Raw genomic sequence first — 71,042 nt, forward strand, 5'->3', positions numbered from 1 at the left:
AGCGGTTGAAACATTGTATCTATTAGTTTCCATTTAGGATACAGATGTTTCAACCGCTGTACATGTGAAGAAGCTGTCAGAGAACTGTCAGAAATAGAGGAACTCTGCACATACACTTTTTGCCGGCTTGGAATTATTCTTCTTTTCATCCTACTTCTTCTTCTTCTTCTTCATCCTCATCCTCATCCTCATCTTCTTCTGAGGATGAGGATGAGGATGAAGAAGAAGAAGAAGAAGAAGAAGAAGAAGAAGAAGAGGAAGTAGGATGAAAAGAAGAATAATTCCAAGCCGGCAAAAAGTGTATGTGCAGAGTTCCTCTATTCTGCAGATACACTTAGAGGAGCTCTGCAGATACACTTAGAGGAGCTCTGCACATACACTTTTTGCCGGCTTGGAATTAATCTTATTTTCATCCTACTTCTTCTTCTTCTTCTTCATCCTCATCCTCATCCTCAGAAGAAGAAGAAGAGGATGAAGATGAAGAAGAAGAAGAAGAAGAAGTAGGATGAAAATAAGAATAATTCCAAGCCGGCAAAAAGTGTATGTGCAGAGTTCCTCTATTCTGCAGATACACTTAGAGGAGCTCTGCACATACACTTAGAGGAGCTCTGCACATACACTTTTTGCCGGCTTGGAATTAATCTTATTTTCATCCTACTTCTTCTTCTTCTTCTTCATCCTCATCCTCATCCTCAGAAGAAGAAGAAGAGGATGAGGATGAAGAAGAAGAAGAAGTAGGATGAAAATAATAATTCCAAGCCGGCAAAAAGTGTATGTGCAGAGCTCCTCTAAGTGTATCTGCAGAGCTCCTCTAAGTGTATCTGCAGAATAGAGGAACTCTGCACATACACTTTTTGCCGGAAACCGCTGTATGGAGGGAATGTCCCATAACTGTCAGAAATAGACTATTTCTGACAGTTCTGGGACATTCACTCCATACAGCGGTTTCAACCGCTGTATGGAGGGAATGTCATAGAACTGTCAGAAATAGACTATTTATGACAGTTCTGGGACATTCACTCCATACAGCGGTTGAAACATTGTATCTATTTTTTTCCATAAATGACATTCTGCAAATACACTTAGAGGAGCGCTGCAGATACACTTTTTGCCGGCTTGGAATTAATCTTATTTTCATCCTACTTCTTCTTCATCCTCATCCTCATAAGAAGAAGAAGTAGGATGAAAATAAGAATAATTCCAAGCCGGCAAAAAGTGTATCTGCAGCGCTCCTCTAAGTGTATATGCAGAATGGCATTTATGGAAAAAAATAGATACAATGTTTCAACCGCTGTATGGAGTGAATGTCCCAGAACTGTCAGAAATAGACTATTAATGACAGTTCTGGGACTGTCCTTCCATACAGCGGTTGAAACATTGTATCTATTTGTTTCCATAAATGGATCCATTTATGGAAACAAATAGATACAATGTTTCAACCGCTGTATGGAAGGAATGTCCCAGAACTGTTAGAAATAGTCTATTTCTGACAGTTCTATGACATTCCCTCCATACAGCGGTTGAAACCGCTGTATGGAGTGAATGTCCCAGAACTGTCAGAAATAGTCTATTTCTGACAGTTATGGGACATTCACTCCATACAGCGGTTGAAACATTGTATCTATTTTTTTCCATAAATGACATTCTGCAGATACACTTAGAGGAGCGCTGCAGATACACTTTTTGCCTACTTCTTCTTCTTCTTCTTCATCCTCATCCTCTTCTTCTTCTTATAAGGATGAGGATGAAGAAGAAGAAGAAGAAGAAGAAGAAGAAGTAGGATGAAAATAAGATTAATTCCAAGCCGGCAAAATGTGTATCTGCAGCGCTCCTCTAAGTGTATTTGCAGAATGTCATTTATGGAAAAAAATAGATACAATGTTTCAACCGCTGTATGGAGTGAATGTCCCATAACTGTCAGAAATAGACTATTTCTGACAGTTCTGGGACATTCACTCCATACAGCGGTTTCAACCGCTGTATGGAGGGAATGTCATAGAACTGTCAGAAATAGACTATTTCTAACAGTTCTGTGACATTCCTTCCATACAGCGGTTGAAACATTGTATCTATTTGTTTCCATAAATGGATCCATTTATGGAAACAAATAGATACAATGTTTCAACCGCTGTATGGAGTGAATGTCCCAGAACTGTCAGAAATAGTCTATTTCTAACAGTTATGGGACATTCACTCCATACAGCGGTTGAAACTGCTGTATGGAGGGAATGTCATAGAACTGTCAGAAATAGACTATTTATGACAGTTCTGGGACATTCCTTCCATAAATGAATCCATTTATGGAAACAAATAGATACAATGTTTCAACCGCTGTATGGAAGGAATGTCCCAGAACTGTTAGAAATAGTCTATTTCTGACAGTTCTATGACATTCCCTCCATACAGCGGTTGAAACCGCTGTATGGAGTGAATGTCCCAGAACTGTCAGAAATAGACAGAAACTGTCACAGAACTGTCCTTCTTCTCATCCTTCTCCTTCTTCTCATCCTTCTCCTTCTTCTCATCCTTCTCCTTCTTCTCATCCTTCTCCTTCTTCTCATCCTTCTTCTCATCCCTCTTCTCATCCTTCTCCTTCTTCTCATCCTTCTCCTTCTCCTTCTTCTCATCCTTCTCCTTCTTCTCATCCTTCTCCTTCTCCTTCTTCTCATCCTTCTCCTTCTCCATCTTCTCATCCTTCTCCTTTTCCTTCTTCTCATCCTTCTCCTTCTGCTTCTCCTTCTCCTTCTTCTCATCCTTCTCCTTCTTCTCATCCTTCTCCTTCTTCTCATCCTTCTCCTTCTTCTCATCCTTCTCCTTCTTCTCATCCTTCTCTTTCTTCTCATCCTTCTCCTTCTTCTCATCCTTCTCCTTCTCCTCATCCTTCTCCTTCTCCTCATCCTTCTCCTTCTTCTCATCCTTCTCCTTCTTCTCATCCTTCTCCTTCTCCTTCTTCTCATCCTTCTCCTTCTCCATCTTCTCATCCTTCTCCTTCTGCTTCTCCTTCTCCTTCTCCTTCTTCTCATCCTTCTCCTTCTTCTCATCCTTCTCCTTCTTCTCATCCTTCTCCTTCTTCTCATCCTTCTCCTTCTCCTTCTTCTCATCCTTCTCCTTCTCCTTCTTCTCATCCTTCTCCTTCTCCTTCTTCTCATCCTTCTCCTTCTTCTCATCCTTCTCCTTCTCCCTCTTCTCATCCTTCTCCTTCTTCTCATCCTTCTCCTTCTCCATCTTCTCATCCTTCTCCTTCTTCTCATCCTTCTCCTTCTTCTCATCCTTCTCCTTCTTCTCATCCTTCTTCTTCTCCTTCTTCTCATCCTTCTCCTTCTTCTCATCCTTCTCCTTCTCCTTCTTCTCATCCTTCTCCTTCTCCATCTTCTCATCCTTCTCCTTTTCCTTCTTCTCATCCTTCTCCTTCTGCTTCTCCTTCTCCTTCTTCTCATCCTTTTCCTTCTTCTCATCCTTCTCCTTCTTCTCATCCTTCTCCTTCTTCTCATCCTTCTCCTTCTTCTCATCCTTCTCCTTCTTCTCATCCTTCTCCTTCTTCTCATCCTTCTCCTTCTTCTCATCCTTCTCTTTCTCCTTCTTCTCATCCTTCTCCTTCTCCTCATCCTTCTCCTTCTTCTCATCCTTCTCCTTCTCCTTCTTCTCATCCTTCTCCTTCTCCATCTTCTCATCCTTTTCCTTCTCCTTCTTCTCATCCTTCTCCTTCTGCTTCTCCTTCTCCTTCTTCTCATCCTTCTCCTTCTTCTCATCCTTCTCCTTCTTCTCATCCTTCTCCTTCTTCTCATCCTTCTCCTTCTTCTCATCCTTCTCCTTCTTCTCATCCTTCTCCTTCTTCTCATCCTTCTCCTTCTCCTCATCCTTCTCCTTCTCCTTCTTCTCATCCTTCTCCTTCTCCTCATCCTTCTCCTTCTCCTTCTTCTCATCCTTCTCCTTCTTCTCATCCTTCTCCTTCTTCTCATCCTTCTCCTTCTCCTTCTTCTCATCCTTCTCCTTCTTCTCATCCTTCTCCTTCTTCTCATCCTTCTCCTTCTCCTCATCCTTCTCCTTCTTCTCATCCTTCTCCTTCTCCTCATCCTTCTCCTTCTTCTCATCCTTCTCCTTCTTCTTCTCCTTCTCCTTCTCCTCATCCTTCTCCTTCTTCTCATCCTTTTCCTTCTCCTTCTTCTCATCCTTCTCCTTCTCCATCTTCTCATCCTTCTCCTTCTCCTTCTTCTCATCCTTCTCCTTCTCCTTCTCCTTCTTCTCATCCTTCTCCTTCTCCTTCTTCTCATCCTTCTCCTTCTCCTTCCTGATCTCCAAGGGCATTTAAATTAAAGGTACAGTGTTCTGCACTAATTTAAAGGCTCTCTGAAGCCTAGAAACCCTTTTTATAAGCCATCTTCGTAGCGAAGAAATTCGCATCGACTCGAATTTCATACTGGAATTCGCCGAATCAGCCGAATCGAATTTTTCAATACTTCGCTCATCTCTAAAGGTAATCTCTAACTCTGATGTCGTGTGAGTGTGACCCAGCCGGCCGGCCAGCCATGCATCACATGTTCAATGTGTCAGTGAGTGATGACTTCATCACAATCCCACAGCCTGCTCTTCTAGTGCCTGCTGGGCCTGCTGATCTGTGTCAGTGTTGGTGGTGGTGTGTTGTGTTGTGTCAGATCTGTCACTGTGTAGGATCGATCAGTTCAGGTGTTCTTTGTGTGTGTGGGTTAGGCTGCCTGCTGTCACAACATTTTATCTCATCAACATTTTCCCCATTACCTAGGGAATTCCAGCCTGGGATCTGTCAGAGTGTGGATCCATCATCCTCCACTCACTGCAACTGTCACCCTGCCACTGCCAGCCACAAATACAGTCCGTCTGTGACACTGATTTTGTCTTTGGTGCTTGTGGCATTTTATGGCACTTAGTTTTGCAAATTAAAATACATTTAGTTAAAAATTATTTTTTTTATTATTTTTTTGGGGGGAGGGGGTTGCAATTAGTTGATCTTGCCATATGCAAAATAGGCTAGCACTGGCCCTGGCTGCAACCATCCACATGCACCCATGATGTGCTGCGCAACAGCTGGATCAAATACTACATGTGGTTGAGTGTATTGCTATATAGAATGGAGAGTGGTACAGCTAGTTGCACTCTTTTGATATGCCTACCACTTAAAGCCCAACTTTGGGAAAATATAAAATAATCCCTTGAACAGGGGGTTTCTTCAGCCTCACTGCAAAGGTTACTAGCTTGTTTGTCTAGGGGAGGAGAAACCGTTTTACTTACCTGATCCACCTCTCCCCCAGCAGACAGTGCTCCCCCATGCTACAGTGGTAGAGTGTCATCACATCCAGTGCAGGGCTACAGACCCTTAGTCTCGATGACGTCAGGACCCAAGACCATTAGAATGTGGTGGGATAAGAAGCTCTGGGGACGTGTCTAACTGCGGGGAGGAGTGGATGATCGGGTAAGTAAATCTTCTCCTAGACCAAAATGAGCAATTAACCTCTTCCCGCCCAGCCTATAGCGGCCGGCAAAACCCCTCACCTTTCTGGGTGGACACCATATGGTGTCCTTTCGGACATGCAAAGTTTGCACGCCTGCAGAGCTGCGCAGCAGCGCGATCTGACACCGGCCGTGTACCTCGGACATGGCCGATGACAGATCTGAGTACCGGCCCCGTTGCCGGTACCATGTGATCTGCTGTGACCAATCACAGCAGGTCACATGACAGTTGTATACAATGGATGGCTTCATTCATGCCATCCATTGTATACTAGTGTTTCTAGCTGTGAATGGTCCAGCGATCACATGCACAAGCTGGGCCAATCACAGCCCAGCTGTGTCATGTGATTAGCCGTGGCCAAATCACAGCTAAGCACAAAAAAAAAACCTGAATGAATCGATGTCATTCAGGTAAATGCTTGCTTATAGCAAAGTAATTCTTTGCTATAAGCAAATTGTGTAAAAAAAATAAAATAAAAAAATACTGATCACTTCCCCAAAGTAGTACAATGTTACTATGGTAACGTACTACTTTGGTCATAGTGAAATATGAAAAAAAAATCTTAAAAAAAAGAAAAAAAATGTAATAAAAAATTAAGAATAATTTAAAAAAAATTACATATATATTTTTTTTTCATACGGTTACCAGTCAGTGTCCCTGATCACCGCCATGCCAGTTATATGATGACGCTGTACTGCACTGGTGACAGTATGTAAAAAAAAATTGTGAAAATAATTTTTAAAATTTTTAAATTTTCCAAAAAATTATGACAAAAAAAATACAACTTTAAAAAACTCGCCATGCCTCTTATGAAATACGTCAGACTGTCTACTTTGCAAAAAGGGGTCATTTGGGGGATATCTGTACTATTCTGACATTCTTGGACCTCAAGAAATTAGATTGGCTGTCAGTACTTCAGGATTGATCAATATTCAGATATATCCCATAATTTGTGAACTCTATAACTTTCCTACAAACTAAAAAATACATCCCAATTTGGGTTACTTTCACCAAAGACATGTAGCAGAATACATCTCGGCCTAAATTTATGAAGAACAATTATTTATTTGCAAACTTTTATAACAGAAACAAAGAAAAACTTGGGTTTTTTTTCAAAATTTTTGGGCTTTTTTTGTTCATTTAGCAAAAAATAAAAACCCCAGTGGTGATTAAATACCACCAAAAGAAAGCTCTAGTTGTGTGAAGAAAATGATAAAATTTTAGTTTGGGTACAATGTTGTATGACCGCGCAATTGTCATTCAAAGTGTGAGAGCGCTGAAACCTGAAAAATGGCCTGGGCAGGAAGGGGGTAAAAGTGCCCTGTATGGAAATGGTTAACCCTTGCAGTGCAGGCACAGCCCCATTCCAAGGGATAGTTTGTAGTGCAAAGTAGCTGTTCCCTTTAATGGAATGTCTGCTGTGCTTTATGCAAGCAGACTGTTTACAGGCATATTAGCCGAGGGTTCTAATACGCCTGTAAACGCCTATGTATGCATGGACACATAGGTGCATTTAGAGGCTGGAAAAAAAAAAGTCAAATACTCTGTAAAAGCAGTGTTTAAGCCCATTGTGCATGAGGCCTTAACAACATACCCAGTAAGGAGCTTTGTAGTGTTACACATATACAGAGGGATTTACTAAAACTGGAGCATATCAGAATCTGGTTCAGCTGTATATGGTAGCCAATTAGCTTCTAACCTTAGCTTGTTCAATTAAGCTTTGACTATAAAACCTGAAAGCTGACTGGTGTCTATGTACAGCTGCACCAGAGTTTGCACACTCCGGTTTTAGTAAATCCCCCCCCAGTTGTGTCATTCTCACAAAGTAAATAATCTACAACACCTTGGATAAACATGTTGCTGAATTATGGAAGCATCACATTTTAATTTATTTGCAGATGTAGCGCTACCCCCACAGGAGCCGCTTGATAGTGCTTGTCCCCAGTGGTTGCCCTGACCTTGCAAGCCTCCTGACATGTCTGACACATGGGGTTCAGACATATTTCAACAGTATACATAATAATGCAAGAGACACAATTCTTTAGTAACACCTCTATATTAGACTTGTTCAAAAAAGTAGGATACAGAAATAATAGGTTTGTGATATACAAATCCAATTAACACATAAAAGCAGAACACTGGGAAAATAGGAATAATCAATTAGCAACGTTTAACAGGTTATACAGTCATGAGTAGTAAGCTTCAGCTATTTAATTGCAACAGTAGCAAGAGGGGGATAAAAAGGCCTGTTGACTTATCAGCTCCCTCGGTGCCACCAGCGCTCCAACAGAGCATGGAGAGATCTTTGTAAGTGTATACTCTCACATAAATAGATATAAGTACCCTAAATTGAATAACAATGGCTTTAGAAGAGAAAAGGTCCCTTTGAATAGAGATTGAAACCGGAGTATTGCGATGTTCAAAGTTCCTTATATGATGCTATCCGCTGTTGTCTGCTAGCAATGGTGGGACCCATAAGCATTAGTAAATACTGGTAATTCAGTGAAGTTAGACAGATAAGCAATTGTGCTGCTCAAAGCAAAGTTCTCCTGGTAAATGAGGTGTAAAATGTGTCTGCATGCAAGTGTCTCTAAAACGATGACAGAAAGAGGTTGGGCATCCACCTGCTCACCAATCCTATGGATAGCCTCCTAGGAATAAGAGTTCTTGCTCAGATTCGTGGCTGATGGAAGGAAAGTGCAGAGTTACCGTCTGAGGGCCTGTCAGAGCAGCAAGCAGAGATGTCTGTGTGACAGTCCTGATGCAGAAAAGGTGATGTGATCCTGGTGTGGTGATCGGTGTCACCGCTGTGCTGAACTAATGTGCTGAGGTCTGCCTCAGTAGGCCAGAAATCTGTCTCTGGAGGAGAATGGCAGTCCCCTTGTGTTCAGCTCTGAATCCTACGCCAAGAGAGCCAGCAAGTCCTTTTCTTTAGAATGTATATGCTTTCCCAGCATCCTTCTTGTTCACCAGCTCTCTGGTAGTTGTAGTTCAATCAGCACTCAGGAATACAGGATGTATTGGCTACAGGACTACAGGTTCCAAGCTTTTCTGCTGTCAGAAAAACTGATTCCACTCTGCTAACAGGCAGTGATGTAGCAGTCCCCGTACTGGACACTAAGGGGAAAAGATTAATCATCTGTAAATTAGCCTTGTGTTGATCACATGCACCCTCCCAAAAAAAAAAAAAAAAAAAAAAAAACCTCTAGCAATACACACTAACTTGAGCATGTGCAGAGTGACTTCTAGAGCTCTGTATTATCAGCAGATGGATTGGGGATAGTAGAAGAAGGGGAGGATCAGAGAAGACAGGATCAAACAACCTTTTTTACACAATGTGGAGTATTAACCACTTAGGTTCCACAGTGAGTATAACAAGTTTGCTTTACTGTATGTACAGACTGATTTTATTGTTGTGGGTTTAGTCACACATTAAGTTCTCCAAAAAATAAAAAATAAACAAAACAACACCCCTAGACTGGTCATTGAGGAAATGTGTGAGTGAGCCTATGCTGCGAGCAAAGCTTTTCAGGTGAACCTGGACAGTATTCTTGTGACTCCTATGGGAGTAGCCCTACATATATAAATACTATTAGATCATTATGAAATCAATTGCTACCATGAAATTATTAGGTAATTTCTACTCAGTAATTCCTCTGTAAATAAAGTGCAAAATGTATATAATATATATAGTGTATATATGTGATTCTCTGGGCTATGTTCACTCACACTGTTCATTTGTTCGAGAAGAAAGGTGATATATTCTCTGCAAAGTGGAGCATCAAGCAATGCATAACAAAAAACATCTTCATTTCCTTCCATGTACTCGTTGATCAACCCTGTGACACCTTCACACACAAGATTCTCTCTCCCTCTGGGGATTGACTCACCAAATTATTCTGACCTCTTAACTAAATAAATAGGTCTGACCTTTGGGGTATATCAACATATAAGGGTGCTTTTCTCCATTCCTTCCTACCATTCTATCAACTCCAGCATTGTATACACATAGATGTTAACGGTTAAAAGATTTCCCCTCTATTCCTGTTCTGGTGGTAATTCAAATATTTGGATTTACTCTATGACATTGGTAAAAATAAGTTTTTCCTTTAGTTATATTTAGAGTAAAGTAAGCCAAGATACTGTAGATTTGGCAGCACAGTGGCTAAATGGTTAGCACTTCCACCTGGCAGTACTAGGGTCATTGGTTTGAATCCCAACCATGGCACCACCTGCCTGAAGTTTGCATGTTCTCCCTGTGCCTGCGTGGGTTTCCTCCGGGTACTCTGGTTTCCTTCACACTCCAAAGACATGCTAGTAGGTTATTTGGATCCTGTCTAAATTGGCCCTAGTATGTGTATGTATGTATGTAAGGTAGGGACTTTAGATTGTTAGACCCTTGAGGGTTAGGGACTGATGTGAATGTACAATATATATGTGCATACGCTGCATACATTGACGGTACTATATAAGTACCTGTAATAAATAAATATTACATTTCAAAAATAATGCATTTACATACTGGTTTAATATTCATCCAGGATTATGGTCCTGGTCCATTAAAGTGTATGTTACCCCAACATTTCATATTCCTGATATATTTCTGTGGTACCATGTATGAAAAAGTATCCTGTCCTGTTTGTATGGCTTCCTTTGTGAGAAATCCCTGGTGATCCTGCCAGTTCCCCTGCTTTCCTATTTCATCCTGACCACCACTGGCATGCAAGAACATCCTTCCCAGTTTGGTCTGTTTTCTACTTGGGAGAACAGCCTACCTTTACACCAATGGTCAGACTTCTACTGGAAAGATCAGTGTACTGCTGTTTCTCTGCCTCCTGCTGACACACATCCATGCAGTCTAACCCCCCAGCTTTCTAAGCCCCGTAGGCAGCTGAGAACAGAGGTCATGTGGCCACTTATTAAAAACCCCCCACTATGTTTCAGTTATGAATGAACACAGTGAGTGATCGGTGCTCATTGTGTACATTAAGGAAAAGAAAGGGCTGGTAAATCTGACATATTTACCGGGCCCTTCCCCCACTTTCTATCCTGAAGGATCCTATTGTGTGCTTGCTGTTGGAAAGGGAAGGAGGAAGCTAGCAGCACTGTGGGGGTGGGGGCACACAGGGGGGCCTGGCCAGCAGGGAGAAACATATGGTGCTCAGGGAGGGTAGTGGGCGAGACAACAATTACTGGAACTGATCCCCTGTATGGCTCTCTCTGCAGCAGGAAAGGAGAGGAAGCCAGCTGTCAGCTGCTGCAGAGAGCCATACAGGGGATTGGTTCTAGTAATTGCCCCCCGCCATGCCAATCACCCTCCCTGCCCACATCCGATTCACCCAACTGCCTGGGACCCCTACTTGTGTGGGCCCTGGACTCGTGGTACCCCTTAATCCATGGCCCTGTATATATATATATATATATATATATATACATACATACATACATACACACACTGCTCAAAAAAATTAAAGGAACACTTCAAAAACACATCAGATCTCACTGGGGAAAAAATCTCATGCTGGATATCTATACTGATATGGATTTGGTAATGTGTTAGGAATGTAGGGATGCCCCATCGTTTGATGGAAATGACAATTATCAACATACAGAGGGCTGAATTCAAAGACACCCCGAAAATCAAAGTGAAAAAATGATGCAGCAGGCTATTCAATTTTGCTGAAATTTCATTGCAGCAACTCAAAATGGTACTCAGAAGTTTGTATAACCCCCACGTGCTTGTATGCATGCCTGACGATGTCACGATCTGCTCCTAATAAGACGATGGATGATGTCCTGGGGTATTTCCTCTCAGATCTGGATCAGGGCATCACTGAACTCCTGGAAAGTCTGAGGTGCAACCTGGTGGCGTCGGATGGACCGAGAAGAGTTAGACTGCCTGTGCAACCTCTGTAGGGTCCAGGTATCGCCTCATGCTACCAGTAGTGACACTGTCCCTAGGCAAATGCAAAACTTGTGAAAAACATCTGTAAAACCATTCCTGTTTTGGGGGTCATCTCATTGTTGCCCATCTAGTGCTCCTGTTGTTAATTTAATTAACACCAAAGCAGCTGAAACTGATTAACAACCCCCGCTGCTACTTAACTGACCAGATCAATATCCCAGGCATTTAATTGACTTGATGCTATACTCTGATTTAAAAAGTGTTTTATATATATATATATATATATATATACACAAACACATACATACAGACAGACACCAACTCACACACACACACATATATAAACACACACACACACACACACACACACATATATAAACACACACACACACACACACTACCAGTCAAAAGTTTTAGTACATCCCCATTTTTCTAATTTGTATTGAAATTTAAACAGTTCAGGTCCAGTGAATAACCTGAAAGTGTACAAAGGTAAGCGGTAAACTACCAGAGATGAAAAAAAATATTTAGGTTAACAAAAATTTAAAAATAATGTACATTTCAGAGTTAAACAAAAAGGCCTTTGCAGGGAAGAAGTAATGGGTTATCAACTCCCAGTTGTTCTACAGCAATGTAAGTAAAATAAGCCTTGAAAGTTTATGCTAAAGATTCCTACAGCTCACCCAACGTTTGTTGATTACTTACAAGCTCTCTGTATAAAAAGCAGCATTGAAACAGACTGTGTTACCACACCCTCTTAAAAAAATATTTGAACAGTATTGTACTGCAGGAAGTAGTATATTGCTTTCAAAATGGTAAAAAAGGCAATTCACAAAATGAAGAAAACAGACCATTAAAACCCTTAAAGGTGTAGGTATTTCCTTTAGAGAAAAGCCAAAGAATCTGTGAGTACAGTTTCCTACACCATCAAAAGGCACTTGGAAACTGGAGAAAACTTTGACAGGAGGAGGTCTGGCAGTCCCAAAGCCAAAATAAAATCAGAAGACAATTTACGGAGAGTCAACAGCTGTGTGACAGGCGGCTCACAGGACAACAGTTTCAAGCACAGCTTAACACTGATTGAAGTAAGCAAGTTTCAGTTTCAACTGCGAAGAGAAGAATTTGAGCTGCAGGCTTGTAGGTCAAGTGGCTGTAAGAAAGCCATGGCAAAATAAAAAAAAGAGGCTTGCCTAGGCCATAAAGCACCACCAGTGGACTACTGAAGACTGGAAGAAGATCTTTTGGACCGATGAATCAAAATTTAAGATCTCTGGTTCCTTACGCAGTGTTTCTGTACGCCATTGAATACGTGAAAGGATGGTTTCTTGGTGTGTGAAAACAACTGTCAAACATGAAGCGTGATGGTCTGAGGCTCTTTTACTGGATCCAGGGTCAGTGACTTGCACAGAGTTAGTGCCACCCTGAACCAAAACTACTACCTCAGTATTTTGCAGGGCCATGCAATACCCTCTGGAATACACCTAGTTGGTTAACAGGATGATAGACTTCAAATCACGGAATGGCCAGCACAGTCTCTGGACCTAAACTCCACTGAGCTGGTTTGGGATAAACTGGACAGAAGAGTGAAAACAAAGCAAACTGCAAGTTCAACACATTTGTGGTAATTTCTGGAAAAGTGTTGGAAAGAGCTTTCCGAACAATATTTGATTTCCGTTGTAAAAAGAATGCCTCAAGTGTATTTGGCTGTTATATCTGCAAAAGGTGGCTACTTTAATGAGTCAAAAGTTTAGATTACATCTTGTTGGAAAAAAAAATGGTACCATGATTTCTTTTTATTATGTCCAATGGATAAAGCTTTTCACTGGTAATATCTATCTATCTATACATACAGTGGGGGAAACAATTATTTGATCCCCTACAAATTTTGTAAATTTGCCCACTACAAAGAAATTAATTGAGTTGCAGTTCAGTGAGTAAAATAAGTATTTGACCCCTACCAATCAACAATAATTCTGGCTCCCACAGACTAGCTATGTGCTCATGTGGTACACATATTAGTCCTGTCAATTTAAAAAGGTGTTCCTAATGACAACTGGTTATGTGTATAATAGACACCTGTCCACAGAATCTTTCTTCCGTTCAAACTTCACCATCATGGGCAAATGACCAAAGAGCTGTCAAAGGATGTCAGGGACAAGTTTGTAGACCTGCACAAGGCTGGACTGGGCTACAAGAAAATCACCAAGAAGTTTGGTGAGAAGGAGACCAACTGTAATTATTTGCAAATGGAAGAAATACAAAATAATCATCAATCGCCTTCGGTCTGGAGCTCCATGCAAGATTTTGCCTCATGAGGTAAAGATGATCATTATAAAAGTGAGGGATCAGCCCAGAACTACACGGGAGGAGCTTGTGAATGATCTCAAGGCAGCTGGGACCACAGTCACCAAACAAACCATTGGTAACACAATACGCCGCCATGGATTGAAATCCTGTAGCGCTGCAAGGTCCCATTTCTCAAGAAAGCACATGTACAGGCCCATCTGAAGTTTGCCAATGAACATCTAAATGATTCAGAGAAGGATTGGGAGGAAGTGCTGTGGTCAGATGAGATGATGTCCAGTTCTGGTTGTGGTACAATGATCACAATGGGTTGCATGCTGTACCCCAAATCAATCATTCAGAAAAAGCCATGCATTCTTTTTTGGCCGGAGTTCAGCTTTAAGATGCTTATGTGCATCTGTCACAGACATACAGTGGATATAAAAAGTCTACACACCCCTGTTAAAATGTCAGGTATCTGTGATATTTTCTTCTCATCTTTTTATCCATTTTGGAGGGACGTCTAGTTCTTGGTAATGTCACTGTTACGCCATATTTTTTCCACTTGATGACAACTATCTTCACTGTGTTCCATGGTATATCTATGTCTTGGAGATTCTTTTGTAGCCTTCTCCTAACTGATACCTTTTGACAATGAGATCCCTCTAATGCTTTGGAAGCTCTCTGCGGACCATGGCTTTTGCTGTAGGATGTGACTAAGAAAATGCCCGGAAAGACCTACTAGAACAGCTGAACTTTATTTGGGGTTAATCAGAGGCACTTTAAATGATGGCAGCTGTGTACTGACTCCTATTTAACATGATTTTTAATGTGAATGCTTAATACTGAACACAGCTACATCTCCAGTTACAGGTGAAACTCAAAAAATTTGAATATCGTGCAAAAGTTCATTTATTTCAATAATGCAACTTAAAAGATGAAACTAATATATGAGATAGACTTATTACATGCAAAGCAAGATAGTTCAAGCCGTGATTTGTCATAATTGTGATGATTATGGCTTAAAGCTCATGAAAACCCCAAATCCACAATCTCAGAAAATTAGAATATTGTGAAAAGGTACAATATTCTAGGCTCAAAGTGTCCCACTCTAATCAGCTAATTAAGCCATAATTCCTGCAAAAGGTTCCTGAGCCTTTAAATGGTCTCTCAGTCTGGTTCAGTAGGAATCACAGTCATGGGAAAGACTGCTGACCTGACAGTTGTGCAGAAAACCATCATTGACACCCTCCATAAGGAGGGAAAGCCTCAAAAGGTAATTGCAAAAGAAGTTGGATGTTCCCAAAGTGCTGTATCAAAGCACATTAATAGAAAGTTATCTGGAAGGGAAAAGTGTGGAAGAAAAATGTGCACAAGCAGCAGGGATGACCGTAGCCTGGAGAGGATTGTCAGGAAAAGGCCATTCAAAAGTGTTGGGGACTTTCACAAGGAGTGGACTGAGACTGGAGTCAGTGCATCAAGAGCCACCACACACAGACGGATCCTGGACATGGGCTTCAAATGTCGTATTCCTCTTGTCAAGCCGCTCCTGAACAACAAACGTCAGAAGCGTTTTACCTGGGCTAAAGAAAAACAGACCTGGTCTGTTGCTCAGTGGTCCAAAAACCTCTTTTCTAATGAGAGCAACTTTTGCATCTCATTTGGAAACCAAGGACCCAGAGTATGGAGGAAGAAATGAGAGGCACACACTGCAAGATGCTTGAAGTCCAGTGTGAAGTTTCCACAGTCTGTGTTGATTTGGGGAGCCATGTCATCTGCTGGTGTTGGTCCACTGTGCTTCATGTCCAGGGTCAACGCAGCCGTCTACCAGGACATTTTGGAGCACTTCATGCTTCCTTCTGCAAACAAGCTTTATGGGGATGCTGACTTCATTTTCCAGCAGGACTTGACACCTGCCCACACTGTCAAAAGCACCAAAACTTGGTTCAATGACTGTGGGATTATGTGCTTGATTGGCCAGCAAACTTGCCTGACCTGAACCCCATAGAGAATCTATGGGGCATTGCCAAGAGAAAGATGAGAGACATGAGACCGAACAATGCAGAAGAGCTGAAGGCCGCTATTGAAGCATCCTGGTCTTCCATAACACCTCAGCAGTGCCACAGGTTGATAGCTTCCATGCCACGCCAAATTGAGGCAGTAATTGCTGCAAAAGGGGCCCAAACCAAGTACTGAGTACATATGCATGCTTATACTTTTCAGAGGTCCGATATTGTTCTATGTGCAATCCTTGTTTTATTGATTGCATGTAATATTCTAATTTTCTGAGATTGTGGATTTGGGGTTTTCATGAGCTGTAAGCCATAATCATCACAATTATGACAAATCATGGCTTGAACTATCTTGCTTTGCATGTAATGAGTCTATTTCATATATTAGTTTCACCTTTTAAGTTGCATTACTGAAATAAATTAACTTTTGCACGATATTCTAATTTTTTGAGTTTCACCTGCATAAGAGGGTGTGCACACCACATTATTTTAGTTTTTTTATGTTTACTTCCCCCCCCCCAAAAAAGATTTCAGTTTGTTTTTTAATTGAGTTGTACAGTTTATAGGTCACATTAAAGGTGGAAAAAATTCTGAAATTATTAATCTTTCTAATTTTTTTACATCACAGAAACCTGACATTTTAACAGGGGTGTGTAGACTTTTATATCCACTGTAACTGCAACTGAACTGTGGATGGACAGTAGATTTCAACACCCCACACTATTTTAATAATGCTCTGAAACAAGCCCTCGTATATACGATATTAGATATTATGGATTCACGGATCAGTGAAATATTTGCCTTGGAGTTTCTAATTGTTCAGTAAGGCCATACATCCAGCTGTAAACCGAAAATGCAGACTACAGCATTATAATGATTTTTGCATGAAGTGCTGGAGTCTGTGAGACAGCTTTAGTCCTCTGATAACTGAATCAAATATTTTCCTGTACTGGGGAAACAACAAAGTATTGAAGAATTCAATTCAATAACAATATTTCTGAAATAATCTTATCTGTTTCTTTATATAATCTTAAACTGACTATACATTAATCATTTTTTTCGTTCAAAAATTCCCCCATCCAAACACTGCTAAAGGCACTGATCATTGGGGAAAAACCCCAACAGGCTGGTTGTACAAGAGACGATTATTTTTTCAAATAATAAAACAACGTTGCTGCAACTGTTTAAAAATGTTAGTTGGAGTTGGACTTTAATTTGTCTCTCGCATACCTAAAGGTCAATTTAAAATGATATTTTCTGATTACCCTCTCCACAGGGTAACACCACTACTGTGTGATTTTACTGCAGAACAAACAGCGTTGTCACTCTGTAAAGTGTGAAGATAATGGATCTACTGGCAGGGTTAACATATTTCTACTTTAACTTCCTCACGTCATATTTTACTGTTCATTTTGTTGGTTATTTAAAATTTTTTTTTTTTTAGAGTTGCATTGCACGCATTCCTTTGCAATTCACATGAAATTCAGTGCGGTAAAATTAGAGCCCATTCATTTTGAATGGGCTCAAATCACATTGCATCACACCATACACCTTTTTTGGAGTCATACTGCAATAGGATTCCATGGTCGTTTTGTGCCATCTGATCCGATGCGATCCAGTGCAGGCAAACGCACTACATTTGTGACCTGCGTTTGGGGTGTCAGTAACTTTGTATTGACACCTACAGCAGATCGCAAGGGCAGTGCAAATGGAATGCTGTGCGGAAAATGCCCACAGATCGTGCTGTTTCCCGCACCACATTAGTGTGAACCTAGCCTTATGAAGTGTACTAGACTCAATAAAATAATAGTTTTTTTGTTTTTTTTTACAAGGTGCAGTTGTCCTTCAGGGCAGCCTATTCATTTAAATGGGTGACCAATGCACCAGAAAAAAAAGGGAAAAAGCATCCACACCTGCGTGTGTGTTTTTTGTATTTTTTGGTGTGTACCATTTTGGGCAGTCTGTTTGTTTTAATAGGCCACCCTATCTGCAAAACTCAATACAAAAAAAGTATACACATCTTTTCTTTAAATCTCATCCCCAGCTTTGTTACTGTTTCGGCATAAGACTTTTCATGTACATTATTATAACCTTTTTGAAATTACATAAACATATTCATATTCAAATACCATCATAATAAAAACTCAAATGAAAATCAAAAACGTCCAATAAAAAGTGTCCCAATAAAAAAATTGTCCCAATAAAAAAATTGTCCCAATAAAAACAAAAATAGTGTCCAAAAAAAATGTCCCAATGTTCAAACTTTATCATCCAGTAGGAAGAAATCCTATTTCATCCCGTGGTACCTCAAAAAAAACAAATTTGAATAATCTAGTGCATTACCTTTAAAATAATATTTATAAATAATATATTCACTCCGTGCAAAAACACAAAACACAAAAACTGTGCAAAAACTGTATATATATCTCTTTCGTGCACATAAGGAAACTGTGACCACTCTGTGAGCACTGCAATACTGTGTTTTTTACCAACCAATTTTACCAACCAGTGGAAGGGGAGGGAGGGTATACCCCGAGAGAAGAAACAGGAAGGTATCATCAAGTAGAAGAGCGACCAGTGGAAGGGGGAAACGAGAACAAAAGGAAGCGAAAAGAAGTTTAGGGGAAGGTATTTATAATCTGAGTTCAGTTCCGTTAACAGATGAGGAAATTTCAGTATTAGATAAAGGTCTTAAGTTCGCTCCTAAATCGAATTTAAACAAATTCGATACATATATTGCCATTAATAAATATATTAGAAAAATTAATATCAAAAAATACTTTGCTTCTCTACCAGGGCCAACATCTACGGCAAATTTAGAATCGAGATCGAAATATGTTCATAGTGAATTGAAAAACAAATCTACGTTCAACCCTTCAAATTCTAGAAATATGAATGTGGAGGTGTTTAAACAGATGATAATTGATGACTTATATGAACTAGAGGCACGGAAATTTAAGGAAGAAGAATCCATATACAAGGGTTTGCTTACATTGAAAAAGAAAAATAATGTTGTGATTCGACCAGCAGATAAGGGGGGAGGGGTGGTCATAATGGATAGATTGAAATATGAAGAGGAAATGAATCTAATTCTAGGAGATAGGAGTACATATGAAAAAATTTCAAAAAATCCTACAGCTTTATATAGAAAACAGCTCGTGAAATTGGTAAAAAAAGCAGAAGATGATAAAATTATCCATGAAAAAGAAGCATTATATCTTGTCCCATTGCATTGCAAGGTTCCATATATATATATCCTACCTAAGATCCATAAGAGTTTGACTAACCCACCAGGTAGGCCTATTATTAATGGAATAGGATCAATTCATTCAAGGGTGGGACAATATATAGATTTTTACTTACAGCCAGTGGTTAAAAAAGCGCCTTCGTATCTAAAGGATGGCCAAGATGTTATTAATCTATTGGAAGGTATGGAGACTACACAAGAAATGTATTTAATTACCATAGATGTTAATTCCTTATACACTAGTATAAAACATAAAGATGGAATAGATGCAATAAAGTGGGCCTTAAAATACCATATGGAATTACATATCAAACAAAGGAAGTTTATTATACAATTATTGGAATTCTCTATGGGGAAGAATTATTTTTGGTATGATGGTGGATATTATGAGCAAAGGAAGGGTGTCGCGATGGGCGCGAAATTTGCCCCCAGTCTGGCCAACATCTTTTTAGCAAAATGGGAAGATAAGGAAATTTTTGGTAGGAATTGGAAAGGGTTAAAAACATGGAAAAGATATATCGATGATATTCTGGTAGTTTGGGATGGTACAGAGGAAAGTTTACAGCAATTTTTGGAATATATTGGAAAGAATGAACATGAATTAACTTTTACCTATAATATTAGTAAAGAATTGGTCAATTTTTTAGATTTAACCATTTTTAAGATGAATAATAAGTTATATTTTAAAACCTTTTTTAAAGATACAGATAGAAACGGGTACATTCCTACAAATAGCTGTCATCATCCCCGGTGGATACAGGGTATACCTAAAGGACAGTTTACTAGAATTTTTAGAAATTGTTCTAGACTGGAGGATTACATTTTACAATCAGAAGTTATTTTAAATAGGTTTATTGCTAAGGGATATGATCCAGTAAGATTGGAAAAAATCAGATTTAAGATTAGTCAGAATTATTTAGGAGGAGAAAAAATTAAGCAAAAACCAAAGATTAAAGAAAAGAGGAATGAAATTGAGTACGCGTTTATTTCTGATTTTAATTGTCAGTATAGAGAAATTGAAAATATATTTATGAGACATTGGCCAATTCTTAAAAAAGATAATGTTTTAAGTTCGGAGCTACCAGCGAAACCTTCCTTTATTTATAGAAAAGCAAATAATTTGAGGAGTACTTTAGTTAAAGGCGTGATTTCCCCACCAAAAGAGAAAGTTTTTGAGATGTTTAATTTTAAAGGTTTTTATCCATGTAAAAAGTGTAGAATATGCAGAAGTACTGGGATAAAGGATAGGGTGATTTCATCCTTTAAATCCCATTCTACTGGAGAGGAATTTCCCATAAAGCAATTTATCACATGTAACACACGTTATGTAACATACGTATTGGAATGTCCTTGCCATTTCCAATATATTGGTAGGACAAAAAGGAATTTATCTGTCAGATTGGAAGAACATGTGAGAAATATCATTAAGGGCAAGAAAGACCATAATGTATCGAGACATTTCAAAGAATTTCATAACTCAGATCCAGGACTTTTAAAATTCTGTGGCATTGATACTGTTAAAGGACACTGGAGGGGTGGGAATAGAGTCCAAAAGTTGTCGCAAAATGAAACCTTTTGGATATTTAGGATGAATACATTAAAACCTAGGGGTCTTAATATAGAACTTGACTTAAATTGTTTTATTTCTGATTTTTAGATTCTTCAGTTTTACCAGTTGAGAGCTGTGAAATAGTTTTATGGGACCTTGTAGATTTTTAGGGATTTGGTTTTTAATAAGGTATGTCCCAATTATAGGTGAACACATAATAAAATTTAATGATATAAAAATGTAAAAGAGGATATCTGGAATTTGTAGTAAATTATTGTTCTATGATCCTAGTATAATTTTAATATTAAGAAATATATAGGTTGGGGTTTGAGATATATAAAAAGTTTTTCCTGAATTTTAAAAATAAAAATATAGCTATTAAATAAATGAAATATATTTTATATGAAGTAGTTCATGAGAATGACCACTGGAGGGAGTAAAGTATTTAGATTGCAAAATAAGATTAATTAAGTAAAATGTTAATTAGTTCATGAGTTTGACCACTGGAGGGAGTAAAAGGTTTAAAAATTACAGAGTGATATATATATATATATGTCTGATGGGCTATATATATATATTTTTTATTTATATTTTATATTTTATTTTTCATAAAATTGGAAATTGATAGTATTTATTAAATGTTTTTAAAATGGGGTTGAATATAGGTAATGTGTGTTTATGATGTAATTTTATTTATTTTCGGTTGATAAGAAGACAAGAAAGTATAGAGGTATATTTGTATATTGTATTTATTATATGAAATAGGAGTTTGTAGTCCTCTGTTACCCTTTGGGTATTAGTATTTGATCAGACCGATGTATGTTTGGCTCGGTGTACCCATTAGAAAGATAGAGGAATTGTGATTGCCTGGTTTCCCTTTTGTAAAATGGCGGCGGTGGCCTCATACCATTAAGAGACATTAACTTATAAGGAGAGAGATGTGGGACGTCCGTATCCCTTCAGATGAAGTCCGGAAGTGACGAAACGCGTTAAGGGTGTGACGTCGTGACGCACGCACGCAGACCGGAAGTGTCGCCGCGGCCATTTTGTGGGTTGTCAACACATGGCTTACCGCATTTGTTTGATAGAACTCACATAAGAAACATGTTGGGAGCTGGATTTATGATATTTTAATGTAAGTGGCTATTAAAAATTTCTTACCTATACCTTGAATATGAGCCTTGAGACCCTTCTTGTCTTTTGAGGACCTTGGAATAATTTCTTTGGAGCAAATTAGAAGATCTCATTGGATGCTGGTATATTGATACAGAGGGTAATAGTATCTAATACTATTGGTGTTGGTGGATACACAGTATTGCAGTGCTCACAGAGTGGTCACAGTTTCCTTATGTGCACGAAAGAGATATATATACAGTTTTTGCACAGTTTTTGTGTTTTGTTTTTTTGCACGGAGTGAATATATTATTTATAAATATTATTTTAAAGGTAATGCACTAGATTATTCAAATTTGTTTTTTTTGAGGTACCACGGGATGAAATAGGATTTCTTCCTACTGGATGATAAAGTTTGAACATTGGGACATTTTTTTTGGACACTATTTTTGTTTTTATTGGGACAATTTTTTTATTGGGACAATTTTTTTATTGGGACACTTTTTATTGGACGTTTTTGATTTTCATTTGAGTTTTTATTATGATGGTATTTGAATATGAATATGTTTATGTAATTTCAAAAAGGTTATAATATTGTATTACTTTCTGGGGAGAAAGTGTGACTTTTTGAGGTATTTTGGGGGGAAGGTGGTTATACACATACTTAATTTTCATGTACATTAGCAAGGTGCATTGCACCTGTAAAAAGGATAGGTGTTTTTGTGTGCTGCTGCAAAATGCACAATTTTGCTTGCATTCCAGCACCACACAAATATAAGCAGATCCTAAAGCTGGCCATACACGTGTAGATTTTTGGTCGAGAATTTTCGTACGAAAAGTTGTACGAAAATTCTTTGAACATTCGGTGAATGGACGAATGTCATTTGAAAATTGTCTTTTGCTTTTAACATTCAAGATTAAAATGAATGTAATTTCTGAGCGATCACCACATATACTGGACGAAAATTTGTTTGATCGAGAAAAGTTTTCCTTCCTGCCCCTTCGAATTTTCCTGTCACTGCTGTTGAAAACAAACATCGATTTGACCCCATTAACGATTAGAAAATCAAACGAATATTCTTAAAAGAATATTTCTCAAAAGGAAAGTCTATACGTGTATGGCCGGCTTTAGGCTGTCCATACACTGACTGAAATTTAGCTGGTCCAGTTCTCACACCTGTATAACCTTTAGGAATTTTTCACACGGGTGCTTTGGCCCGCAGTAAGCAATAGCTGTGTTTTTTCTGTGCTTGAAGCACTGGGGAGCTGCAGGAAGATGTTAGGCATTGAAGTTGCATTGTCTGTACAGGCTCATCTGTGCTTGTGAGTCACATTCTGTCTATGGGCTGCACACCTGCCACTGCACGATTGTCAGACCCAGATGAGTGGGTGAGACCGTAAACCAGCTGCATCTTAATTGCCCAACATAGACCTCTTACTCACAGTGCTCTTGGTGCATAAAAAAGCACAGCTCTTACACTTGCCCATGTGAATCAGCCCACCGACAGCTGTCAGAATACAATGATCAGCAGCTACAGCTGCCACACCCTATGTTATGGTGATGGTTAGAAGAAAGGAGTTTTGTAGTCCTAACACACTTCTGTCTAAGGTGACAACTCTACCCCTCCATAGACACTGTAAAGTAAGTGTTGTCATCCTAGAACAGGAAATGTGTTACTGGAAGAATCACCAGGTGACAATACAATTCAAAAAAAGCCTGAAATAAGAAAACTAATACCATTACTACATATATGGATTGGTAAACTGCGATAAATTGCATTTTAGTTCCTCGCTTTAGATACACTTTATAAAGCCCATTTTGTCTAATATGTAAACTTCTCATTAAGCATCATTAAAACCTTTTCAAGGAGATAGAATAGAAATAGTATACTGATAAATTGTTGATTCCCTTTGTCCATTAGTAAAGACTACCTCATGCTTTCATGCCAAAGCTGTCTTTGTTGAAGGTGACCATTTGTCTAATTGTGTATGTTATTCCTGCAAGTCATCGTTTATTCGCTTCAAGCAAAACATTTGGCTTTGGCACTCAAAGGACATCCATTTAGTTGTAATAGCTTTGGTAACATAAAAAGACTTCCAGTAAATAACATTAGATCTGTTTTTAGGATTCCAGTTGAATAACTCAAAATAACTGATGACTTCTGGTGGTAATGGTTGAAATAGAGCATTCAGGACAGAATTTTAAATATACAGTAAATGTGAAGAAAGAAGAAAACTCCCTTTGAAGTATATATATATATATATATATCACATACTCCAACCAGATATGTCTTAGGTATGTGAAAGGGTAAATGTTCTTCCTCCACAAGACAGGGAGATGCATTTATTATTAAAAGGTGTGAGCAATTTTGGATCAATAAACTACAAAGCCTGTGGCCAAATGGCCCCAGTAAAGATTTTTACATACATGAGTAATGTCATTTGTGTGACTTGGTTTTTAAAAGTGTAATCAATCAATAGCTATTTAGTGTTTTTTATCATTTCATGCATGAGGCTCTAGTGTTTCGGTGTGTAGGGGACCTAGGTTGGGCAGAAGTTGATGCCAAGCTGTACAAGGTCTACTTCGTCTTGGATAGCGCACCCACATACCTGTCTTTGTGGCCACCATCTTGGACCCGATTCTCTCACCCAGAGGACCACTCACAACACTCCTGGTATGAGGCCTCTTTCACACGGGCATTCCGTATGTCCGGTTTTCATCTGTCTGTTTACAGATGAAAAACGTACACCCATGTATTTCTACATGTATACTGATTAACATCTTTTCACATCTGATAATGTCCGCATCCGTTTTTTTGAACTGAAGAAAACCCTATTTCTCTTCCGCAAAAAAACCCCGGAACGGATGAATAACGGATGTCAACGGATTGTATGCAGCCCGGCAGGCCAGGAACCATACCAGGCCACATGCCCTCAACATGGGGGGGGGGGGGAGATGAGTTCGTAGTTATCAGCTGTCAGTGGGGTCAACCACTGATGGCTGAATGTGGAAAAAAAACGAAATATTTGCCGGCAATTAAAAAATAATTTAAAAAACGGCATGGGGTCCCCCCTCCATCCATACCAAGCCCTTCAGACATGGTTTGGATTTTGAGGGGAACTCCCATGCCAAAATGAAAAAAAAAAAAAAAATGGTGTGGGGCCCCACCCCAATATTCATACCAGACCCCTAGCCGAGCATGCAGCCTAGCAGGTCAGGAAAGGGGGGGGGTGAGCGACCGCTCCCCCCGAATCTTACCAGGCCACATGCCTCCTAGATCCTGGCCCCCCCCATGTGAATGAGTATGGGGTACACGATACCACTACCCATTCACAAAAAAAAGTATAGTGTGAAAAAAGACAGGAGACAATCTTTGAGAAGTCCTTTATTAAAAGAAGGAAAATAAAAGACTGTCCCCCTCTAGTAGATCCAACAGTAAGCACAATGCCCACCTCCACCACCTGAAAAAACACCCCAAACTAATTTCTTCTTTATGGTGTGTCCCTCCTTCTGTGATCACCAAGTGCTTCAAGCACAGTAGTGCATAATTCCACCACCAGATGTCTGCTCACCTCCAGCAGTGTGACCATAGTAATATGTTTGGTGTTACTGCACTTTTGGTCCCACAATGGACACTGAAGATCAACTTGATGGATATCAGCTGTTATCACCGCATTCAGAGTACACTGCTCCCCACCATTTTACCTCATAAATAAAAAGCTTTACATGTGCATAAACTTTAAAACATTTTATTGCCAACAAAAACATATCCAAATGCGCACTCACATGTAAAAGGTGCATGACCACACCAAGTATAAAAAGCCTCCAATGTTACTCCATAATCTGGAGAAGCTGTGCTGTAGGAGTCAGCAGTAATGCAGCAGTGTGCGCTGCAATAAAAATATCCTCTAATATATGCACAAACAGCCCGTGCCGCATTGCTCACCAACCGAAACAGTGTGTACTCCTATTAGGACCGTGCACTATCGCTGCTGTAAAAGCCAGCTCCGTATTGCATTGTGATGTCATCCAAAGCTCCTCCCCGACGTGTTTCATCACGTGACTTTAATAAGAGGAAAACTGATATTATTTGACTCTTCTTCAGCTGGTATATCGACATGCTGGCAGAACTTTAGTGCAGGATATCATTAACATCCACATTATCAGCGGTCTTATCAGTACAGAACACAATGATTCATCTTTAGCCAGCTTCCCGTTTTTTTCTCACCTAGGGAGCACCACAGAGTTGGGGCCAATACCCCAAAAGTAGGGATGCACCGAAATTTCGGTGGCTGAAATGTTTTGGCTGAAAACACCAAAGCACAGATACAGGTGCGAAAAAAAACGCTGCCCGCTGCCGCCCCTCACTGCCGCCCATCGCTGCCGCCACCGCCCGCAGCTTGGTAGTTTTTAGCCTTACCTGAGAAACCATCGAATGATCCCGGAGCTGGGCATAGAGATGAGTGAAGGAAAGATGGCTTCCACTCATCTCTATGCCCTTGGATGACCGGAGCGATGTCACTTCGGGTTCCAGACATTTTGTTTTTAAGGCACTAGATCAATGCTTTTTTTTGATCCAATGCTTTATATTGCAGAGGAGAGATGTGGGGTCTTATTGACCCCATATCTCTCCATAAAGAGGACCTGTCACTAATTATTTCTATCACAAGGGATGCATGCATTTCTTGTGATAAGAATAAAAGTGATTAAATTTTTTTTTAAAGGGACAGTGCAAAAAAAAAAATAATAATAAAAAAAACCGCATACATAATACATAGGCGAACGCATACATAATATATGAAGAAAGGAACGAGCGCTGGATATGACAGGATTCAAGCTGCTAGCATAAAGGTAAACCTCGTATACCCCCTTCATCAAAAGTCAAATACAAAAAGTTGCAGCGCTTGAGTATATAATACAGGGAATAAACATAAATAGCAGAGTTAAACATTCATATTTTGACATGCACCAGATCCCACACTCTTAAATTGATGTAAACAGTAATCAGATAAGTAATGAAGATCTATCCGACTAATCAAGGTGCCTATAGTGATGGGGATGTTAAAGTCATAAGTTCTGTGATGTATCCAAACAAATCCGTGGCTTCCGTGATAGGGGAATAACTGTATATTGCACTAACCAGATAGCGCAAGTAAATGCGCATTGGAGTATAATGACCTACTCCTGGTCACAGCCAGATGGTCCTCAGCGTGAAGCCCTCAGGAACACCAGTGCACCACTCTTGCCGTCTCCTACCACCAGGGGGAGTGCGCCTCTTTACAGTAACACAAAATCACTTTATATCCTCTATCGCCAGAATTGGTGTGCTTTCATATCAGGAGATCATCTCAGGGGCTCAGCAATACATAATACATAGGCCATAGTTACCCACATATGTAAATGGTGTTCAAACCACACACATGAGGTATCGTCACGAACGTCAGAGCAAGAGCAATAATTCTCGTACTAGACCTCCTCTGTAATTTTACACTACTAAGCTGTAGAAATTTTTAAAGCATCACCCAGGGAGATTTTTAAGTACAGCAGTTTCACGCCATTCCACGAGCGTGCGCAATTTTAAAGTGTGACATGTTGGGTATCTATTTACACGCCATTCTACAAAAAAATTGGAGTACATATTTTTTTTTTTAATCAAAGTCTATATTTTTCCAAAAAATATCTATTCATTTCTAAAAACTGCACATTTCGATTTCGATTTCCGGCCAAGTGGATTTTGAATTTTCGGTTTTGGCACCAGAATTTTCATTTCGGTGCACCACTACCCAAAAGTATGTTAGCCCTTGAGCCCAAGGCCACTCGCTGGGGAAAGCACGGGCTGAAGGGGAAGTGACACTGTTGGCACAGATGGATGGAGCTGTAGCAAGGTCTGGAGTCCCAGAACAGAAAGCCGCCTGTTGTCATCACTGTGTACCCCAAAATACAGGGACACATTTCGAAGCAATCCTGCTTCTTTATCATTTATAATTTTTAAACTACAACCATTTGAAGATGGCAACCGCAAGTGAAGTGAGCAAGTTGGCCACTCCAACCACACAACAGTTACTCAAGCCACTCCACCCAGTTACTCCGCCCACTCCAGTTGTAGACTACTGGTGGAGGCAAGAACACTTCACACAATTTCCCCAGAAATTGTAGCTTTTCTAGTTATTATATTATTTTGATACAGGATTCATATAGCGCCAGTTTTATTACAATACAGAAGGAACAGGAGAGCCCTCCTCATGGAGCTTACAATATAGAGGGAGGGAGAGGTGGTACAAAAGGTAATAGCTGCCTTAGGCTGAAAGTGCACTGAGCCAGCTCATATACAGATCAATGTCTCTCTGTCAATGATCTCTATATAACTGTCATAGAGGAAGCATTGGATATCTAATAGACCTCTGATGTCTCCATATGAAGTACCTGTAAAAAAAAAAAACTCCTCTCCACTGATAAGAGGGTACAGCCCTCCTGTACTGGAGCAGACCCTATTGGTTCAGCGAGGGGGCAGAAAGGGGAAGAAGGGGGACCTTTATATAAGTGTAAAGCTACCCCCCAAGAGCTGCTTGGTTGATTGAGTTCTCTGTTCTTCTGCCTTGACTCTGAGAACAACCTTAGCCCCACTGACACACCAGGTTACGGATTATGCACTGCTGCTGGGAGCACTAATATAGATACCCTGCACACAACTAAAGTTCACTATCAAAAAGCAAACATCAGACTGGTTAGTGGTAAATGAACCCAAAAAATAAATAGTAGTATGCACATAAATGTGTAAGTAGAGGATTAGGTCAATCACAGTTTGCTAAACAATATGAAATGGTTCAATAGGCTATAGCAGCATAGAATGGAGCTCTATGCAGCTAAATTAGAGTAAGGCCCCTTTCACATGGGGCGGACTCATCATTGGAACCGCTTGCTCAGCGGGGGATCTCTCTGATGTCCACTCCGCTGCTGTCCTCTATGGGTGGTTGGATGGAAACAGACCGCCTGTCTGTTTCCATTCAACTGCCATCCCATCCGATGGACGGAAGAGGAATGGATCCCCATCCGTCTTTTTGGCGGATCGGATTGGATGTTGGCAGGTGTAAATGTACACATATCCATTTACGCCCGCCGCTCCACAGAGAAGAATTTCAGATCGGGTCAGCCTGAAAACCGGGCAGGCGGACCCGATCGGAACGTCCATGTGAAAGGGGCCTAAACCTGGTAATCCACAAAAACATAAATTCCTAATGGCATTAGTAAACAATAATAGCAATGATAGTCAGTACTGCAATAACTCCATTATGGTGGTGCACATGAGTACAGTCCCAGTAAAGTCTGTATGCAGTAAATATTGCTGCTAGCTAGATGGCCAGTCCTTATGTGCTCAGTCTCTGCTGGTAACAACAGGTTAATGGCAGCAATGTCCTCACCAGTCCCAATGATAAAGCAACAGGGGTCCCCCTGTTCAGATGTCAGCTTTTCAGTGTTGTCACATGAAAAGATAGAATAAAATATTTACACAAATGTGAGAGATGTACTCACGTCTGTGAGATACTGTGTGTATATATATATATATATATATATATACACACACATAAACACAGGCCCACACTGGCCATAGGGCACACTGGGCATTTGCCCGGTGGGCTAAGGCCACCAGGCTTAAGAAGAGCAGCCTGTTGATGACCAGGCTGCACAGCAGGAGGTAAGCAGCGACTGCGGTCTGGACAGAGCTAACACAGACCGCGGCTGCAGCTCACCTCCTGCTGTGCAGCTATACCCAAAGCAAGGCTGACAAGAGGAGCGGCAGTGACAGCCCCAGCGACTGGCAGGAAGTGCCGCCGATGACACACAGACACCTCTTCGGCCAGCCACTGCACACAGCCACTGGAGGGACAATGGTGGCCTCTCTCCTTCACCTGCCGACACACTGTTACAGCTCGGCAGTAGATTGGGCTGTTTGCTGAACAGGCTGTCTTTTTGCTGGGTGAGCTGTCTTTTTGCTGGGTGAGCTGTCTCTTTGCTGGATGGGCTGTCTCTTTGCTGGACGGGCTGCTTCTTTGCTGGATAGGCTGTCTCTTTCCTGGACAGGCTGTCTCTTTGCTGAATGGGCTGTTTCTTTGCTGGACAGGATGTCTCTTTGCTGGATGAGCAGGATGTCTCTTTGCTTAATGGGCTGTCTCTTTACTGAACGGGCTGTCTCTTTGCTGGACAGGATGTCTCTTTGCTGTATAGGCTGTCTCTTTGCTAAACGGGCTGTCTCTTTGATAGACAGGATGTTTCTTTGCTGGACGAGCTGTGTCTTTGCTGTACGAGCTGTGTCTTTGCTGGGCCGGATGTCTTTTTGCTGGATGGGCTGTCTCTTTGCTGGATGGGCTGTCTCTTAGCTGGATGGGCTGTCTCTTAGCTGGATGGGCTTTCTCGTTGCTGAATGAGCGGTCTCATTGCTGAATGAGCTGTCTTATTGCTGGATGGGCTGTCTCTTTGCTATATGGGGATGTCTGTTTGCTGGAAGGGCTGTCTCTTTGCTATATGGGAATGTCTCTTTGTTGGATTGGGATGTCTCTTTGAATATATAGGGGACACTGTGATTAGATCTCTATGGGCATTGTAATGTAAAGGGACACTATGATATAAAGGGGACTGTGCTGTAAAGGGGCACTGTAATCAATACAGTGCCCCTTTACAGTGCAGTCCCCTTTATAGAACAGTGATCCTTTACATTACAGTGCAGAGGACCGACTCCATGGATATTCCATCACCAACTGCCTCGCCCCCCCCCGAAAAAATTAGCTGCTCAGTCTAAAATGCCCAGGCCTGTTTTTTTGTCCCAGTCTAGGCCTGCATATACGTGATTGTAATTTTCGCAGCCCTGCCGCCTTGTAGCAGTAGTTCTGCTATAGGGCGGTGGAGAAGCAATTAATGATTTTGTGTCACTTGTGTTTTCATGTCCTTCATCGGTCCTAGATCGAAAATAAAACTGCTGGACTGAGACTGCTGTGAAGGCCTTGTGTTAGGGATCACAGTAATGCATGTTCTAGCAACAGAAAATGCATCACTTGTGTGGGGGTACTATACACTGGGCAGTAATTTCTCCAATCAATATTTCTGACTGCTGCACTCTGTCCTTAAGTTAGAACTAAGGAAAAACTTTTTTTTTTCATTTTGGATAGAGTAAGGGAGGGTTATAGCCCCATTTTTTTTTTGCCATCTGTGTGATGGAGATTTTCCTTTATTTCCTATCCCACAGCCAAACAGGATGTGAGAGGAAATCCCTCCAAAGTGAGTGAATCTTTGGTTGTCACCAAGGTCAACAAAACTGGTGTCCTCATTGGAAGATTACTCTGCTATTGCTGTCTTGGGGACAACCCAAAATTTAGAATTTTCTTTTAATTTCACATTTGATGATAACAGGACAAATAGAGAGGGAGAATCTCCTTACTGGGGTACAGACAGCAATAGAAGCTGACAGGTTTGCTAATCCCTCTACACTCTATCCAAAACTAAAAACAGTTTTACCTTTAGTTATACTTTAGGGTTTAAGCCCCTCCCACTGTTTGTGCAATTTCACCACACCCACAGTTTGCTGCCCATGCTATGCATGCTGACTCATTTGTCTCCTCTGTCTGTCAGAGAGGAAACAGGGCCCAGTCAGGTAGGCTATATGGGGCCCCATGATTTCTAATGGTGGCCATTCCTGTTTATAGCATCCCATTTCAAACTCTCTGCACTCCTCTCCTTTACATACTTCCTACTGTAACAAGCTCTGTCAGACCCTCTGCCCTTCTCTTCTGTACATGCTGCCCCATGTCAGATGCTCTGCACTCCTTTCCTGTATATCCTGCCCCATGTCAGACCTTCTGCACTCCTCTCCTGTATATCCTGCCCCATGTCAGCCCTTCTGCACTCCTCTCCTGTATATACTGCCTCATGTCAGCCCCTCTGCACTCCTCTCCTGCATATCCTGCCCCATGTCAGACCGTCTTCACTCCTCTCCTGTATATCCTGCCCCATGTCAGACCTTCTGCACTCCTCTCCTGTATATCCTTCTCCATGTCAGCCCTTCTGCACTCCTCTCCTGTATATCCTGCCCCATGTCAGACCTTCTGCACTCCTCTCCTGTATATACTGCCTGTTATGATCCGCCAGGTGGTGCCTCAGGCTGCCCACTTGACAGACCTACCCAGAGCGTGGAGTCTAAGCCCCGGTCTGTGCTTTCACCAAGGCCCCTGATGGTGGGGATGGACTTATAACAGACCAGGGCCAGGTCACGACCTCTGACCAGTGGCAGAGGGAGCCTCCGGGGATGTATGCAGGTCCCGGGAGAGCCAGATGTGAGAAGGACGGCGGGACCTAGCAGGATGGTCACGAGCCGTGGTTCCGTGGGGTAAGCGAGGTACCGAATCGGCAGGCGAAGAGTAGTCAGGTCACATGCAGGGTCAGCAGGATAAGTCAGTCCGCAGAATGGTCAAACAAGCCGGGGGTCAGGAAAGGAGAAGGCAGAGTAGTCAGGGCAATCCGGGTCAAAGCACAGGAGAAGGCAGCGTAGGCAGGGCAATCAGGGTCACTAATCAGGTTCTGGAACTTCAGGATCACATATAGACCTTGCGGCAATCTGTGACAGTGCAGGGCATCTTTAAATAGTGCGCCCTGCACTGTCATTGGCCGGCCAGGACGCGCCCCCGGGCAGTCATTGGCCGCCTGAGGCGCGCCCGCGTCTCCTACTGCGCATGCGCGGCGTCCTGTCAGCCGCGGCCTGCCGGGACCTAGTGCTTGTGTCCCGGCGTGAGCTGTCGCAAGTGCGCGTGCGCCGGGAGAGGCGCCGCGATCCCTGAAACTGCCCCATGTCAGACCTCCTGCACTCCTCTCCTGTATATACTGCCCCATGGCAGACCTCCTGCACTCCTCTCCTGTATATACTGTCCCAAGTCAGTCCTTCTGCACTCCTATCCTGTATATACTGCCCCATGTCAGACCTTCTGCACTCCTCTCCTGTATATCCTGCCCCATGTCAGCCATTCTGCACTCCTCTCCTGTATATACTGCCTCATGTCAGCCCCTCTGCACTTCTCTCCTGTATATATTGCCCCATGTCAGACCTCCTGCACTCCTCTCCTGTATATACTGCCCCATGTCAGACCTTCTGCACTCCTCTCCTGTATATACTGCCCCATGTCAGACCTTCTGCACTCCTCTCCTGTATATACTGCCCCATGTCAGACCTCCTGCACTCCTCTCCTGTATATACTGCCCCATGTCAGACCTCCTGCACTCCTCTCCTGTATATACTGTCCCAAGTCAGTCCTTCTGCACTCCTCTCCTGTATATACTGCCCCATGTCAGACCTTCTGCACTCCACTCCTGTATATACTGCCTCATGTCAGCCCCTCTGCACTTCTCTCCTGTATATATTGCCCCATGTCAGACCTCCTGCACTCCTCTCCTGTATATACTGCCCCATGTCAGACCTTCTGCACTCCTCTCCTGTATATACTGCCCCATGTCAGACCTTCTGCACTCCTCTCCTGTATATCCTGCCCCATGTCAGACCTTCTGCACTCCTCTCCTTTATAACCTGCCCCATGTCAGCCCTTCTCCACTCCTCTCCTGTATATACTGCCTCATTTCAGCCCCTCTGCACTTCTCTCCTGTATATATTGCCCCATGTCAGACCTTCTGCACTCCTCTCCTGTATATACTGCCTCATGTCAGACAGACCCTCTGCACTTCTCTCTTGTATATACTGCCTCATGTCAGATCTTCTGCACTCCTCTCCTGTATATCCTGCCCCATATCAGACCTTCTGCACTCCTCTCCTGTATATCCTGCCCCATGTCAGCCCTTCTGCACTCCTCTTCTGTATATACTGCCTCATGTCAGCCCCTCTGCACTTCTCTCCTGTATATATTGCCCCATGTCAGATCTTCTGTACTCCTCTCCTGTATGTACTGCCTCATGTCAGACAGACCCTCTGTACTTCTCTCTTGTATATAATACCCCATGTCAGACCTGACATGGCGATCAAATACTACCGAAAGTTCTATTTGTGGGGAAAAAAAGGACATACATGTCATTTGGGTGCAGCGTTGCATGACTGCGCATGACCGCGCAATTGTCAGTTAAAGTAACGCAGAAACCATATTGCAAAAAATGGCCTGGTCAGGAAGGGGGTAAATTCTCTGGAGGGCAAGTGGTTAAACAGGCATTGATGAGCTCAAGTGTGAATGAGGCCTAACAAACAAAAGAAAAAGAAGACATAAACAGTATAGTGTACCTGGATCAGCACATCCATTCCATTCCTCTCAAAATACATCAGCAGCCAGTGTGGCTTGCTGATGTAAATGAGCCCTGATTGTAGTGCAGCATTTTTAACCAGCAAGCACAGTATATCCGTGTATCAACTAAAGCTATCTCCATACGTATGCTCAAACAACATTAACATATACCAAATATTTTGAATAAATGTATATAAAATATAGTGGAAATCCTGAATTACTGTTTATGATTTAGGTAGTACTCCTAACCCTCTTGTATTGAACTGTATTGTTGCTGTATTGTCTCCCATTATATTGTAAAGCGCTGAGCAAACTGTTGGCGCGTATATAAATCCTGTACAATAATAATAATAAAAATAGTATAGCAGTTATGAGTATTATTATAATAACTTGTAATTCAAACAACTGCCACATGGAAGCAGTAAAGGACTAAGCAATTACTGAATGAAACTCCTGATCTGTACTGTCATGGATTGTTCTGTGTGTTTCTATGCTGTGATTTTATTCCACATAAAGCCTTTTCCTAAGTGGTGCCCCGTTTCTTAAAAAAGTTCAGTTGTGACTGTCACTAGAACAATTTGACCAGACATTACTAAGCAAAAGTGGTTTGTGAAAATCCTGCTCTAGTGTTCTGGAAGCCCCTGAACGTGAAACGCTCTTACATCCTACAATGCAATGTGAGCACATTGAGTTACATTACTACTTGCAGCAAAGTCAACATAGCCGTATTGCAATGTGAACACTCTCACAGCGCATAGTGGCCAACATTTAAAAACAATATCCTGGGACACTTTTTTTGCTGTGCATTCAGCAAGCCATCATGGGTAGAGAATGTACTTTAATTAGGAGCGGGCCATTCATTTAAAATGGGCGTGGTTCTATAAAAGGTATATAATTAACCTACTGAGCAATTTAATTTTAAAATACTGTATACACAGGGTTATATTAGGACTGAAACAACTAATCGAATTAATCGATTATAATTGATTATGAAAATAGTTGTCAACTATTTTCATAATCGATTAGTTGGTCTGCATACAAAATGCATGATTCGTTTACATATCAGAAAATACAGTGTAGCACACATGCAGCTCAGTAAAACGTCCATACATGTTAGTAAGTGCCTGAGAACTTGAGAATGTGTGAAGAGCAATGCCTTGTGGGACTGGGCAGGAGAAGCAAGTGAGTGATTCTAAAGGTTGAAGTTGTTTTACCTTGCCATAGGGACACTCTATACTATACTTTGGGGCTTGCCATAGGGACACTCTATACCATACTTTGGGGCTTACCATAGGGACACTCTATACTATACTTTGGGGCTTGCCGTAGGGGCACACTATACTATACTTTGGGGCTTGCCATAGGGGCACTCTATACTATACTTTGGGGCTTGCCATAGGGACACTCTATACCATACTTTGGGGCTTACCATAGGGACACTCTATACTATACTTTGGGGCTTGCCGTAGGGGCACACTATACTATACTTTGGGGCTTGCCATAGGGGCACTCTATACTAAACTTTGGTGCTTGCCATAGGGGCACTCTATACTATACTTTGGGGCTTGCCATAGGGGCACTCTATGCTATACTTTGGGGCTTGCCACAGGGGCACGCTATACTATACTTTGGGGCTTGCCATAGGGGCACTCTATGCTATATTTTGGGGCTTGCCAAAGGGGCACTCTATACTATACTTTGGGGCTTGCCACAGGGGCATGCTATACTATACTTTGGGGCTTGCCATAGGGGCACTCTATACTATACTTTGGGGCTTACCATAGGGGCACTCTATACTGTACTTTGGGGCTTGCCATAAGGGCACTCTGTACTATATTTTGGGGCTTGCCAAAGAGGAACTTTGTACTATACTTTGGGGCTTGCCATAGGGGCACTCTATACTATACTTTTGGGCTTACTATAGAGACACTCTGTACTATACTTTGGGGCTTGCTATAGCGGCACTCTATACTATACTTTGGAGTTTGCTATAGGTGCACTCTGCAGGCAGGAGGAGTCAGAAGCGCTGGTGGGGTACCCCAGAAGAAGAGAATCAGGGCTGCTCTATGCAAAACCATTGCACAGAGTGGGTAAGTTAAATGAACCCCTTATAGTAGTGACTATCTGCTGTTTTTGTACTGTAAAGGGCTATTTTTTTTTAACCCAATCATGACAGGTGATAAAAAAATGCATGCTGTTGCTACTAAATATATGCTGGACATACACATATCATTTTTCCGATGAGGATATTGGTACAAATATTCATATGAAAATTATTTGTACATCTGATGAATTAACAAATTTTATTCAAAAATTTCACTTGCTTTTAACATTCAGTTTTAAAATGAATGTCATTTTTGAATGAAAACCACATACGCTGTCCAAAAATTTGTTTGAGAAAAGTTTTCTATTCTGCTCCTTAAAATTTCCCCCACACTGTGGTAGAAAGCGAACGTTGTTTTGACCCCACTAATGATTAGAAAATTGTAAGAACTGTCTTAAGATGAAATGTTCTAAGGAAAAATTTGTTTGTGAATGGTCAGCATAAAGCTGGGTACACACAGTCCGAATTTGGACCAAGTGTACAGCTTCTGACAGAAGCTGGAAAACCAGCATCCAATTAGTGCTTGCAGCCAGCGAGCACTAATTAGTGTGTTCTAATGGGGGAGGAGTGGTAGTCCTCCTGTCAGAACACAAAGGCACAGCGGGAGAGATCACTGTGCTATAACATTTCTTAATTAGTACAGAGATCTCTCAGAACAACAAAAAACTGAATGTGAGCACCATGCTTAAGTGACAACAGGCACAAGTAGCTTGTATCAAGCCACCTGCCCAGGCCAATTTTCAATTTTCAGCGCTGTTGCACTTTGAATGACAATTGCGCGGTCATGCAACACTATACCCAAATTAAATTTTTATCTTTTGAGACAGAGCTTTTTTTGTGGTATTTAATCACCACTGGGATTTTTTTTTTTTTTTGTTTAACAAATGAAAAAAGACCTACAATTTTGAAAAAAAAAACGTTTTTCTTAGTTTCTGTTATAGAATTTTGCAAAGTCAGTCATTTTTCTTCTTCACCGATGTGCGCTGATGAGGCTGCACTGATGGGCATGGATAGACTGCAATGATGGGGCTGCACTGATAATCAGTGCATTGATGAATTATACAGCAACAAAACCAATATGAACATTTTACAACCCATGACAAAAGGTAACTTTTTTTTTATAGATGTCTGTGGCTGGAGTTCTGTTTTAAATGTACATAAATCACAGTGATGTGCATCTTTAATACTGTGCTTGGCAAACCAGAAACTTCACCTATGCGGTTTGACCGTGTACACCTTGCTCTGCACCTGCAATTTATGGATGTCTCCATGGATCTTATCTGCCTACACTATTTTGAGGAAAAAGAGGATATTATGCTGAAGCTCCAAGATGTCCCGTCACACTAACTTTTCTGATCTGGCCAGAGAAACCCTGGAAGAGGCCTTTACTGGTAACACTAGTTCTTATGGAGCACTTTGCTGTTGTTCTGTCCTCAGCCATGGGACTAATTTGTTTATCTACAGTTAAATGACTAGGTTGACCATTCCCTTTTGTTAATAGAATACATTGTTTATTATCATCTAGATTCATGAGTTTGGTTAACCACTTGAGCTCCAGAGGATTTACCCCCCTTAATGACCAGGCCTCTTTTTGCCACTCGGCGCTGCACTAATTCAACTGATAATTGCGCGGTTATGCAATGCTGCACCCAAACGAAATTTACGTCCTTTTTTTCACACAAATAGAGCTTTCTTTCAGTGTAATTTGATCACCTGTGCGCTTTTTATTTTTCACGCTATAAACAAAAAAAGGCCAAAAATTTTGAAGAAAACAATATTTTTTACTTTCAGCTATAAAAAATATATCGTAAACTCAAAGTTGGTTATAAACTTAAGCCAAAATGTATTCTGCTACATGTTTTTGGTAAAAAAAATCCCAATAAGTGTATATTGATTGCTTTGTGTGGAAGTTATAGCGTCTACAAACTATGGTATAAATACTGCAATTTACGCCATTTTTCTGCTATACAGCGCTGCGCTAGTTTAACGGACAATTGCGCAGTCATGCAATATGGTACATAAATTAAATTTACATCCTTTTTTCCCCCACAAATTGAGCTTTCTTTTGGTGGTATTTGATTGCCTGTGCGGTTTTTATTTTTTGCGCTATAAAAAAAAAAGGCTGACAATTTTGAGGAAAAAAAAAACAATATTTTGGACTTTTTACTATAAAACATGTCCAGTAAAAAAAAAATGCAAAAATCAAATTTAGTCATAAATTTCTGCCAAAATGCATTCTGCGACATGTCTTTGCTAAAAAAAAACCCCAATACGTGTAAATTAATTGGTTTACGTGAAAGTTATAGCGTTTACAAATGGCGGGAAAGATACTGGGATTTTTAGGGTTTTTTTTATACTAATAATGGCGGCGATCAGTGAATTATGGTGGCGATCAGGGACTTATGGCAGCGACCAGCGACTTATGGCGGGACTGCGGCGGACATTCTGACATTGGGGGGTACTGACTTGGGGTCACTGACATCCCCAAAAACACTAATACAGTGATCAGTGCAAAAAACAAAAACACTGACACTGTAATAATGGCAATGGGGAGGAAGGGGTTAACTTTGTTTTGCAGGGAAGGGTTATAGGAGTGAGGGGAGTGTTTTACTAGGGGGCAGGGGTGTGTACTGGGCGGGACAAGGCTGATCGAGAAAGAGAAACTGTTCTTTCTCGATCAGCTCATCCTCGAGCTGACAGGGAAGTGACAGACAGCACAGCTACTGCAGCTGTGCTCTCTGTCACTGTTTGCCGCCGATCGCCGGGACATAGCCGCTGTGACCCGGCGACTGACATCTGTGGCGGTGATCCGCGGGACAGATAGGACGGCGGCGCACCTCGCACGCGCCCCCTATTTGTTTACAAAACACACGTTTTAAAACGTGGTTTTGCCTGCGAGTGCTGCCCTGCCGCCGTATATGTACAGTGGCTGGGCGGCAAGTAGTTAACAGGGATAACAGATTGTTTATTTAGCGTATATTTTTATTGTATTAAAACCTATTGTTGTTGCTTTATTATTAATAATAATAATAATATTATTATAGTGCAGGATTTATATAGTGCCAACAGTTTTCTCAGCGCTTTACAATATAAAGGGAGACAATACAGCAACAATACAGTTCAATACAAGAGTGTTAGGAGGGCCCTGCTCCTTGGAGCTTACAATCTAAGAGGGAGGGGCTTGTGGTACAAAAGGTAATAACTGTGGGGGATGGACTGGTAGGAGTAATAGAAGATTCTGTTATTAGCTGAAGGTAAGATAGGCTTCCCTGAAGAGATACGTTTTCAGAGATCGTCTAAAAGTGAGCAGAGTAGGCGATAGTCTGATAGATTGGGGTAGAGAGTTCCAGAGGATGGGGGAGGCTCTGGAGAAGTCCTGGAGACAAGCATGGGAGGAGGAGACAAGGGAGCTAGAGAGCAGGAGGTCGTGGGAAGAGCGGAGAGGATGGTTTGGGTGATATTTGGAGACAAGATTGGTGATGTAATTTGGGGCTGAGTTATAAATGCTTTTATATGATATTGTTAATTTTTTGAATTTTATTTGTTAGGCAATGGGAAACCAGTGGAGGGATTGGCAGAGAGGGGTGGCTGATACAGAACGGTTGTAAGGTGGATGAGTCTGGCAGCAGCATTCATGATAGATTGAAGAGGGGATAGCCTGCGATTAGGTAGGCCAATGAGGAGGGAGTTACAATAGTCAAGGCAAGATATAACAAGGGAGTGAATACGTTGCTTAGTAGTTTCAGAGGTTAAGAATGGGCGTATTTTGGAAATGTTGCGGAGGTGAAGTCTACAAGATTTGGAAAGTGATTGGATTTGGAGCTGAAAGGACAGATGGGAGTCTAGGATTACACCTAGTACCCTGGCATGGGGGGGAGGGACTGATGGTTGTGTTATTGATCTTGATGGAGAAGTCAGGGGAGGGGGCATGGGCAGGGAGCCCCTGACATGGGGGCTGGAGGGAATAGTATGAGCTCAGTTTTAGAAAGATTGAGTTTGAGGAAGTGGAGTGATATCCATGCCGATATGTCATTTAGTAGGTTAGTAATGCGAGAGGAGACTGAAGGGGTGAGGTGAGGAGTAGAAAGATAGATTTGTGTGTCAGAAGCATAGAGATGGTACTTAAAACCATGGCAGTTTATCAAGTAACCAACGGAGGAGGTGAAGATGGAGAAGAGAATGGGTCCAAGGACAGAACCTTGAGGGACTCCTACAGAAAGAGGTAGAGGAGAGGAAGAGACAGAGTTATAGGTAACGCTAAAGGAGCGCTGCGATAGGTATGATCCCTACTGATAACAGTACTCTCATACATATCGTTGGTTGACATACTCCCCTTTTTGAGGGATACCCTGACATGGGAAGCTCATGATGGCACACGCTATATCTGGGTGTCCTTTTGGGTTCCCCTGATGGCATGTCCCTTCAATGGTCACTGCAACATTTTGCATGATAAACCTATGGTAACAGGAACTTCTATTTTCTATTCTGATTTTGCAGGTTCTTCTTATCTTTGCTTCTCTTTCCTATACTACCCCTTCCTTCCCTCCTTTTCTGTCCCCTTTGGTCTTGTCTGCAACAGCAAACAAAGGAAAGAGTTCATCTGCTCTCATGGCGACTGTTAACCTAAGCACATACAATGTTTGGAGACTGAATACCCCAGATAAGAGGCTCCAAATATGACCCCCAGTTCAGTACATGGTCTTCTGATCAACCTCTTCCACTTCACCAAGTGATCTGAAATTCAACCACTATACTGTACCTATGGAAGAACATATAAACCCTACTCCCAAGGATAAATGGACACATGCTCAAGTCCCAAATTATTTGCACACTACCAAAACAGATACTCTCATTGAAAGAGCTGAACCCTATAAAATGTATCTTTTCCTGCAAAGATCTCCCACTTGGATGTGTTTCCTAATTATATAAAACTCTAGCACAGTATGGACAAACATCCTAACCCAGATATCTCTTTTAATGGGAGAAAGACTTACACAAGCAAATCTCAAATAAGCAATAAGATGTGATCCTCTGACATGTCAACTATTTCCTCCAAAATGGAAGCAGTTAAAGGGTAGCTCTTTCCACTTTCATGAAAAAAAAATGGCAAATAAAAAAATATTAATAAAACATACATAATTGCTACACAAGTCATAGTGTAGTTGAATGTTATTAAAATTGCCTTTCCTTTTCAATCTGCAGTGCTTTAATTTTCTATAAAATGCAATGCAATATGGCAAACTGGAAGCATTATGTGCACAGCTGGTTTGCAGATTGCCCCTCAGAAATGTCAATTAATGCATGAGTGATTGGCTTACTGATTTTTCCAGAAGTCTGTACTAAGTTACAGGTCAGATTTTGAGCATCCCCTGCAACAAAAATATTTTTTTGGGTGAGACACTCCCAAAGATACTGTAAATAAAGTTTAAAGAGATGCAGAGCCCACCAATTTCCTCATTGGAGCCCTGCAGGTGCAGCAGCTGATTGATAATTATAAAGTCAATCCAATACAGATTCACTCTACACATACATACAACACTCTGGACATAGACAAACAAATGGCTAATTCTTCAGAATAACAAAAGGTAGGAATCTGTAGCAAACTTTGTTAAATAGGTCACCCAATGGAGTTACTCTTTAACTATAGTTTCTTATCTAGGTGGCATAATTTTGTGGAGTATAACTGGTTTTCTGGAGGGGCTGTGAAAATGTGGCAACTCATGCCCACATCTGGTGATAATGTCGAGTTATTCAACCTTTTTGAGATGAAATATTGAAACTAATCAAATACAAGGTATCAAACTGAGCAATATCCCATGGTCTGTCTTGTTCCTTCCTACAGATGAACCAGTGGGTCAGTAATATGCGGCCTCACACAACTAGGCTTTTTTCCATGGGGCCGCATATTTGCGTACCTATCTTTGTGCTTGGGAGCACACCACACAGTGCATTCCCAGCACAAAGACCGGGGTGTCACTGAGAGCTATCACAGTGATCAGTCACTTGGAAGCCCACCCCCCTTGGATTTGTTTTTCTCTGAATGGAGGAGAGAGCTACATTGGATCTCTCTCTAATTGCAAGAGAAAAAAAACAACTGTTTGTAAAAAAAATAAAAAATAAAAGATAAATATTAAAAAATAAAATAAAAAATAAAGAAAAAATACCTAGGTCAAGGTTTGATCTAATTCAGTGCCAGGGTTATAGTTTGGGTCAGGGTCAAAGGTCAGGAATTTTTTTTTTTAACTTGGTATTAGTGTCAGTTAGTGTCAGTGTGTTTTAGGTAAAAAAAACAAACAAAATGCACTCTATTGTTTCTGGGCCGTAGTACAGGTACAAACAACAAATAACATACACATATATAATATTGCTGCGATTGTCAACAGTTGGAAAATTTATTTTGGGTTGTTCTTTGGTGGTAGGTTATGGTAGTCACAGGAAACACACAGCTAAATTAAAATATTTTGTTTACTATTTTGGATCAGTTATCCTGTCCTATTTCCTATCCATTACCATTTACCACCAAAAGAAAACCCAATTTGTCATGAAAAAAAAACAAGGTATAATTCACCTAGATGTACAAAGTAGTTGTGATGACATGTATGGTTTTACTAGCACATGTTAAAGTTGTCAAATTTTACTTAGGCTCTAAGATTAGTTTTACCCTTAGGTGTGAAGGGGTTAAAGTGTTGCTTAACCCAGGACCCTGCATTCACTATATCTGGTCTCCCACAGTACACAGAACATGGAAACACAATTATTTTAGTAAATTTAAACTGCTTAATATCTTTTCTCATCAGTAGTATATAGCAGTCTTGTGTCTTCTCTCAGTGTCCAGCTGAGCACTGCTTAAAGCTTGTAGGAGGAGTTTTCATTCTCCTGACTATCCTATGAGGCTGCATGACCCTTGACCCTCTGTCTGGACAAAGCTGATTGGCCCTGTGCCAGTCACATGCACCCCCCCCCCGAAAAAAAAGCAATACACACTAAAATGAGCATGTGCAGAGTGCCTCCTAGGGCTCTGTACTATGAGCAGATGGATTGGGGACTGTGGAAGAAGGAGAAGATCAGAGAAAACAGGATCAAACACCTCTTTTTACACAACGCAGGGGATTAACCCTTAGGTTCCACCGTGAGTATAACAAGCATGCTTTACTGCATATACAGACTGATTTTACTGTTGAGGGTTTAGTAACACTTTAATGCTGCTAAGGCATTCATTCCTATACATTGGAAACAGACAAATGCTCCCTCTATACAAAAGAGGCTCTGACGTGTAGTCCATATATTTCTTATACAGGACCTTACACTCTCCTCCCATGACACACACAAACTCTTTCAGAATATACTTACATACATACTTACCTGGAACTTGTAACCAATGTACAATGTATATCTGAAAGTATTCTGTTTTTGCACTAACATACTTCCTCCTCAACTGTAGCTGAGACCACCTCTCACCCCTCTCCACCCTTTACGCCTAACCTTTTCTTTTTGTTGTCTTTCCCTATTCATCTCTCTTTTTCTGTTTACATTTTAGTATTTTACTCTTTATCATAAATGTACATTCCAATGTAGTATTAAGATACTGTCAGGAGACACAAAAACTAACTCGATTATCTTGGAATACACTATGTTGTATATGTTACTGTGGGTATGTTTAGGCATCCTCCTAACTTCAAGTTTTGTGACATGTTAACACACGGTACATATGTCATGTTTTCTATTTCTCTGAAAAATCTCTGGGTAAACACTTATTCAACAAAAATAAATAAAAATAAAGCAACCCATAGGGGAAGGATCAGGTAGGAACTGGTAGGATCAGGGGTATTATTTCTCCTGACCAATATCTTTTGGTCGTTATGATTTTATGAATTTGCATAGCATTTATTTAGCGAGGCAGGAGAACAAATATGAAAATTAAAATAGTATGTCAGGGAGCCATACTGGATGACCCCACTAGAAATGCAGCCATCTCCTAACTTCCTGTAATGTGCTGACAACACGGCCTCTGCAGCACTGAATTGGAGGGGAGGGGAAGAAAAAGCAGACATCTAGTCTGGTAGGTAGGGAAGTAATGCTGTGAATGTAAACAAGGAGGAGTTATGGAGATGAGGAGTGAAGGAGGTGATGACATAGTCCAGCAAATGAGAACGCAAGGGGGTAAAACATGCTTGAGTTGGGCCTTGACCATCTTAACCACCATATATTTATCTCTAGCTTAAAAAAAAGCCTGCTGGTTACATAGATCAGTAGCTCAAGATGAAAACTGACGGACTCGGCAATGTCAGTTTCAATGCAACTTTCTGGTTTTATTTAGGGCGATAGTTGTCATCTGCAGCACTATCTCTGGTTATAATTTGGTACTGAAGATTGTCAATAAAATATTATGGGGTTGATTTACTAAAACTAGAGAGTGCAAATTGTGGTGCTGCTCTGTGTAAAAACCAATCAGCTTCCAGGTTTTTGTCAAAGTTTAATTGACCAAGCTGAAGTTAAAAACTGATTAGCTACCATGCATAGCTGCACCAAAGTTTGCACTCTCCAGTTTTAGTCACTCAGCCCCTATATATCTAATAAAGGACGTATGTTTATTTTTTCTTTTTTTTTTGTTAAAACATTGGTTTGGTCTGTATATAAGTTTTCATAAAGTTTTCTCCTAATCCATAACTCACTCATTGGTCACCATCAATATCTCCATAACCAGGAACTGTATAATTGATGTTGTTATATTTCCAAGTAGAAAAAAAATGAAGACGGTTGTGCTTTCCTCAGTCAGCCCCTTTATACAAGGGGGGCTGGGAACAGCTGTAAGAGGAGCAGCCAGACTGGCAGTAGAAGCAGCAGGTAACCTGGGTAGGAAGACTTAGCAGGACTGCAGCAAGCATCACCATACAGAGCAGGTAACAGAGCACCACACTATACCACATAGCTGTGGAAACTTTTTATGTTGTATGCTTTATTATTTTATGTACATGTACTACTTTTATGTTGTTTAAGATGCATTAAACTGTGGATTATATAGAAGTTATACAGTGCTTTGCATATGCTTAGTGCATGTCAAATATACCTGGCAATTATGAACAACGTTCCTAATTACTGCAGAATTATAATGTAAAAAAGTGCAATCTAAATACTTTTATAATCTGCTATAGTAGAATTTGCAAGATGCATTTTTGAACAAATCCGATTATTCTTATTTACAGCTCAGTGCAAAGATGAAGCTACTTTTTATTGGTTTATATTTCTCCTGTATTCTTCTGGGTGCTCTCCTTGGTAAGTCTTTATATACTTACTTTCCATTTTGTATACAATCCTCTTCCATATTTGCTGCCTATAGTAATAGTTTGAAAACTAACTTAACAGTTATCTATGATTTTCAGCAAACCACAGAGACCAATCAGATTTTAACAGCTTGGTTTAGTTTCTTGTTAGTGGCTGTAGGACATTTCATACTGATCCTTGCCATTTTATTTATGGAGCATCAAATAAACAGACTAGGATCATGATCTGAAATAAAATGTAATGATACTTAAATCCTTGTAATCAATGCCTCTTTATATTTTTATAGAGTACCCTGCTAGATGCACATTCTGCTTTTATATAATACATTATTTTATTTATTAAAATACATTTACTTGAATTATCTTAGGTTGCTGTCATTTTTTTTTTCTGAAGATAATTACCCAGTGCTCACTCATTATGAGCACTATATACGGTGTCCTAATAAACCTTAACATATAAACCTCCCTTAAAATGAGCATGTTATTAAATGATTTGGTCAAAGTTGAAGCCAACCAAACAATTAACATATGATTTATGCAATATACATAATTCAGCTTTCTTAAAATAGCTTTGAATGACTTTTAGACTGCTCCGTTCCTAAATCTGACCTTGAATTTATCACTGTGAATCTTATGAGTTAGAAAACAAAATAGCGCAATGTAATAACTGTAAAATCTCTTTTCTGAGTTTTATATGTTTATCCAACTTGTACTTCATGCGTTTTACCATATCAGTAAAGCTCAGCAGCTAATTTACGCTGTACTTGATTTAATCTTTCCCAATAAAAAAGGATACTATAAAAGGGAATTAATTCAGCAGCTGAATGATTGTAACTATGTTTATAATTTTATAGCTACCTTTTGAAATTTATTGCCAAAGTCATAAAGATAAAGTCTGCATCTGATTGAAAGTCAAAAGGCTTGCCAAGTAACACATTTCTTTCCAAGAACCTCACCAAATGTTACAACCAGTCTGTTAAGGTCATAATGCACAGGTGATATTGGTGGGTAACAAATACAATTTAACATAAAGAAAAGTCAAGTCAGCTTCAAACAATGTAAGACTAGCAATAGATGGGCATATGTCTACCTAAAGGTCATGTTCAGGGCCCTGCTGCTGTCTTGCCCAACAAACTGAAGCAGCACACATGCCATTAACACCTATTATTAAGAAAGGAGTGGTAAGGTCTGGAGGAGATTTCCCAACTCAACAAAGAGCTCTTCTTTTTCCAGAAGCTCTGTAGGGATAACCTATAGACAGTCTGCACCCTGAGTGTCAGAGGTTTGTAGACAGCTCTGAACAGAATAGAAGAATAAAACAGCACAGCTAAGCACAACTCATATTCAACCTATATCATATATGCTGTTGAAATAAATTAATTTATATTATTGCATTAGGGTGGCCATAGATGATGAATGGAATCTCTTGGACATGGCCATACCCTTGGATGAAACTCTTGCACAAACATTATTAAGTACATGTTGGGTGTTTTCTCCATTGCTGTCTATGAGCCAGTAATCTGGGGTGCTGTCTTTCCATGTCTCCTTTGACAGCCATATGACTAGACTATCAAGCAAAATACCAACCTGCCCCAATAACAGCCATAGTCCTTGGTTCCCCCATAGTCCACCAATGTGATTGTTCTTGTTGTATATACTGTATATAGGGGCATTAGTGCACAAAGATGTTGAAAACATTCATATTGTGCAATTATATCTGCTTGGGTATTGGGCAGTGCTACTACTATTCATAAGATCAACAGGGAATAAAAGGTGGCTAACTTTATGTTTTATAAAATATAATGTCAAATGTAAAAACAAGAAGCTTTTTTACACCTATGTTTTTCCAGTCATGTCTGAATGTACCTACGATTGATTGATTACAAAATGGCAGCACAAATTTGTCCAGGTCTAAATTAAAGCATAACTTTATTCATTATATTTAGTACAGTACCAGGGGCGGACTGACCATTTGAACACTCGGGCACTGCCGGAGGGCCCGGGGTCAGTAGGGGGCCCTGGCCCCATGAGATGCCCCTGGTACCTTTCATTGTCTTTTTCATATGCTTTTTTGGGTGTGGGCAAGGACACAGGGGCCCCATGATCCCCTATTGCCCGGGGGCCCCATGAGTTGTCAGTCCGCCCCTGTACAGAAATAAAATAAAATAAAATTAGCAGTTTATACTATTTATAACAACTATACACATTATATATATTTATTATAGACATTTTTATGGCACCAACAATTTACACAGCACTTTACATAATGTACATTCACATCAGTCCCTGTGCTCAAGGAGGGTACAATCTAAGGTTTATCTCATAGATACATGCACACACTTACTAAGGCTAAATTGGACAGGCACCAATTAACTTGCTAGCATGTCTTTTAGAGTATGGGAGGATACTCACATAAGCACAGGAGAACATGCAAACTCCATGCAGGTAGTATCATGTCTAGGATTTGAACTGAGGACCCCAGTGCAGCAAAGCAGAAGTGCTAACCACTAAACTGTTGTGTTCCCCTATAACACCAGCAGCTTGTGTTCAGCATGCAAAAAAATCCTGGGTTCTGCTTTCAATACTGAGGTTCCCAGTTTTAAGGTTCTCATTGTGATCATAAGGATTCCATCATTTCTAGAAGAATACACCCACCAGGTGGCATTAGCTGTGAAGTTTGCAAAAACAGGCTTGACATATATGTTTCCCTTTAACAAATGAAGTGCAGAAGAAATTGTATCACTTCTACTTTTCTCAGCTGCCAAATTGTAGCAATGTAGCAAGCCTTAAGTAAAATATACAGAGAATGTGGGAGCACTCTGGTCCATAGCTGTGTGTCTCTCGTACCAAAACATCCTGTCTATTCACTTATAGCATGGTGTCAGTGATATTCCCATCCTGTGCTCCACTGACAGGTCTTCTCTCAGGTGGAGGAAAGTGCCACGCAGTCAGTGAACACAGGACTCTATTATGCAGGACACAGTGCTGGGCTGTTAGGAATTCCTGCTGACATTAGAATTCTACTCAGACTTTGTGCTATGAAAGTCTCCATTGTCCAGTGCATGCCTCTCTCACATAACATTTCCATGTTTATTTGCAGATGCCAGACCTATTCACGAGGAGGACGGTAATGACAGTTTCCACACTTTGCTTACTTTCACTGCAACTAATATTTCTATATAAACATTACATTCGTTATTCCCCTAAAGCAGAAGTAAAGGCTCTTTAGTGAAAATTGCTAAGTGCCCTTCACATATATGCGGATTGGATGAGGTTTGAACTGCATTTAATCTGCATGACATGTGAAAAAACATTGCTTCCTATGGTGTCAGTTCACATGTGTTCGGTGCACTGGCAGTGTGGATTCAGTGCAATTTTAAAGAGTCATGTCCGGTTTCTGAGCAGTGCGGTCCGGTTCAGGTGCGGATTACAAGCCATTGACTTCTATGGGAACTGTTTGTAAACCACATATGTGTGAACAAGATAAAATCCTGTTCTGAACCTGATGTAAACCTGACATGAACCTGTGAACTTCTACTGCATCAATTAGCTGTGAAACCTGAGCTTCAATCTGTACCGTACATGTGTGAATCAGCTCTGACAGGCAGGCTTTCACTGCAGAAGAGATTCTGGGAGGAATTCAATAAACCATTAGTGCCACTTTTCTGGCAGTATGGCCATTTGGAAAGTCCTGCAAAACATTCACAAAAGCCATGCTGCCACTGTTGGCAGCTTTTGCAAGGTGGCACTATGGCTGCACCATTTAAAAAGTGTTATCTCTAGTTCATAGATAATGAAACTGGAGATAATTAAGACCAATTCTAAGTTGGTGTAAAGAGACAGGTAGAGTGCCTTTCTCTGTACACTGTGTAGCAGGGCAGAATGTTTGCTGTCACAACCCCCCCCCCCCCAGTCTGTCACTGGTTGTCAAAGAAGCTTCCTAGCAACCAGTAATGCTGACAGTGGACAAAGCCTGATGGGGAAATTGAGGAAATAGTTTCCTATCAGGTCTGCTCTCTTCTTCTGATTGACAGCAGGCAGTTGGCGGATTCTATAGCCAATAGCAGGCTAACTGTTGGGGTAGGAATCCACCCCTTCCCTCTATCAATCAAGGGAAGGGGACCTGATGGGGAACTAGCATGTCTAAAACCCCATCAGGCTCCACTGACCCAGCCACAAAACTCCTCTGCCGCTGCTTCCTTTCATGCCATCCATTGTATACTATTGTGATGAGCACACTATAAAAAAAACAGATACGCCAAGGGCCTCTATAGCCAATGCAGAAAAGATAATAGAATATAATAATCCTGCATGTGAAGGCTGCCAAATGATTGCTGACACCACCCTAAATAAATTCATTAATATTGGGCATGGTCAACAAAACTTTTAGAAAACACTTAAGTGAAAAGAGGGATAGAGAGTACCCCCAAAGAAAGTTTCATAAGGGATCATGCAGCTTATCACAAAATTGGCTATTATGGAATAAAAAATCTAAAAATAGTCTCATAGACCGCCCAGATGGGAAACACACTGACATCATTGTAGTGAATAGTAAATAGTCAGCAGAATGTCCACATAGAGTTTCAAATAGGAAAAAAGTTACTTTATGCTGTAAGAGTAGAATGAATCCTATGACCATACATGTGGTAAATGGACTTGTATCACCATCAATGAGCAAATGTCATCAACAACATCTCACCCTTCCTTGTGACATTCTAGTTGCCGTCCGCTTTGACAGTCCTAGGAGTACTTTTGTTACAGTCCTGCCAGATGGCGATAAGTTGCACTTCAGTGTCATGTACAGCGCCGGCTGTATGTTTCACTGTGGGTGAGGGACAAGCGATACTGTAAGCCCATGCAGGGATCCCTGAAGAAGCCTAAGTGCATTGGGTGAAACATGTCTGACCACACGCCCCCATGCACGTCTTGCACATGACGTCATCATGCACGGCGGCTGTGTCTATCTGACCTCCATTGTATTCATGGGTTTACAGCATTGCTTCTCCCTCACCCACAGTGAAATATTCATACAGCCGGCACTGCACATGACACTAGAGCGCAACTTATCGCCATCTGGCAGGACTGTAACGAAATTACTCCTAGGACTGTCAGAGCTGACGGCAAGAAGAATGTCACAAGGGAGGGTGAGATGCTGATGATGATATGTGCTCATTGATGGTGATACAGGTCCATATACTACATATATGGTCATAGGATTCACTCTACTCTTACAGCATATAACTTTTTGCCTATTTGAGCCTCTATGTGGACATTCTGCTGACTATTCACTATTCACTACAATAATGTAAGTGTGTTTCCCATCCGGGCGGTCTATGGGACTGATATTTCCACACCTGCAACTTCTATGGGTATTCCTAGACTCAGGCCATCCAATGTTCACTATAGGCAATACAATAGTGACTGCGATGTCATGATGACTGTGGTACTTCCTATGTGATCTTCTAAATCTGTGATCCTACTTCATCCATCGATTCCCAAGTATGCATGTGTGTGGTTGGTTGAGCAGCTGCCTGGGTGTTTAGACAATGTTATCTTTTTAAATTTAGTAAAGTGTCAGTGGTGACCGTTCACCTTGTTTGTTACCTGTGTGATACATTTAGATTTTTTTCAATAAAAGCCATTTTTTTATAAGCTGCATGGTCCCTTATGAAACTTTCTTTGGGGGTACTCTCTATCCCTCTTTTCACTTTTCCAATTCTGTTGCTAGCTGTGATTGGTCACAGTGATCACACGGTACAGACTGGGCCAATCGCAGCCCATATGTGTAATGTGATTAGCTGTGGCCAATCACAGCCAATCACATCAAAATAAACTGAATGAATTGATCTCATTCAACAAAATGCTTGCTTTTAGCAAATAAATTCATTGCTATAAGTAATCATAATGACTAGAAAAAAAAAATAAAAATAATGATCACTTGCCCAAAATAGTACAATGTAACTATGGTATTATATTACTCTGATCACAGTGTATTATAAAAAAAAAGTAATAAAAAAGGAAAATAATGTAATAAAAAAGAGAAACAAATCAAATATTTCCAGTCAGTGTCCCTGATCATCGCCACACCACTTATATGATGACGCTGTACTGCACTGGTGAAAGTATGTTAAAAAAAAAAAAGTTAACTTTTTTTTTAATTTCTTCATTTTCCAAAAAAAAAAATGACAAAAAATTACAACTTCAAAAAACTCACCATACCTCTTAATAAATATCTCAGACTGTCTACTTTCCAAAAAGGGGCAATTTGGGGGATATCTGTATCTCAAGAAATGAGATTGGCCATCAGTACAGCAGGATTGATTGATTTTCAAATATATCCCATAGTTTGTGGACTCTATACCTTTCCTGCAGACTAAATAATATACACTGATTTGGGTTATTTTCACCAAATAAATGTAGCAGAATACATTTTGGCCTAAATGTATGAAGAACAATTATTTATTTGCAAAATTTTATAACAACAGTGAAAAAAAACCTTATTTTTCAAACTTTTTGGTCTTTTTTCGTTTCTTTAGCAAAAAATAAAAAACACAGTTGTGATCAGATACCACCAAAAGAAATCTTTAATTGCGTGAACAAATGATAAAAATTTAGTTTGGGTACACTGTTGCATGATCGCGCAATAGTTATTCAAATTACAACAGTGCTGAAAGCTGAAAATTGGACTGGGCAGGAAGGGAGTAAAAGTGCCCGGTATTGAAGTGATTAATGTTTGAATCATTCCTCACAACTGAGATCCTCCACCCCCCTCCCCCATTACGTTTGTTGCCCTTCTTTGGACTCTCTCCAGTTCTAGCACATCCCTACTGAGGACTGGAGACCAGAACTGGACAGCATACTCAAGATGTGGTACAATTATAGTCCGGTCTCTTGAGTAAATACCATTTTTATTGCATGCTAATAGTCTGCTAGCCTTGTTTGCTGCAGCTTTGCATTGCAAGCTATTTCTGACCAGTCACCTACTAGGACTTCCAGATCCTTTTCTATCCTTGATTCCCCCAGAGGTTCTCCCCCTAGCACGTGACTTGCATACAAATATTTAGTTCCCAAATGCATTATTTTGCATTTTTCATTTTTAAACCTCATCTACCATATAGCTGCCCACCCCTCTACTGAAATTAGTTCTACTTTAGTTTTATATTTGGAGACAGGGTATGCTCTGAACGGTTTCATTTCTCTTCTGCCTTGTTTTTTACTGATAAACCAGGTTAGGCTCAAAACCTTACTCCCTTTTAGTAAAATCACGTCTTTGCATGAAACAAAGGTCATGCATCACTTCTAATCTCTTCTCATCAATGCATACTTACTCTTCATTTTATACTTCTCTAGAGATTATCATTTGTACCTAATAATCTTAATTAAATAGAGCAAACTCACTTAAACAAATCCTAATGTTATTTAATATTCTTTCCAGATCGATATTTGGATGCCCCTGCACACCCCTACTGGCCCTTCTCTACCTCAGATTTCTGGCAGTATGTAAACCATTTCCGTTCAATGGGTGCCTACGAAAACATCAATGACCTGGCTCGTACTTTCTTCGCTCACTACCCTATTGAAGAAACTCTGGGATACGATCATGTCGATCATTAGGAGGCTGTTTATAGTTCCCCCCTGCTCATCTCTATTAAAGCTGTATATACACAAACACTATATTCTTGAAGATTAGAGCCCAGATATGTCAGGCTGTGCCCACATGCAAGATTTAATCAGTTTGGTCACTGTTGGTGCACTAGTGTGTCTTACAGTAATTGTCTTGCAAATGATATGCTTTATATGCTGGTGTCAGCTTCTGTCATCTCTCCCCTTCAAGAAAGAGAAGACCTTGAAAGAGTAACGTTTCTGTAAAAATTACCAATCTGTGGCACCGTATTTATAAGCAATAAAGTGATGGCTATGGAATACCACTTTCTTTTACACTTATTCGTAAATATTTTATTTTTTATGCTCATCATGGCCACTAGGTACTCTATTAACATGCATGTTATCAGCATTTGGCTTGGAGAGTTAAATATTTATACAACTGTGATTGTTACATTTAGCGATCACTGAGATTTTGGTGTGATAGTGATAACTAAATGTGATTAAACAGTCCACCCAAAACTGTTACTTTAGTTATTTTGAGGATGCTGGTGAATCACAAAACACTTTCCTATGTGCCTTGAGGTCTCTGGTGGTGAGATCTCTTCCTTTGACTTACACAACTGCTACAGCCATGACAAGGAGGTTTTGCTGTACTTGCAAATTTATATCATTTGAACTACAAGCATTGAAAAGTTTCCTGTTATTTAGGAAGGAGTGAGCCTCTGAGCATTATGCCTTTGGTTTCTCACCACTGTCGCCCACAAGAGATATAAGAAACCAGAGGGCAATTCAGTCCGCCGGGCTCCATCTAGTACTGAAATATCACTGAATGCTGAAACAACCCTTTAAACGAATGATGGTTTCAAAAATATTCATAGACATCACAATGGTTCAATATATTTTTTACACATTGGAATAATTCACTAACCCCCAGCGTACTGAGGCATGAAATGAATTAGATGCTCAAGAACAAGCTTGTCCCAAAAAATACCTTACACGTAGCTAGTAGTAATCACATTCAACTAGACATGTTCTGTAATGCTGAAAACATTATCTTATTAGCTGAACTTATTATTATCAATTATTAACTTATTATGAACTCTATTATTATTAATCATTATCTTATTAGCTTATAAATGTCACTTCTTGGGTTCTAATGACTGACAAGAACATACCCCAGCATTTGTCACCACTGTCTGCTCTGCCCCCGCCCCAACCATCTCAATGGAGCGCTGGGCTTTCCCCAGCCTGGACCGGCTGAGTGACATCAGCTGACAGCGGGCTGAAGCTCACTGTCAGCTGAAAACAGGTCACAGGAGTACAGAACGAACTTCACTCCTGTCATCTGCAGAAGTACAGCCAAAAGAGCTTTGGCTGTACTTCTTTTTTAACCATTAGAACTAAAGAAGTGGCTTGGATAAACACTTCAACATTACAGAACAAGTCCAGCTGAATGTAACTATCAACTCCTAGCTGTACCATGACATGGATAATTAAGAACCTTTAAAGACACCATACATGTATGTATTGATAAACAGTTTTGTCATATAAGGAAATTGTAAACTGTTCAACAACAAAGATTGCAAGTAGAAGAAAAAGGCAGAAAGTCGTATACAAGACATTATTATTGTCATTATGTACTCACCAATAAAAGTTTAGGTGCATTATGCTGCTGTGGGAAGACAGACAGAGCCAGTCCACTGTATTATCCACTGGTGTCTCTGGACTAACTAAAGTAGTAAACCTAGCTCCACTTTCTTTGCCAGTAAAACTGTAGCTCCTCCCGCATGCTATAAAACTTCAACTGCAATAAACTAAAAAGAGAGATTTTTAACACCATGGCTTGAAAATCTGATTGTATCCATTAAGAGGGACAAGGTATTCCACAACTGCCATAGGAAACTAGCACAGGGGGACAGGAAACATGTCCGATACTTTAGGATGTCCTTAAAGTCTGGACACCTAGAAAATATCACTATATGTGTGTGTGTTCCTTTTTCAATTGAATCAAAAGCTGTTTCATGGCCAGGTGTGGGCTACTTCTTCATTATTTCTTCATCAATTAAGCAGGTAAAAGGTCTGGAGTTGATTCTAAGTGTCGTATTTGCATTTGGAATCTATTGCTGTGAACCTACATCATGCGTTCAGAGGAGCTGTCCATGCAAGTGAAACAGGTTGAAAAAGGGTGTTTTTATAAAAAATTTGCAAATCTGTTCATCCTGTGAAACTAAGTTCACATTTGTTCTGTACAAATGAGTGCAAAAACAAATGTTATTGGGTTATTTTCTCTCCAGGTCAAAGGATGTTCATCTATACAGGATAGGGTGGCCAATAGATAGAGTTGATGAGTAGTTGCCATAATGTGGTATTTTCTTGATTCACTCTATTCTTATGAATGAATAACATCCGGCCTGGAGAAAAAATATCCTAAAACATTTGATTTTTACAGCATTTACCTAAGACTAATATACATACAGTTTTGCAGGATGAACAGCTCTGCACATTTACATAGTTACATAATTAGTCTGGCTGAAAAAAGACAAAAGTCCATCAAGTTCAACCATTAAAAAAAAAGAGTCAATAATCCCATACCCACAGTTGATCCAGAGGAAGGCAAAAAACCTCAGCAAAGCACGATCTAATTTGCTCTTTCAGGGGAAAAAAATTCCTTCCTGATCCCCCGAGAGGCGATCAGATATTCCCTGGATCAACTTTACCTATAAATGTTAGTATCCAGTTATATTCTGTGTATCTAAGAAAGAATCCAGGCCTTTTTTGAAGCAATCCACTGAGCTGGCCAGAACAAACTCTTGAGGGAGTCTATTCCACATTTTCACAGCTCTCACTGTGAAGAAACCTTTCCATGATTAGAGATTACATTTCTTTTCCTCCAGACGTAAAGAGTGCCCCCTTGTCCTCTGTGATGACTTCAGGGTGAATAGCTCTACACCGAGTTTAGTATGTGAACCACTGATGTATTTATACATGTTGATCATACTCCCCCCCCTCTTCCCAAGAGAGAATTTCTTCTAGATATACCATCAAACATCATTTAACCCATTGATGGTGAGTCCAGTGTGTCAAGGCTCCGCCCACTGATCTGGACTTACAGGAAAATGCGGCAGAGAAGGATGATTACACTGCTCTACTCTATGCAACATAAAGAAACCACTCACTGCTGTAGGAAAAAAGAGGGTGAAAAGGACATGTGAGGTCACTGAATCAATGATAGCTGGAAAAAGATATGCATGTTTTTTTTTAGTCCAGAGTTTGGATTTAAAGAGGAACTTAACACCCTATTCCTCCCCCCACCCTTTACTTTTATAACTGGGTTAGTCACATAAATATACTCACATATTCAGCAGCAACCAAGAAAGGTCATAATTAGAGATGAGCGAATCGAACATGACGAAGTGGAATTCGTTCCGAAGATTTGGAAAAATTTGATTCGCGACGAATCCGAAGATTAGCAAACTTCGGATGCACGTATCGAATTTTCCCAAAAATGGCGGCGATATGTGTGGCGACGGAGAAAATGGACAGAGAAGATGGGGCGGGGATCTCTGGGAAGGCGCGCAGACAAGGCGCGCTGACCCATAATGCATTCATGACATGTGATCGCATTAGCCAATCAGCAGCCAGCCAGCACTGTGTAATGGTGGAGCTATAAATCGCGGCCATCTTAGAATTCTCCATTAGCCTACGGTCATTCAAGAGAGACAGACCTGTGTGTATTAAGGGACAGAGTTAGGGCCACAGAGACTTTAGGGCCACAGAATCGTTACTCAGGGCCACAGAATCGTTACTCAGGGACACAGAATCGTTACTCAGGGACACAGAATCGTTACTTAGGGCCACAGCTATCAAAGAATCGAAAATTTAAAGTGACATACACCCTTTTTTTTTTGGTGGCTGTCGTGCACAGTTGGTGCTGCAGTTTGCCGATTGTGCAAAATAAACTGACTTTCTGCTTCACAACCACTATTGTACGTTCAAAGAGTTAAATCCATTTACACGCCGGCTGGCGGTAATATTTTTTGGGTGATTAGTGCATTCCAGTGACAGAAACGTACAGTTTCCAGCCAACGGCAAGCTGCAATTGACCGACTGTGCTAAATAAACTGACTTTCTGCTTCACAACCACTATTGTACGTTCAAAGAGTTAAATCCATTTACACGCCGGCTGGCGGTAATATTTTTTGGCCCCCTGTACCGGCTCCTCATGAACGTGGTTCAGCGGGTTTGCATCACTTAACGGCAAATCATTGACAAACGCTGGGACGTTCAGTGTTGTGCGCATTAAGCCAGACACCAAAGGGCAGCACAGACCTGTTATTACTCGCTCAAGCATGGCTGAACAAAACCAGTCTCTACCACAAATTGGACCCAGACCTGCCCAGGGTCTCGTAAGTAGATTGCACGGAGGAGTAGAGTTCGTTATTGGAATTAACTGTGAGGGACTTTTAAACCTAGGCCTGTGTATGGCCTTCAATTAAAGCTGCTTCTGCTCCGCCACTCTGCCATTGGACTCTTGATAGTCGTCTCCCCACGCTGCTGCTGGGGGGACTTTTTAACATAGGCCTCTGTATGGCCTTCAATTTTAGCTGCTTACGCTCCGCCACTCTGCCATGGGCCCCTGTACCGCCTCCTCATGCTGCTGGCAGGCCCGTAATCTGCCATGGGCCCCCGTACCGACTCCTCATGCTGCTGCCAGGCCCGTAATCTGTCATGGGCCCCTGTACCGCCTCCTCATGCTGCTGCCAGGTCCAGAGTGTGTCATGGGTCCCTGTACGGCCTCCCATTGCTGCTGTCTCCATCGCCACACTCTGCCATGTGCCACTTTCAGGTCTCCTCACACTGCTGGTGGGTTCCATTTTGTCATAGGGTGCTGTATGGCCTCCCATTGCTGCTGCCTCCACCGCCACACTGTGGCTCCACACTCTGGTTTTGGCCCTGTGACTGCCCAAATGAGTGAAGTGTGCGGTGATTCTAAAATCGACCGCACTCATCTGCATGTCATACTGACTGACAGTATTATTTCTCTTCCCCAGCAGACTCCAAGGGCATTTAAATTAAAGGTACAGTGTTCTGCACTAATATAAAGGCTCTCTGAAGCCTAGAAACACCCTTTTTATAAGTTAAATTCGCAGCGAATATATTCGGCTCGAAGCGAATTTATTCAGCGAATTCGGCGAATCAGCCGAACTGAATTTTTGAATAATTCGCTCATCTCTAGTCATAATAAATCCAAATATAAAATGAACTAAACATTTTATTTACACATACATTTGTGCTGAAAAGTTTGCATACCCTGGCAGAAATCGGGAAATTTTGGCATTTATATTGAAAATAGTACTGATCATGCCAAAAACTTTTATTTAAGAATAGTGATCAGATCATATGAATCTATGTATTGCCACATAGCTGTTTGCCTATAGAAATCACCCAAATGGCCATGATCAAAAGTTTACATACCCTGGAATGTTTGTCCTTGGTACAGACATACAAGGTGACACACACAGGTTAAAATGGCAATTAAAGGTTAATGTCCCACATCTGTGGCTTTTTAAATTGCAATTAGTGTCTGTGTATAAATAGTCAATTAGCTTGTTGCCTCTCACAGGCATGCACTGAGCAGGCTAGATACTGAGCCATGGGGAGCAATAAAGAACTGTCAAAAGGATTGTGTAACAAGGTAATGGAACTATATAAAAATAAAAAATTATATAAAAAGATAGGCAAAGCCTCGAATGCCAGTCAATACTGTTCAATCACTTATTAAGAAGTGGAGAGTTTGGGGATCTCTTGATACCAAGCCAAGGTCAGGTAGACCAAGAAAGACTGCAGCCACAACTGCCAGAAAAATTGTTCAGGGTGCAAAGAAAAACCCACAGGTAACCTCAGGAGAAATACAGGTTGCTTTGGAAAAAGATGGTGTGGTTGTTTCAAGGAGTACGATATGATGATACTTGAACAAAAATGAGCTTCATGGTTGTGTTGCCCGAAAGAACCCTTTACTGCGCCAACGCCTGGTGAGGTGTGTCAAGGTGTTGTGTGGCATATTGTAACCGGGCACCCACAAGGCTGTGAAACTGGATCCAGCGGCTGTGTTAGTGCAGCCGTTGCACCTTATTAGAAACAAATGAGACTGCCATCACACACCTGTGTATCCCGTGCGGGCAAAGACAGCCCTTCGCCTGAATTTACACATAAGTAAACCCATGTGAATGAGAACGAATACAAGCGGAGGTCAGAATAGCATACGCTCTAGAAGAAACATTTGGTGTATTGCCCTGACAGAAGTGCCACTTTAACAAGTATGTCTTGCCAAATTTTTCTTCTTGGTTTTGGACAGAGTGGGTAAGGAATAGAACCCCTGTAGAGTTGTTACTGCTATCCAGGGCTCTTGCACATGTGCTGACTAAGCCCATTTAGTGTAATTTCAGCTATACTGTATTTACTACCAAGGTGCAGTACTACTGATGCTACCATAAAAAAAAATACAATGTATTTGCAACAAATATAACATTTTCTATTTTTTGCAAATGCTGATACGCTATACTCATGGACACAGTAGCACTGCCATATACTGTAACTGAGTACAGCAGTGCACAGGATGTACATCTAGGCTGCTTGAGCTGGAGGCAATATGGCTGCAATTACATTGAATGAGCTCAGCCGACCCATGTGCAAGAGTCCTTAGGCTCACCTTACGCTCTGACCATACATTTCCTGTACAATTAACTTTAGTGCTACTGAAACTATGTAATATGATGCATTGGATACCCATTTCTTGAATGCAGAAGCTTTTCCTTCATGAATTACCTCATAGGTATGGCAGATACAGCCATCCACCTGTATGGCAGATACAGCCATCCACCTATATGGCAGGCACCTGTGGCTCCCTGGCATTGGAAAACTCCCCAAATTTTTCATCCAGTATATTCAGCCTCTTACCATCGGGTGCATGAGGCCTAAAGCTCACCACACATTTCAATCTGATTGTGGAATCTCCTTTAGCTCTAATAAGAAGTATGTAGTGCAAGGGCCTGCTGGATTGTTACAAAGCCATTGGATAGTTCAGGTAGGTCCTCATAGGTAGGTCTGAAGTTAATTGTACACAGATTAAAGCCTAATAGAGCACTGGATAGCAGTAAAAACTCTACAGGGGTTCTAATCCTTACCTTTTCTTTTGTAATCCTTACCTTTTCTTACACCCAGCATATTTCCAGCTTCTCACAGTCCACGTGCATGCAGCGCTTCCTTTCCTGGGGATAGCATTTTGCCAGATACAAAGTGAGCATAACTCTCCAACAGAAATAGACAGAAATGAAATTCTTTTCTTTTAGTAGAATATAGAAAAGCTAGACCCCCTGTCAGATTTTTATTTCTGTTGGTGTTCCTGCTACAAACCATCACTTCCTATCTGGTGAAACCATTGTATCCAGGACAGAAGGTGGGGGGGGGTCTTCTCATAATGTTCTTTGCAGCACCTCAATGGTCCCTCTGAAGTAAGTCACCCATATTATTGCATGCATGGCTGGTAGAATTATGACAGAACATGGACACTGTCCTTCCAAAAATGTTAGTTATCTGACTGTCATGATAATCCAGGGGCTTTAAACTGGAATTTAAAGCAGAACTACACTGAATCTGAGCACTACAAACCAAAAACACATTTATTATTTTAATATTTAAAGCAAATTACCCCATCCATCCATGTATCCATTAAATATATATAGTGCAGCGCTGTATAAAATAGTTCATAAAGTCTTTTCACAATAAAATCGAACATGTGCAGGCCTCCTCCTCATTAGGTGACTGGAATCAAATAGAAAAAATGCGCACTCACCGACTGCACATTTTAAATGCGCCTGTGTGTAATTTTATCCAGAAGACCAGCCAGGCATGCAGCTCCAGAAAACACATGGATCATCCCTCTTAAACACTGACATCAGCCTTGGGTGCAGCAATACCTCCAGATCCAGAGACCCTCTCGCCCCAAATGATAGGTAGACAGGGATCCCCCTTCTGGTTCCAGGTACCCCAAAAAGTGGTAGATGTAGATCTGAAACCTTCCAGGAAGTGATGAATGGGAAGGACATAAAACCCAAGGCAGCAGAGGACGCCCACAGACTCTCCTGTTGGAGGGTCTCAGATCTACATCTACCACTTTTTGGGGTACCTGGAACCAGAAGGGGGATCCCTGTCTACCTATCATTTGGGGCGAGAGGGTCTCTGGATCTGGAGGTATTGCTGCACCCAAGGCTCATGTCAGTGTTTAAGAGGGATGATCCATGTGTTTTCTGGAGCTGCATGCCTGGCTGGTCTTCTGGATAAAATTACACACAGGCGCATTTAAAATGTGCGGTCGGTGAGTGCGCATTTTTTCTATTTGATTCCAGTCACCTAATGAGGAGGAGGCCTGCACATGTTCGATTTTATTGTGAAAAGAATTTTTATACAGCGCTGCACTATATATATTTAATGTTTCTGTTGTGTGGTCCGGTGATTCCTTGGAGTGTTTCAGCAGCTGGTTTTTCTGAGCGCTCGCTATATTCATAATTTATCCATGTATCCATGCTTTATTTTGCTGAGAAATCACTTTGAAAAGCACCTCCTAGAATTTCTAGCTGTGGCCATCTTGTTTAAGGGCAGATTATTCATTTAGCATTTACTTCCTGGAATCCATCTGCCTTTAGCTTAGGCATGCATGCTAGAGGGTGTGTTCAGCTGAGAAAGCCCCTCCTCCCCTCCTAAGACTCCTGGGATGTATGACATCATTTGCTTAGGCATGCAGATAAAGATGTGTAAAAAAGAAAATTTAAAAGAAATAAATATAATATACACTACTGTATATTGCCAAAAGTATTGGGACACCCCTCCAAATCATTGGATTCAGGTGTTCCAATCACCTCCATGGCCACAAGTGTATAAAATCAAGCACCTAGGCATGCAGACTGCTTCTACAAACATTTATGAAAGAATTGGTCGCTCTCGGGAGCTCAGTGAATTCAAGCGTGGTACCATGATAGTTTGCCACCTGTGCAATAAACTAAAATCTCCTTGCTACTAAATTTCCACGGTCAACTGTTAGTGGCATTATAACAAAGTGGAAGCAACTGGAAACAGCAACTCAGCCACAAAGTGGTAGGCCATGTAAAATGACAGATTGGGGTCAGCGCATGCTGAAGCGCACAGTACACAGAAGCCGCCAACTGTCTGCAGAGTCAATAGGTAAAGACCTCCAAACTGCATGTGGAGTGGGTTTCCATGGCCGAGCATCTGCATCTACAGTAAGCCTTACATCACAAAGTGCAATGCAAAGCGTCGGATGCAGTGGTATAAAGCATGCTGCCACTGGCCTCTAGAGCAGTGGAGACACGTGTTCTCTGGAGTGAGGAATCACGCTTATCTGTCTGGCAATCCGAAGGATGTGTCTGGGTTTGGCGGTTGCCAGGAGAACAGTACTTGCCTGACTTGCCACTCCAGGACCTTAATGTGCTTCTTCTTGAGCCACTCCTTTGTTGCCTTGGCCATGTGTTTTGGGTCATAGTCATGCTGGAACACCCATCCACGACCCATTTTCAATGCTAAGGGAAGAAGGTTCTCACCCAAGATTTAATGGTACATTGCCCCGTCCATCGTCCCTTTGAGATCATCATGGCCTTTTGTATCCAGAAGGTGCTGTGGCCAAAACCCCCAACCCAGATGCAGTTAGCATCTGCATAAGAGGCATTTTCCCGATGCCATGCCTGGTACCCCAACCCAAAAGACACCCCAAAAAATGTTGTGTCTGTAGCAGACATGGAATTAGGCGTGACAAACGCTTTTTTTTGTCCCTTCTGTCCTGGCCAACCTGGTCTCTGCCTCAAGGACTGCTTCCATCGCTACCACACACTAGTGGAATATTAGTATAAGGTACAGTTCAGGGCACATATTAACACAGGGTCTCTAAAGATGTTAGGTAGTCAGGAAACTGGCTATTGCATTTTGAGAGATCCTACAATCTGTTTTAAACAGTTAAAGTTTAAAAGTTAAAAAAAGTTAAAAAAAAGCATAAAAAAATAAAAAGTACAAATGCCACAAAAATTTAAAAAAACAAAAATAGTTATAGTTTTTGTTGTTGTTCCTGTTCTACTGTTACAATTGTACTGTTTATTGTTACTGTTTTCTTATTAACCATTGCTGTTTTCTTTGCAGGAATGCCATTCAGCTGCAGCACCGACCTGTTTATTCTGACAGCAACAGGAATATACATAAGTCAGTGTGGGAAGCGCTGTTGGATGAGATTTTTCATCCGCAGTTAAAAAAGAGCATATATGCTGAAGCATTGGGGCCTGGGGTGGCGAGTTGGTGGATGGCCCCTATGCTTCGGCATATATATTTTATATTTTTTTGGCACATTTCATGTGTGCCCACCATTAGAAGTGGGTGGATGCAGAGCGGTATATTCTAATGGTGGGTGTACCACACACTTTTTCTTCGCTTTTTTTCATTCAGCCCACAGGCTGCATAAAAAAAAAAGAACATAGCATATACACCCAACAAGGACCAGCGACGTACTGGTAAATCACTGGACTTTGAGTGGTTATACCAGGATGATACCTGCAGCTGCAGGCATCATTCTGGCATCGTTTTTTTCATCCGGCAATTGGCTTTCATGTAAAAGCAATCAAAGAGGCTAATTAGCTGCATGATTGCTTTTACAAGCAGCGGAAGATGACCCCCTCCCCCGCTGCCTTCCATGGTCTTCTCGGGCAGTCTCGTGCCATCAGAGAAACCTGAGAATGCAGCCGGTGTTTTTGCCAGCTGACCATAGAGCTGACTGGAGACCGGAATGGTGCCAATCATCTCTATAGTCTATGAAATCGGAAGCTAAGAGAATTTCATCACTTCAGTTTCGCAGGATATAAACAGCGCCATTTGTAAATTGGGAGAGCATCTGATAACACCAATCTTGGTGAGATTAGAGAATGTAAGGGCAGAGGAGATATCTAGAGTCTGATAGACCCCAGATTTCTCAAAAAAGAATATATGACAATGCCCATTGAAGTTATAGGGGATATTTGCATTCCCTGTGATAGCATTAAAAGTGATAAAAAAAATGAAAGGGACAGTGTAAAAATAATAAAAAAAATAACTTTAAAGAAACAAAAACAAAAAAAAAAGCACCCTTGCCCCCCCCCCCCCCCCCCACGTGCGCGAGCGTTGACCTGTATCAGTATGTTAACAGCTCTTTCACCATGCATGTGAGGTATCAGCGCAAATGTCAGATCGAGGGCAGTAATTCTAGCACTAGACCTCCTTTGCAAATCTAAAATGGTAGCTTGTAAAGGCTTTTAAAGCGTTTTCTATGGATATTACAAAAGTATGTAGTGTGTCGCCATTGCACGGGGTATATGCAGTTTTAAAGCATGTCATGTTTGGTATCTATTTACTCAGCATACCATCATCTTTTATATGTTACCAAATAATTGGCCAATATATTGTGTTTTTGTGCATTAAAAGTAAAAAAAGTGTGATTTTGAAAAAAATTTGCGTTTGAAAAAATCGCTGCGCAAGTATTATGTGACATAAAAAATTGCAGCACCCACCATTTTTATTCACTAGGGTGTCTGCTTTAAAAACAATATATGTTCAGGGGTGCAAAGTAATTTCCTAGTAAAAAATACTGATTCTTTTCATGTGAACAAAAAGTGTCAGAAAAGGATTGGTCTCCAGGTGGTTAGAAGAGTGAGTGAAGTGTGGCATAAACGTCTAATGCTGGGCATAAAATTCCCCCACCCCCCAAAATGACCCCTTTTTGGAAAATAGACACCCCAAACTATTTGCTGAGAGGCATGTTGAATCAATAGAAGTTTTTGGAAAATGACACAAAAAAAAAATATTTTTTTTACACAAAATTGTCACTTAAATGATTTATTTCTCACACATGCCATGGGTATATGTGGAATCACTCCCCAAAATACATTCTGCTACTTTTCCCGAGTATGGGGATACCACATGTGAGAGACTTTTTGGCAGTCTAGCCAAGTACAGGACCCCAAAATCCAATAAGCACCTTCAGGCTTTTAAATGGCTTTATTTCCTCATTACACTTCCTGACTACCTATCACAGTTTCGGAGGCCCTGAAATCTAAGATAGCACCAATCCCCACAAATTACCCCTTTTTGGAAAGCAGACACCCCAAGGAATTTGATAAGAAGCATGCTGAGTATTTTGCAGATCTTGTTTGTTGTTACAAGTTATTAGAAAATGAAGAAATAAAAGAAAAACATATTTTTTATTTTCTATTTTTATATTTCAACACTTTGTGAGAAAAAATTAGCTCTGCAAAATACTCACCATGCCGATTTTCTAATTTCCTTGGGGTGTCTACTTTCCTAAAAGGGGTAATTTGGGGGGGGGGGGTGGGGGGTTGATGTTATCCTGGCATTTCAGGGCCTCTGAAACTGTCATAGGTAGTGAGGAAGTGAAATGAGGAAGTTACGCACTTTCAGGCTTTCAAAGTGGTCATTTGATTTTAGGCTCCTGTATGTGGCTAGGCTCCAAAAAAGTCTCACACATGTGGTTTCCCCATACTTGGTAGAAGTAGCAGAATGTATTTTGGGATGTAATTCCACATATACCTATGGCTTGTGTGAAAAATATATCATTTAATTGACAACTTTGTGTAAAACAAAAAAAATGTTTTGTCATTTTCCAAAAACTTGTGGAAAAAAATAAATTTTTCATGGACTCAATATGCATCTCAGCAGACAGCTTAGGGGTGTCTACTTTCCGAATAGGTGTAAGTTGGGGGTGTTTGTACTGTCCTGGTATTTTACCACCATAAGAAATGTGATAGGCAGTCAGAAAGTAAAAGCTGTGTAAACTCCATTATCTATATATCATAATTTGTAGAGGCTATAATTTTCACACTAAGCAATCAATATACACTTATTGGGATTTTTTTACAAAAAACATGTAGCAAAATATATTTTGCCCTAAATTTATGATGAAATTTGAGTTTCTTGGATATTTTTTATGACAGAAATGGGAACATATTTTTTTTTCGACAATTTCGGTCTTTTTTTGTTTAAAGCGCGAAAAATAAAAAGCGCACAGGTGATCAAATACCACCAAAAGAAAGCTCTATTTGTGTGGAAAAAAAGGACATAAATGTAATTTATGTACAGTATTGCATGACTGCGCAATTGTCAGTTAAACTAGTGCAGCACAGTATAGCAAAAAATTGCGTAAATCTATACCATAGTTTGTAGACGCTATAACATTCACACAAAGCAGTCAATATACACTTATTGGGATTTTTTTTACCAAAAACATGTAGCAGAATACATTTTGGCCTAAATTTATGACTAACTTTTGTTTACTATATATTTTTTATAGGCGAAAGTAAAAAATATTGTTTTTTTTTCCAAATTTTCAGTCTTTTTTTGTTTATAACGCAAAACTAAGAAGCGCACAGGTGATCAAATACCACCAAAAGAAAGCTCTATTTGTGTGAAAGAAAGGAACTTTGCCCCTTGTGCTGCTGGTCAGTGAAACTTTGCCCCCTTGTGCTGGTGGTCAGTGGAACTTTGCCCCCTTGTGCTGGTGGTCAGTGGAACTTTTCCCCCCTGTGCTGGCGGTCAGTGGAACTTTGCCCCATTGTGCTGGCGGTCAGTGGAACTTTGCCCACTTGGGCTGGTGGTCAGTGGAACTTTGCCCCCTTGCGCTGGTGGTCAGTGGAACTTTGCACCCTTGTGCTGGCGGTCAGTGGAACTTTGCCCCATTGTGCTGGCGGTCAGTGGAACTTTGCCCACTTGGGCTGGTGGTCAGTGGAACTTTGCCCCTTTGTGCTGGTGGTCAGTGGAACTTTGGACCCTTTGGCTGGTGGTCAGTGGAACTTTGCCCCCTTGTGCTGGTGGTCAGTGGAACTTTGCCCCCTTTGGCTGGTGGTCAGTGGAACTTTGCCCCCTTTGGCTGGTGGTCAGTGGAACTTTGCCCCCTTGTGCTGGTGGTCAGTGGAACTTTACCCTCTTGTGCTGGTGGTCAGTGGAACTTTGCACCCTTGTGCTGGTGGTCAGGGGAACTTTGCCCCCTTGTGCTGGTGGTCAGTGGAACTTTGCCCCCTTGTGCTGGTGGTCAGTGGAACTTTGCCCCCTTGTGCTGGTGGTCAGTAGAACTTTTCCCCCTTGTGCTGGTGGTCAGAGGAAGCTCTGTTATTGAGTTTTTCTTTTAAGACAAAAGATGTTAATGTACGGGTTGTTTTCTCTAAACTACAACCTCAGTATTCAGGTTAATTGCAGTGTTGGCACTTTGCAATACATAAGTGGGTGTTGGGTTGCTGGGCACTCGATCTCTAAAGGTTCGCCATCACTGCCCTAGACCTTACACTGTAATCCTCTCTGAATAAGCAGACATAAAAGAAGGGCTGGTGCTGACTTTGTAAACTACAATCTCTGTGACACCACTACAGGAAATACTGAGGACACAATCAGGAAAAGTGCTACTTATAGAAGGAGGTCAGTACTGTAAATTCTCTCAGGAAAAGTTTCCTCTAATAATCCCTTGTAAAAACAAAACAAAAAAAATACCGGTATCCGCCTGCATCACATTAGAAAACAGTGTTAGCCTACCGAATGTTGACTAGAGCCCCGCCCACCTATCTGACGGAAGTGTGGCACTAGTTCGCCGGAAGTGCCCTGTGTTGCAGCGTTAGGGGAAGAAGAGTCCGCTGTGAGATGAAGCCGGCCGTGGATGAGATGTTCCCGGAGGGAGCCGGGCCCTATGTGGACCTGGATGAGGTGAGGCGGGACGCCCTCATACACTCCCATGCTGAGCCCGTAGTCGTCCTCCAGTACGCCTTCCCCCAGTATATTGTATACGAGGAGGGGGGCTCACACATCACTCTCCATATCTGAGAACATGGGGGGTGTTCTATAGTCTACACCCCGGGGTGTGTGCTGCCACCTCCTCTATACATTGCATACACACAGGCTGAAACTGGTCGGTTTTGGAAAGTTTGTTCAACATTCGAGCTGCTAGTGGACTGGAGTTTATAGTCGATTTTGACAGTAGGCCCAGCTAATGTTGATGGATCAGAAGTGAAAACTTTTACTATTTCAACCAAAGTGTATATGTGTATGTTCTATTCAAAGCGGAAGAATTCCTCTGTCAACTATACTTGTTCCTGCACACTGTTGTGAGGTGTATGCGCCAAAACAAGCAGAGTGGGAGGTCATTTCCTTCGTTTTGGTAATCCTACAAAACAAATGTCAGAGCTTGGCAAGCCATGGACCACAGGGGCCGACAGGTGGATTGTGACCACGGCTCTGCCTTCCCCCAGCCTCTGCTGCTCTCATGTCTCTGCTCAGCAGAGAGCGGGAGGCAGCATGGTGCTAGAGGGAGGGCAGGAGCTGCCTCAGTGATTGGTTGTTAGGTGGACCCAGCAAGCAGTCAGCAGCTCATTAGTATGAACTCTGTCAGCTTCTGCTCTCCTCCACCCTATTCTGTATACTGACCACTGCTCTGCTAAACACAGGCTGGCAAGTAGAGTACCTACCACAGCACTATGCGAATGGGATTGGGTGAAGGGGACATAGCATTGGGTATAGGACACTACAGTTGGGGGGGGGGGGGGTGATGTGAAGGGGGCAGTGGACACTACAGTGGGGAGATGATGTGCAGGGGGCAGAGGACACTATTTTGAGGATTTCAGGACTCTACTGTGGGAGGGGAGGCAGAGGACACCACAGTGGGGGGAGTGTGATGTGAAGAGGGCAAAGGACAGAGCATTGGGGGTACAGAATACTACATTGGGGGGGTGATGTGAAGGGCGCAAAGGACACAACATTGGGGGTACAGAACACTACATTGGGGGGGGTGATGTGAAGGGCGCAAAGGACACAACATTGGGGGTACAGAACACTACATTGGGGGGGTGATGTGAAGAGGGCAAAGGACACAGCATTGGGGGTACAGGACACTATAGTGGGGGGTAGTGATGTGAAGGGGGGGGGTGTAGAGGAAACTACTGCAGGGTGTGGGTGATGTAAAGGGGACAGAGGACAATGCACTGAGGTAGGGGGTACGGAACACTACTGTGACACATATGTGTTCTTCATGCCATCTTTTTATTGGGAGCTAGATATTTTTTTTTTTATTATAGGGTGCCACCTAATACATTCCATGTAGGTAAGTACAACAGGGACCAGGGGAGCAGCACTGTAAAGAGAAACAACTAATACAGTGCTATAACACAACTCCCTGCCCCCCTTATTCAAATTCTACAAAGTGCCCCTGTAAAAAAATGATTACACTAAGTCCCCTACTTACGAACGAGTCCTGTTCCTGGAACGCATGCTTTCCACAGACCCACCGGAGTGGGCCACATGCTAAGACTCTATTAGGGCCTTGACTAAGCTTCCTAAAGGATGCATTCAGTGAAACTAGTTGAGAGCCTAATAGTCGTCACATCCAGTTCTCGTGACGTCACGTCCGGCCACCCCTTCTGGACTGTGGAACGCACGTGGATCCTGAGGGGGATCTCGTCAATCGCAGAATTTTTACATTTGTGCCGATCTCGGGCACTATCTTGTGAGTGCAGTAGCTTTTATACCTTATATTTTTTATATTAATAAAGTACTACACTATCTATAGTCCTTTGTTCCTTTGCCTTGATGATATGGTCATATTCTGGTGCTATGTTTCTGAAAGAAAGGAGGCTTTTGGAGGAAGTAAAGTGGAAGGGCATTATCCATTTTAAGGATATTGAATAACCCACAGCGCTTTCTGACCTTTATTACGGTAAGTGCACTTCTTCCTGTAGTAGGGAATCACGGTGGCGTTGGTACAAGATTTGATATACTAAGACAAGAAAGATTTAACATCACAGTGTTTTGTTGGACTTTGTTGAGTTAGAGACTTTAATTTATTAATGAAATTGGGGTTATTATTTGTGTAAATGTGTTAGCGCCTATATACCCTGTTTTTGTTTGTTTTTCTGTTGCAGTGATTGCACATCACTATAGGACGGCAGCTTCACGCTACAGTGAAGGAAATAAGTATTTGATCCCCTACTGATTTTGAATGTTTGCACCACTCACGAAGAAATGATCAGTCTAAAAATCGAAGGGTAGGTCTATTGTAACACTGAGAGACAGAATAGCATCAAACAATTCAAAAGAAATACATGTCTAACAAATTATGCACTGATTTGCATGTTCATGAGGGAAATAAATATTTGATCCCCTATCATTCATCAGGATTTCTGGCTACCAGGTGTCTTTCATACAGGTAACAAGCTGAGATTAGAAGCAGCCTCTTAAAGGGAGTGCGGATAATCTAATTTTATTACCTGTATAAAAGACATCTGTCCACAGGAGAAATCAAACAATCAGATTCCAAACTCTCCACCACGGCAAAGACCAAAGAGCTGTCCAAGGATGTCAGGGACAAGATTGTAGACCTACCCAAGGCTGGACTGGGCTACCAAACTATCGCCAAGCAGCTTGGTGAGAAGGTGACAACAGTTGGTGCAACCATTCGCAAATGGAAGAAACACAAAACAGCTGTCAGTCTCCCTAGGTCTGGTGCACCATGCAAGATCTCACCTCGTGGAGTGTCAATGATAATGAGAACAGTGAGGAATCATCCCAGAACTACACGTGAGGATCTTGTCAATGATCTCCAGGCATCTGGGACCACAGTCACCAAGAAAACGATTGGTAACACACTATGCAGACAAGGATTGAAATCCTGCAGTGCCTGCAAGGTCCCTTTGCTCAAGAAAGTACATATCCAGACCTGTCTGAAGTTTGCCACTGAACACCTGAATGATGCAGAGGAGGACTGGTTGAAAGTGTTGTGGTCAGATGAGACCAAAATCAAGCTCTTTGGTATCAACTCAACTCGCCGTGTTTGGAGGAGGAGGAATGCTGCCTATGACCCCAAGAACACCATCCCAACTGTCAAACATGGTGGTGGAAACATTCTGCTTTGGGGGTGTTTTTCTGCTAAAAGGACAGGACAACTGCACCGCATCAAAGGGATGATGGACGGGGCAATGTACTGTCAAATCTTGGGTGAGAACCTTCTTCCCTCAGCCAGGGCATTGAAAATGCAGTCGTGGATGGGTGTTCCAGCATGACAATGACTGAAAACACACGGCCAGGGAAACAAAGGAGTGGCTCAAGAAGAAGCACAT

The 71,042-nt window shown here is 41.2% G+C and overlaps 2 protein-coding genes across 2 annotated transcripts in view; both read left to right on the plus strand.

Moving 5' to 3' along the window:
• The first annotated feature begins 44,709 nt into the window (after positions 1-44,709).
• OTOS (otospiralin) lies at positions 44,710-53,166 on the plus strand. The gene is made up of 4 exons (XM_089672362.1): positions 44,710-44,862; positions 45,166-45,235; positions 48,344-48,370; positions 52,679-53,166. The coding sequence occupies exons 2-4, from the start codon at positions 45,178-45,180 to the stop codon at positions 52,855-52,857; spliced, it is 264 nt and encodes an 87-aa protein (XP_089528488.1). The 5' UTR covers positions 44,710-44,862; positions 45,166-45,177; the 3' UTR covers positions 52,858-53,166.
• Positions 53,167-67,503: 14,337 nt separating this feature from the next.
• Positions 67,504-71,042, plus strand: part of COPS9 (COP9 signalosome subunit 9) — a 17,941-nt gene continuing 14,402 nt past the window's right edge. Inside the window, exon 1 of the mRNA XM_089672364.1 lies at positions 67,504-67,641. Within this exon, the coding sequence (XP_089528490.1) occupies positions 67,579-67,641 (63 nt within the window). The 5' untranslated portion in view covers positions 67,504-67,578. The remainder of the gene's footprint in view (positions 67,642-71,042) is intronic.

Source organism: Staurois parvus, unplaced genomic scaffold (genome assembly GCF_062004578.1).
Source record: "Staurois parvus isolate SC_StPar_1 unplaced genomic scaffold, SC_StPar_1.0 ptg000126l, whole genome shotgun sequence".
NCBI classification, from domain to species: Eukaryota; Metazoa; Chordata; class Amphibia; order Anura; family Ranidae; genus Staurois; species Staurois parvus.

Bases quoted from the DNA above. Each gene is read 5' to 3' on its own strand.
- OTOS (XM_089672362.1), top strand. From the start codon at position 45,178: ATGAAGCTACTTTTTATTGGTTTATATTTCTCCTGTATTCTTCTGGGT. The intron at 45,236-48,343 runs GTAAGTCTTTAT...GTTTATTTGCAG, and splicing joins TCTTCTGGGTGCTCTCCTTG to ATGCCAGACCTATTCACGAG. The intron at 48,371-52,678 runs GTAATGACAGTT...TATTCTTTCCAG, and splicing joins ACCTATTCACGAGGAGGACG to ATCGATATTTGGATGCCCCT.